Source organism: Mytilus galloprovincialis, chromosome 6, assembly GCF_965363235.1.
Source record: "Mytilus galloprovincialis chromosome 6, xbMytGall1.hap1.1, whole genome shotgun sequence".
Lineage (NCBI taxonomy): Eukaryota > Metazoa > Mollusca > Bivalvia > Mytilida > Mytilidae > Mytilus > Mytilus galloprovincialis.
The window spans coordinates 40571216-40626031 of NC_134843.1; the positions used below are offsets into that span (position 1 = coordinate 40571216).

Consider the following 54816-nt stretch of genomic DNA (forward strand, 5'->3'; position numbering starts at 1 on the left):
ATGATGTATACCTTGGAATAGTTGCCAAAAAACTTAATATTCCATTAACTAATGATGGTCGATTTCATCCATATTACAACTTGGGAAGGATTCACCAAATGTATTCTATTCATAATTTTCAATCGCCAAATAAACTTGTGGAAGATTGGAAAAAATTAAGAAGTATTTTAAAAGCTTAGTTTCTTTAAAGTCGATTCTTTAATGGAACTACTGATTTGAAGAAAACAAATCACGATTATTATTATGTATCAGACGTGAAAAATGTTAAAAACATAATGAATCTATAGCCTAAAATGTTCATTTTAAACTATGGACAAAAAACGGAATGCGTGTAACACGCTGAAGAATCACAATAAAACTTACATATAAAACGTATATTGCTAAACTAATGGACCATTATGAACACATAATATTGATAAACAGAATATAAAATGACGGATTGAAACAGAGTGTATCAAAGAGGATTCCTGGATTGCTTGGGAATTATTTTATTGTTGGAGTGCTAGCTTTTTTATTTTGTATGATTGTAATTACGATAAGATGCGTTTAACAAAAACGCCAAAAAATGTATGAAAAATGAAAATGATGAATACAACAAATCAGTATTTATGAAATCCATAACTGTGGTTGATTTTTTTTTAGGTATTTATCCATATACCATTATACAATTGCAAATTTATTGTATCTAAATTTTGAATGACTATGATTATCATTGTCGTTGTCGTTGTCGTCGTTATCATCATCGTCAATAATGAAGATAACGATGATTGTAAGGACTAGTGAAAAGTTATTTCTACTATACCGAAACGCTGAGCCAGATTTTTGACGTGCTATTTCACAAGGTAACAGTTTGCAAGAAGACATGTTACCTTGTAGACATATCATTCTGCCTCCAATTAGACCAATGTTTGCTCTTATACCTAGATGTCGTTTGTACAGCGGAGAAGACTTAGTAGCAAATGCGAAAGTTAGAGTCTTTGTTTTGATAAAAGCAGATATATCTAAGGAAAAAAGTAGGTAACCGATGTTTTAATTTAGTAAATCCATTAGACACAATCAATGTACTAAGCAAAAGACATTGGGTGTGTATTAACACTTACACATCGTATCAGTCAACCAATTATTGATGATGACCTTTAATCTTTTATAATGTCGATTTCAGACGTTATTTCTCTGTTCCTCTGTTGGGACATGTTTGTGAAATGAGTGCAAAATTGCAATGGCGTATACAAAGTTTGAAAACCAATGTGCGTACCGTATTAACTGATATATGCAAATGTCAAACTAAAACGCCAAAAGATATGGAGCGGAGGGTATGTCACTACTGCGAAATGTAAAGTTGACAACTTACAAAATAAAACTCATCACATTTGTCATAAATGATAGTTTACATTCTTCTATTTTTGTCAATATCGAGAAAAAGATCAATATTTGAAGCAGAATGTCGGTATACTTTGATATATGAAGGCAACAATAGTATACCACTGTTCCTGGTATATGAATTTTTCAGCACTGATTGAAATGTTGGTTCCTCAGCGACAAGACATCATGAATATATCTCTAAATAAATTTAATATCTATGCAGGATGCTTTTTCGAGAAGGTTCAGTATGATTTTTGCGGCATATCAATTTTAGAAAAACAAAACAAATCGGGCAGTAGTGATGCACAATAAGTACCCATTAAAATATCGTCAGCTGAAATAATCGTCCAAACTTAACAAATATGGTAGGTTTATATAGTGTTCATGTTGATCCCTAGTGCGACAAGGGTAGATTTTTTAATGTTTTTCAATCAACTGCTTCGTGAATAATGTAAAAATATATGTGGGATTTCTAGTTCCTGTACGATCAGTATTCTTTATGTATACACATCAAATGTGTAATGAGTTTTGCATAGACAACATTATTGTTTGATGATAGGCTTTGTATTTATATTTTGCTTGGAGAGGGGGGTAGGCATTCACATCGGCATTTTATTGAAAGAGTCAGTAACTCGTGTGATCATTGTACATTTTGTAGATTTAGAATGCGTTACTGAATGCTGGACCATATAGCTTTGATACATTCAGACAATGCGTCCAGTTTCTGTTTTATCTGGCTCGTGCGCTTTATCCATTTGTTGGCAAAGTCCTCAACTGAACTCATCAGTTACAGCAATAACAGCATTTTTAATTCATAAATCAAGACGTACTGAGGAGCAGAAGAAAATTTAAATTAAAGAGTACAAATAAATGCAATGTTTTTTTTTGTTTGGAAAATCACAATAAAACTAAAACTAAATAGGAAAAAAGGGATATACCAAACTTATTATATTCACAAAGATAATGAGTGCTTGAATACAATCAGTACCTTTGTATTTTGAAGGACGAGTTGAAGTTCATCTTCTGGACTGTGGAATTTTGAAATATTGATTCCTTGCCTAAGAGCTCTCCAAGTTAATTATTGTTTATAATGCCAAGGTCTCCAGTTATGAAATGACCAGCATAGCATTATGTGTATGGTGAAGTAGTATTAGAGATATCGGGATGCTTTGATTTTACATTTTTGAGGGTAAAGATCTAAGGAATTCACTGGTGGTTGAAAAAGTGTGGATCATGAATGCAATAGATTTGGTGTATGTATATGAAATGGCTGTTGTAGTTTTGTAATGAAGTAATAAGATATGCTTTGGTATTGTTTCTGCATAGATTGTAAATAGAAATATTTAAATGACATCCAAACCCTTATAAGCAAATTCAACTTGAAAGAACTACGTTTTTAAATATACTAGTGTCTGGAAGTTATGCTTGGGTTTGAATAGCTTTGTGCTTACAATGTCCATACTTATTACAATTATTCCGTACTTTGCAGAATTTTTATCAATAACGAAAGCGTTTTTGTCCTCTTGAAATATGATATCAGCTTTGACAATGGTATATAAAACACAATCATTTCAACATTCGAAACAAGCATTGGTACAACAAAACAACTGAATAAAATTACTCATATATCTTAAAGTTTGAAGACTTAATTGCATTATTTTACATATGAACAATGACAATAATTTAATAACTAGAACAATATCCGCTCTTTTACACAGATCTACCCAATTTACCGCATAATTATTATGTTGACATTAAGAAAAAACGGTCTATTCATAATCCCAATCAAAACAATTAAAGGTTATGAAACTCGTTTGGAAAAGGAATAACCAGATATTTGAAAATATTATTGAACATTTATTGGGACCGTACTTGAATTATTTTGGGACAATCGAATTCTGTAAGGTGATTTCAAAATATATACAGCTTCAAGAAACACATCTGTCACTGATCTTACAAATTACACAAACAAGTCTCAATCACTAAATTTATAACTTTTAGGAATTTTTGGTCCTCGATGCTCTTCAACTTCGTACTTTATTTTTATTTATTTATATTTTTTTTATTCGAGCGTCACTGGTGAGTGTTTTGTAGACAAAACGCGCGTCTGGAGTAAATACAAAAATTCAATCCTGGTATCTATGATGAGTTTATTTAGAGAAACGGAATGTGAAAGTTTTGAAAAACATTATGAACCAGAGATATCTTTTAAGTTTTTAAACACCTTAACTGTCTAAAGCAAACAATTTAGATCTACGAAATTTTCAAAATAAGCACCAAAACCCCATTTGTCCCTTTAACAAGATTTTTTTTCAACAAGCATAAGTTATTGAGAACATGAGTATTAGACATAAACTATGTTTGAATACATATGCATTTCAAATTGAACAGGAATATTTTAAGAACTAAACTCCCCGTTCATATTATACCATCGATGATAGATATATAAACGTTTTGCACCAAATGAGTGCACTTAACACGGATTTATATCAATCAAATATTAAACACAACGCAATTGCTAAATATCAACGTTTACGCTTAATTTACTGTTTACCGACTTCGAATTTGATTATTCGATTTATTAAAAAACATGGATATCCGCAGGCTAAATGATTTACTATTTTACAAATAATGCCTTGGAAAGAAAGTTGTCTTATTAGCACTCCGACCACATCTTCTTATATATAATGAAAATGCATCGTATCAACTTTATCAACCAGCAAGTTCCTCTTCTAGTAATCTTATTTTATCAATTTGATTTTTCCCCATAGATTTTCAAACATAAATCATTCTTTATTGTTTCTAAGCGATGCAGAAATGTTTTGTCGGTTTTTTTTTGTGACTTTTGAACAGCGGTACACCACTGTTGCCTTTGTTTTTTACGGTTATTTCAGATTTTCTTGTTTTCAAAAATAAAACTATTCTGCAGTTTTTCATAAACGATACACAATTGTGACCACAATATTCGTTACCCGTCATTATTAATATATCGATCGAAAATCAGTAAACGTGTCCCCCTTAAGCTTCATATAGCATTGTGTCATTGTGTTACCATAACTATGATCATCGTTATTCAGCTGTATATCAATTGTCTTATATGAATTTATATAGTTCGGACAGAAAAGCTTTGTAGTCATTTAAAACAAAGTGTGGTACGCATTTTGTTGAAGTTTTTTGTCTTGCTTTCGAATGTTCGGTAAAAACAGATTCAATAAATGAAAGACAAGGTTATTCAAAAGTTAATGTTGATTTGAAAAAATGAGAAGGAAAGCAGAGCCTGAAAATGATTGATTGCCATGTTTAATCTGCAATTATATAGTAGATCTCTATGAACATTGCAGTTTGTAAAAAAATAATTTATATTCGAGTATTTTGCTTAACATTATAATATCTATGCTTTTAAAGATGTTTAAATATGATTTTATAGAATTGATTAATTAACTTTAAATGTATTCATTGTCCAGTTATTTGGAATAATCGTTGACACTTTTTTCAAGTGATTATGCATAATTCCTGATAATTTTAGTGTTTATGTATAATCTCTTAAGTTACCAGTGATTATATATAATCCCAGAAACTCTACATAACCCTAAATTATACACATTTATTATGACATATTGACCAAACCATTGAAAACAACAATTTGATTTTTGCCAAATGAATATGACATAGCATTAAGTAGATGACAGGTATTTTTGCAGGTTACGATTTGAGTTTTTCTCCATGCTAACAAAAATTATCGATATCACTTGCGAAACAAACTAACAACGTCATAATAAGTTATATAGTTGAGAACTTCTCAACTATATAACTTATTATTGGCAATGAGACGGGTATGTTAATAAGACAGAGGATCTTGGTGGCCAAATGATACAGCAGTCAAACACGTAACAAAGAAAGGTAGTCCAACTACTTTATTACGAGCCTGTCAACACTGAGATTGTGAGTTCGTTTCCCAAACGTGTCAGGTGAGTTCGACTCCAGTAAATCAACCAATAAATAACAGCTATGTTTGATAAAAGAATATCATTTCATAAATAAATATCATTTTATAAATAAATATCATTTTCTAAATCATAAAAATATATCATTTTATAAATAAATATCATTTTCTAAATCATAAAAATATATCATTTTCTAAGTCAAAATATTTTTTTTTCTAAATCAATCACATTTTTATGGATAGATAAATTTTGTCTATAAAAATCACCACTGTTAATTCTCAAACCTGAGAATTAAAAGTATATATAGTTCAATTAATCTCCTCATACGTTCCGTCATTATATTGCATCACTTGAACTGTTCCATCATCAAATCCTATCCAGATGTTGTCGTGTATGTCAACAGCAAAAGATGATGGTTGGTTTTGGTACTGGTCTATTTTGATTAGATTTCCATTTTTGATTTAAAAGGTGCTGACGAAAACGAACACGGTCCAAAATTGTAATACGACCATCTCTCAGAAATCCCGCGCCAATAAATGAATACACACTCTTCTCTTTAACTGCTTTTTCATCTTTGGGGGGGGGTACCTCATCTTGGGATTCCCGTGTTTGTCAAGAAGCTGTATCCACGACGATTTATCGTTTGGGTCACACGTGATACAAATGTTTCCGTTTACACACTCGTCTATGAATACTTGATTTTCAATTTTAATATTGTTGGAAATGTTAAGCTCATTCGTTTTGAATTTTTTGTCAGATAACCATCGTATTACTGCTCCCCTTTCTTTGCTTTCGGTCAAAATAGCGATATCTCTGTCTTTTTCTGGCGATGATACGGTACAAATAGCTGCCAAATGTTCAGAACGTAAATTTATATGGGAAACCAATGTGCACGCTCCCGTTTTTCTGAGAGTTCCAGCTACCGTTTTGAGTAGATTGATGGTTTTCCTGTTTTTTTAAGACCTATAAGCAAACCATGCTTTTGACTATGTCCAGCTGTAAATGGTTCTCCATCTATACGCGAAAGGAGAGTGGTCACGATTGGGTTTGAGTCGTTTAAATTAACCTCATTGACATCAACTCCAATAACCCAAGCCTCGTCAATATTTGTCTTGGGTACAATAAAAATGCCAGTATTTTCACATTTCCCCATTTTAATCATTTTGTAGTTTAAGTCTTTGTTATGACCTACAGTGACCCCTAATTTTCTATCACCTTCGTCTACCAATTTTGACACATAAATGTCACTTGAATTTTCGTCGTAATTTATATCTGTTTTTTGTTCATACTTGTTACGATCTGGATTTGTTTCTTTTGCAAACGCTACTAATTCTTTATCATTTGATGAAGGGGTTCGTTCCTTTTTTCCTCTTTTTTTGTACGAGATGATGTTTCGTCTACGGCCTTTGTATTCTTACATTGAAAAATATTTTGATAAAATTCTTTTGTTAAATATTTCTCCTCTATTTCAAAACTAGGAGGTTCGATATTGGGGATGTTTTCCGAGTTATTTTCGTTATTTGCCATTTTTTGTAGCTCGGAATTTAATTTTACAACATCTGGTGGTTGAATGTTAGAATTTTGTTGTTGTACTTTTCTTGATATTTGTTGAAAATGATGAAAATCATAGCATTCATCAAATTTCACGTTCGCTTGGTGCCTCGATTGTTCAATCTGTCGTATAGCTTCTTCTTGTAATTCATGAAAAATTGTCTTTAATTTTCGCGTTTTTGTACGAATTTTAGTAATGGTTTCATCAACTGATTCGTTAAATGACCCTTTAACTGTTGTGACAACCTCCATTGTTTCGGTCAAACGTGGAATATCCTTTTTAGTTATTTTTGCAACACTTTCAATCAAAACTTGTTTGTTCTTGTGATCATCGAGTTTACTTTTTTTGCATGTAGTATGTTTTCCTTCTCCTGAAACACAATCATCACACACAAAAACATTGCATGCATCTCAATGGAATCTAATTTCTTGTAAAGTGTGTTCAGCGCAAGTTCTAGACGATGACATCTTTCTGGTCCAGTTGAGTCTAAAATAAAATTAAAGTACAAATGATATTGTGTGTGTCAGTGTCTTGTACGTACACAACATTGTGCTAAACAAAAAATCAAAAAAATAACAGGAAACAAAAAAAATACTGGACAGTATAACATACCACATCAATCACTAACAAACAGACGAACAAAAGAAAAACAAATGTATGTATATCAACCAGGAGATGTCTTCAAAATCTATAAATCAGTTATTGAATTATTACTTAAACGGAGTTCAATTTTAATGAGGGGTTAATTTGAGTATAGAAATATGGTCATCACTGATTTTCCTCGACCTGGCAATAAAAGGCTGCAAACATACACAGCCTAGTTTAACAAGACTTTTAACTTCCAAAACCTTGTATACGACGACAGTCAAGCTTGCTTTCTGCATGTTAAGAAACCATTGCAAAATCTCTCTGAGGTTTCCTTAATTAACCGTATGCCAGGCAGCATCTAAGTCTATATTCCAATATACCCTAATTTTTAAATGCAATCTGCACATGTTCTCCCTTCTAAACACACTCTGGTCAGCCTAAGCAGTGTAATAATTCAAGATTTCCTCTCCCAATTATGCAATATGACACATTTGCCACTGGACGTTAACATGCAACAATGAAAAGCGAATTAACATTTTTGAAAAAGAAAACAAATGCAGCCAATAATTTTCGGCCTAATTTAGGGGGTTTTACGTAATGCACAAAGTTTTTACGGGCAATCGTTAGGCCAGGATTTTTTATTTTGTTGGTTTACGGATCCGCCGACCCGATTTTTCCGATTTTGGTAAAAAAAAAATCGCGGTTTCGTGTTTTTTATTTCCGCCGACCCTATAAAATGCGGTAGCCATGAAATAAAAATAAAAAAAATATCGGCTTTATTAAATTTTACCTTCGAACTGTGCTATTTTCAACACCGATCGTTTGCTATATTTGATCTGTTTTAGCTTCGATATTTTCAATGTGTTATAAATTTTAACCATTGTTGAAGAATGTACTGTGACATATATTCCTTTGTTCTTTGAGCAATAGTACCATTGCTACACCCACATTTTGTAATTTTTATATTGCCATTGTCCACTTGTATTTAAGTGATTTATTAAGCTATTAATTTATAGAGGTCATCTGTTTGTTTCATTTTTGGATATTAACACCCCATTCTGCATGTCTTCCTGTATATAAAATTTATTTCAGTGACAACTTCCAGACTCTGTGGAGCATCAAGGATTTATATATTATTTTAAATAAACACACAAAGTACACGTAGGTCGACATTTTCTTCTTACAGGAAGCCAGTCAATGCAAAGGACAGACTTTACAATGATGTTCTAAAGTTGATGTTTGAGAAGAAGTATGGATTTACACCTGTACAAGTAGAAACAGTTGGAAAAAGAGTTGTTTCTACACTCACTGATACCCTATGGTATATTGATCCCTTCCATGACAAACTGTTAGGGGTGTGGATCATTAGTTGCACTCGATCATGATTTTCATGTGTGTGGAATTGTTCAATCTGTGCTTTTTTCTGTTGATATTCCTGATAACAGACGGGACAGTTTCTACGAGGGGCAAGTATTTGTAACTTTAAAAGATAAAATCTTTCAGCCTTCAACAGCTATACGTCATGCTGTTGAATCAGTTGACATACTTCGTACTCTGACAGGGGACCTTAATCTTGATGTACCATTACTCTTTATGTACACAGATGGCGGTCCAGATCACAGGTCTACATTTTGGTCAGTGCAATTAGCCTGTATATTGATATTTATTTCTTTAGACTTGGACATGCTGGTCACAGCACGAACAGCACCAATGGCTAGCTATGCCAATCCAGCAGAGAGAATAATGAGTTTGCTGAATCTCGCTTTGCAAAATGTAGCCCTGGAGAGACCAGACATGATAGAAGACTATGAAAGAAAGATGAAGAGAAACGGCTCAATGACCAAAGTTAGGAACATAGGCGAGAAAGAACCAGATTTCAAAACTGCACTATTTCAGTCAACAAAACATGTTATATCAAAACTTGATGACAGATTCAGTAGACTGAAGTGGAAGGACAGGAATGTAAACATGCACGAAAGTGCAAATATTGATGATTAGGTGACATTGGTCATTTGCTGAGTATTCTTGACCACCTGGATGAAGGCCTCTCAATTGAAAAACTGAAGACGAAAAAGGATATAGAAAAGTTTAGATGTCTGAAGAATTTTATAGATTTGCACACCAGAGAAAGACAATACACATACCAAATAAAGAAGTGTGGAAACTGTGCCTATTGCACAATAAATCCCCCTCGTCTATCCCAAGAGTTGTTTGATAATCTACACTGGCTGCCAGATCCTGTCCCAGTTCAGAAAGATAGTGATGAATACAAGTCTTTTGATGATGTCTATGGAGAAGAAACAGATGATTCTGGAAGACCCAGCTTAGTCAGCAAAAACGTCCCTACATCAGCAGATCTTGGTCACAAAGGAGGTTTTGTAGCAGCAAGAGCAAGATCATTTATTATTTGCAGAGAATGTGGGAAGAGGAGAGTAGTGTACTCTGGCAAGCGTCTAACTATAGACCAGATGAGATTAATAGAGCGGGTACAAGAAGAGTTCATATTTACTTGTGGGGCCCCATTATTTCCAGATGGAGTCATGAAAGAGACTGTTTATGTCAGAGAAGGTCAATCGTGTAACAGTGAAATGGAAACTACCTATTATTCAGATGTAAGTGGATTGAATACACCAGTTTGTTTCTTCTGTGGTGATACTGAGGTGATCACAAACCAAGAAAAACAGAACCTTAAACAAGAATATGGAATCGTTCGACCTATAGGTTGCACTTTGTAAATACAGCTGTTTCTCAAAACACGCCTCTTTTGGGGAGTAATTGAATATTCATAGAAAATTGATTTTGTTTACATACTGGTTCCCAGTTATGCTCTCTGTGTTCCATATCGCAGAGACAGAACTTGGGAATGTTACCAGTAAATAAACACGTGCATATTGTTTACATTGAAATCTGTGGTAACCTTTCATTCGAGGTAGGGGTAGTTAAGAAAATTAGTGTAAGTTTAAACTCTGAGAAGTTCAGGGCATATAAACGTTGAAAATATGCCGCACAGCCCTATATTTTGACCTTTGAAAAAAAATGTGGTGCATATGAACTTTCAATTCTAGGATAAGATTTTTTTCAAAACTTCATAGTAAAAGTGGTACAGTTTTAGCCGTAAAAGGAGTTCCTATGGGAAATTGCATTGTCAATATTTACAGAAATGCAACCTATATAGGGTGAAAAAGGGGAACATTCAGAATTTAACCAAATTTGCTTTATTTCACAGATTTTAAAGAAATTAACTCAAATAAGAAGTTTTATAAATATTTAATGAAGATTGATAGAATCCTGGGCCTTAAATATGATGACTCAGCATAAATTCACAGTTTACAGTATGCAAAGTTTACTCAAAGTCCTGGATACAAAATTAAATCATAATATTTGCATATTTGTAAGTTAAATTGTTAAGAAGTGCTTATATTTACTCTTCGCAGTCATTGAAACTCATAGATCCTTCCTGAATATTATTTATGGGGTATTTGTGTCCTTTCGATAACCCAAAAGTAAGCCGCAACACCTAAATCTGCTTTTTTGTCACCACGGCATAATAAATACAAGCTAGAAAAACCAAAATATCTCAAGAAAACTTACAACAGTGTGTTCTATCCTGAATATGTACTAAATATTCCAAATTGCTAGAAACAGCAGAATGATTTAGGAAATTTGAGGCCCCAGGGGCAAAAAATATAGAAAATTGCCTACCCCCTGTGTCATAAAACAAATAATTTAACTTGTAAATGCTATGATTTTATGATTTTAAAGTTCTTGATATAGAAAACAATAACTATGCTTGGAAGTTATGCAAAAATCAGATGTTAGCAGTCATCTCTACAACATTTTAAGTGAATTTATATCTCAAGACTGGTATCTGCATACATACAACTATTGCAAATATGGCTTTGTTTGAACACTTCTAGTATATATAGTAGCTCAATTGTGTCAGATATATGGTAACAGATGATACTGTTGTGACAAGAATTCTAAATTGACCATTTGAGGCAGAAAATGTGTCCTTCAATTGACAAATAGGCATACAGTAAGATGTGGACTGGAGATAGAGGCTGGATTGGATACTTTATATAATCTTGAATGTTGTAATGATTGACTGCTAAACATTACATTTATGATATTCTGATATGCTTTCAATATGTTATCAAACAGTTTTTAACAGGTTCTAGGCATTTTTTATCAGAAAATATGCAAATAGGGTAAGCTGGCAATAATTAAAGTTTTGATTTCAAATTCTTTAAAAAATTGAAACAGGGGAGGGGGTATAAAATGTATAGTAAAGAAAAATTTAGAGTATACACAGTGATTTCTTAAAGACTTTAATTCTGATAAATGAGTATTAATGTGAGAAAAACTGATTTTAGAGAGTTTTCTATTTGAATAAATGTCTGTATAGGTTGCACTTTGTAAATACAGCTGTTTCTCAAAACACGCCTCTTTTGGGGAGTAATTGAATATTCATAGAAAATTGATTTTGTTTACATACTGGTTCCCAGTTATGCTCTCTGTGTTCCATATCGCAGAGACAGAACTTGGGAATGTTACCAGTAAATAAACACGTGCATATTGTTTACATTGAAATCTGTGGTAACCTTTCATTCGAGGTAGGGGTAGTTAAGAAAATTAGTGTAAGTTTAAACTCTGAGAAGTTCAGGGCATATAAACGTTGAAAATATGCCGCACAGCCCTATATTTTGACCTTTGAAACAAAATGTGGTGCATATGAACTTTCAATTCTAGGATAAGATTTTTTTCAAAACTTCATAGTAAAAGTGGTACAGTTTTAGCCGTAAAAGGAGTTCCTATGGGAAATTGCATTGTCAATATTTACAGAAATGCAACCTATATGCGACACATGCTTCCAGGGTGGAAAGAGACCAACAGTGAGGAATGCACTAAAAACAAACAAGAAAAAGAGATAAACAAACAATTTTATTTCAAAAACAGTCTTTTAAAATACACAAGAAGTGTAAAAACATTGACATTGCATTAATAAAGATGTTGACATTGCATTAAAAAGACATTTACATTTGACAATATTAAAATATTGTTTTGAAACATTGTTTGATTTTTTTTTTGGGGTATCCCATGATAGTGGTATACAGAAATCATTTAATAATTATATCAAAAGGGTACTATAAACAATTTAGTCATTTACCTTAAAAATCAGTAATTTTTGGGACTTTTTTTTTCTTTTTTTCCGACCGACCGACCCGACCTTTTCAGATGAAAAATCCGTAAACCAACAAATTAAAAAACCATGGCCTTACTGACCGTTTTTTTTTTTTTTTTTTTTTTTTTTTTTTTTTTTTAAAAGCATATATATATGTTCTTGTTTTAAACCTCTAAGTGAAAATATATGATTAGAGCATTGCATTAAATGTGTCATCCAGATGGCTACTTCGTCTATGGTATCCAAAGCCATTCAGTCATTTAAAAAATCTTGTCAGTTTTTTTGTCACAATTTACCGTTATTCCACTAGAATTTGTATAACATGGATATTTCCAATCTTTGAGTTTTTATGTGTTTGATGTCACAACTTTTATTGAATATCTGGCCATAAAAGAGGGGCGAAAGATACCAGAGGGATATTCAAACTCATAAAGAAAAATAAAGACTAAGCAGCACTAACCCCATGTGCTCCGGAAAGGTATGCATATCCCGATCCAGATGTGGCACCCGTCGTGTTATAACGAACCAAGGAAATAGTCAAATTCAGTAGGTCACTTTCGTGAAAAAGTACGGGATTACATCTACACTATTAGGACCTTACGACACGATTTATCATGTATTGATCGTTACATTTGCTTAACCTGCAAAGTTAACATGGTAGCGATTAATACGCCTTCATGTTGACATGTTCATAGAAACTTTTAAACTCTTGAAACCACTTTGATTTCGCTTAATCTTTTTTATTATATTCCTTTTGTAAATTGTGTTTCTTTTATTTATATTTAAACTTGACAATTTATAGCAATTATAAATAGACATATTACCTTCTAACGAAAATTTAAAACCCGATGCAATTTGGTCCACTTATTACTAAAGTAGTTGCGTGTAAAGTTCAACTATTTTTAACTATGGAAAGTCTAGTCGACTCTACTTCCTGAAACATTTACTGCGAAAAATATTAAATCTACCAGAAGTTAAACACCATAAGTAACTTTTGTGATTTTCTAAAAATTATGAATTCGAACTCTTTCCTGTCAGTGATTTTCTGTAGTAACCCTGATACATAATATTGATAAATTGAATGTAAATGATCTAACCATTTATTATTTATAATCATTTATTGAACAATCTCCCTGTTTGTTCAATAAAACTAACAACATGAACAATACAGGGGTGCCCTGTCAAATGCTGTAGACATGGTATTCATTATAACAGCAATAGTGCAATAAATCAGATTTTATATATAAAAAAAAAGATTTTCAGTATGATGCTTTAAAAGCTTATCATTTGTAATTACCAATTCATCAAACAATTTACATGGTAATTGACTTTTAAGATAGGTTACTGAAATGAAACGGAATCCAGGCATCAATTGAAAGCCCGTTACCCCTTCAATCAGTTTTGATTGTTGAAAACGCCCATCATTAAATGTTGCAAGTGATTTGTTTTGAATTTTTTTTCAAAACCTATAAGCCAAACCCTGAGTTTAAATCAAAATCCGAAACCGTAAATTAAAACCAGTTTTACTGCAACAAATACGCTATGATACGAGAAATGAAACAATCTTTTTCAAATGTTGGGGTGCGACCTGATCTTGGGATATTGGCACTAGCTATATAAACATGTTAGAAGATTTTATTGATTTATCTAGCACCGGAAACCTAGTCCACCTTTTCAAAGCGGTTTTAATATTGTCAAAATCATTTGATAACATTTATCTATATTCTACGTATACAAAAGTCGAGATTTTTTGTCTGATAGCGATATATAAAATAAAATAGAAAATTGATGAAGCATGTAAAATGTTTGCGGTTCTAATCAGTAGAGAAATAGAATATGAATATAAAATGTTAAATAAAGGCAGTAGTATACCGCTGTTCAAAACTCGTTAATCTATGGAAAAAACTAAATCGGGGTAACAAACTAAAACTGAGGGAAACACATTAAATATAAGAGGAGAACAACGACACCACATTAAAATGTACCACACACAGAAACGGACTAAGCATTAGACAAAATCCGATGAGAATAACAAATATAACATCAAAACCAAATACATGAATTTGGGATAGAAAAGTACCGTAGATGTGATTCAAAGGAAATTAAAGAATTAGGTTGAAAAAGTAAGTTACTTGTATACAAAATTATTAAACTTAGTCAAGATGAAGAATTTTCCTTAATAGGCCATCAGATATTCTTGACTTACAAGAGAATATAGGCTAGCTTTTGAAAACGAATAACATTTCCTGTTACAGGAGTGTAATATAAATACAAATAAATTAGATACCAATTAAAAGTTAAACAGATGAGAGGATTTTTTTCAAGCCATAAAAACACACAGAAATTTTTAATTATGAAAGCCTGCATTTTTTTCATGCAGTTTTTAATTACATTGTAGGTAAGGACACAGAAGATGTCCCAAGTCAGGTGATTCTGGATTTTGTTAGGCTTGTATATTTTTTTTTATTTTAGTACATTTATATGTTTTGGAGTTTAGTGTGACGTCAAATGTCATTGAACTAGTACACATTTTGTTAAGGGGCAAGCTGAAGCCGCCTCTAGGTTTGGAATTTTCTTGCTGTGTTGGAGGCTCATTAGGATCCCTCAGATGTTTTCTGCTCTTTGGTCGGGTTGTTGTCTCTTTGACACGTTCTACTTTCCATATGCATTTTCTGCTGCGCATAGATAATCTGTCAGGGTATTCCAAAGTCATGTGAAAGAGCGTTGTAAGGAAAGGTCAGTATTTTAAAAAGACTATAGATATATGTAAGAGCAAATGTCGAAATGAACACGTGTTTTCAATATCTTATCAACTGAAATATCTAAACGCTACATGACGAGACTACATAAACATAGAACGTTGAAAACAGGACAAATTGACAATACATTTGTCGAAGATCATAGTGACGAGTTTTCCAGCAGTGACAATTTACCATACATCTGACCGTCTTGTTAGACAATATACTTAATTCAGTTCACTGGGACACATGAGATCCGTGTAATTTATGAAGTACTTGTAAATACCTGAATAGAAGGACGTCAGTCACATATCTTTAATTGAAACTACATTGTAATGATTCATTCTGGATGTGTTTCATTTTGTCATTTGTATTGATTTTGTATTCTTTACACGCGACATCGGATTCAAATTAAAATGTAAATCATAGTTAAGCTAAGTCATTAAACTTGACTTACATTCCTATACGTAGTTTTTCCTTCTAATAAAGATTCAGGGAATCTAATTCATGATGTGTATCCTCATTGCAACAGACCCTTACCTGTACTTAGGATTGTCAATAAATCAAATTCTTTCTATGACAACAGTATACGTAAACTTTCACTTACCTATACTTAGAACTGTCATTCAATCAAGTTCGTTCTACATTACGACATAAAGATCACTGCGGCCTGTGATTTCAATTGAATCTTGTCAATCTTGCGACATTTGGTAAACACATCTAATTTGTCTTTGAAACTCTTACTTTTTCTTTCTTTTTCCTGTCTGTTGCTTTTACGATTTTTATTTTAGTTTTGACAGGATATCTGTCCACAAAGAACATTAAAGCAGGTTAAAAATTACCTATGCTACCTGTTTGATATGGTGAGTATTTTAATTTGTATTATATATATATTGAAATATGATAACGGTTTAAACACTTTGTATGAACTTAGAGTATCCCTTTGTATTGAAAAGGTAAAGTGATAAATCAAACAGGAATATCATAAAAAAAAACGTTTATATCATACACTCGGTGATACATATCATGCAAATATCAAACGGAATTACTAAATAGTAATAAAATTGAGAATGGAAATGGGGAATGTGCCAAAGAGACAACAACCAGACCATAGAAAAAAACAACAGCAGAAGGTCACCAACAGGTCTTCAATGTAGCGAGAAATTCCCGCACCCGGAGGCGTCCTTCAGCTGGCCCCTAAACAAATATATAATAGTTCAGTGATAATGAACGCCATACTAATTTCCAAACTGTACACAAGAAACTAAAATTAAATAATACAAGACTAACAAAGGCCAGAGGCTCCTGACTTGGGACAAGCGCACAAATGCGGCGGAGTTAAACATGTTTGTGAGATCTCAACCCTCCCCGTATACCTCTAGCCAATGTAGAAAACGCATAACAATACGCACATTAAAATTTAGTTCAAGAGAAGTCCGAGTCTGATGTCAGAAGATGTAACCAAAGAAAATAAACAAAATGACAATAATACATAAATAACAACAGACTACTAGCAGTTAACTGACATGCCAGCGCCAGACTTCAATTAAACTGACTGAAAGATTATGATTTCATCATATGAACATCAGGCACAATCCTTCCCGTTAGGGGTTTAGTATCATACCATCATAACATATATGAGAAGGACATAACCCGTGTCATGCCAACAACTGGTTTTTAAATAAATGTGTTTAGTTCCGATGCAAAGACCCTTCAAGTGAATCAATATTAACGCCAAAATATGCAATCTTTAATGACCTGACAACAGTATCGTAACTATATCCCTTCTTAATAAGTCTATTCAAAAGTTTTGTTAGTTTTTGAGGTGAATACTGACACCTTTGTGCTTTATAAAGAATATTTCCATAAAAAATTGGATGTGACATACCTGAACGTATAAGAAGTCTGCACGTTGAGCTATATTTACGAATGATGTCCTTATACCGAAGATAAAATTTAGAAAATGTTTTGACTAGTTTGTGATATCGAAAAATCCTGGTGTTATAATTTTTCAGTAATACATACATTTCTCTCGTTAAAATCTAAAACATTGTTACATACACGAGCGAATCGTACAAGTTGAGATATATAAACACCGTAAGATGGTGACAAGGGAACGTCACCATGTTTTCCAAGTTCGAATGAGATTTATTCAATTTATTCAAAATCATGTATACCCACATAGTTTCTAGAACGTTTTTATATATTTAACAGCAATGATTAGATTGTTTTCAATAAAAATGTTAACATCGGAGAATATATCTACTCAAGATTTAATCTCCTAGATGGTGTTTAAGCAAATAGAAAGACGAGCTATCAGTACAAAACCATCAGCATTGCTGTCATTAGGGAATTGTGAATAAGTACCTGCAGAACAAACACTATTTCTAATTTATCCTGCATAATAATCACGAAGACGCTTGACGACTTTAATAGTACAGGGATATAGGCGATTCTCTCTATCTGATAAATGTATCAAAAACGTGCGGATAATTGATGAACATTTCCGGTTACAGACATAACTCGAACGTAGTCTATATATTCAGCTTAAATGAGACAATCTCCTTTTCTTTCATGAATGTGACCTACCGAATTAGACTATTTACCGGATTTGTTATCACATAAGCAACACGACGGGTGCCACACGTGGAGCAGGATCTGCCTACCCTTCCGGAGCATCTGAGATCACCCCTAGTTTTTGGTGGGGTTCGTGCTGTTTATTCCTTAGTTTTCTATGTTGTGTCATGTGTACTGTTGTTTGTCTGTTTGTCTTTTTCATTTTTAGTCATGGCGTTGTCGGTTTATTTTAGATTTATGAACTGGTGATCAACTTCGTTTCAATCATTGTTCATTTATTGTCTTCATATTGATATTGTGTATGATGTCATTCACTTATATTTGATTTTGTTCAATTATTTATTAATTGTATAAAATAAAGAAGACTGAAAAGCTTAAGTTTGATATTTTTAGTCATTGTTTTGGACAATAGAATATACAATAAACTAAACTAAACTGATATCATTATGTTTCAGTGTTTAAATTTAAAAAATGAGTAGATGAAATAAATTCTTAAACAACAAATCATAAACCAAATGACAAGTAACGTAATAAGTTTAGATCATCGTTTCAACATAAACAACCTATAAATAGCTCAATCCCTTTCACTCATTTGGCCACCTCGATTATTGCTTCCATTACTACAGATCTCGAACATAAAATCATTGTGTAGTAGTTCCAAAACTATGCATATATGTCTTCTCTACAAACCAAAATGATAAAATTACTATAGAAAGAGTCTATTCAAGGGAACAAATAATGTATATGGATCATATACAAATTTGCGGGCTCTAGAAACAACATCACCGTAATAAAATAAGATGCGATAGTTCTGTATATATATGTTAACCATTTGTTATACGATTTATACAGGTACAGAATAATTTCTTTAAAAAAAATGATTTTTTTAATCTCATAATGAAAATGAATGAATTTTGCACATGGTTTATGCAATATGTGGTAGCAAATTCTCCGACTTGATATCGCCGTAATGCTGAATTTAATTTCATCTTTATGTACAAACTGTATTGGATTTCCGGGTAAAGAAAGAATAGCTTTGTTCCGTATATATATACGGAATCCGATGTTCTTTACTGAATGGAAAATAAAAAGACTTTTTCTTATAGCGATGGAAATGTTTTATAGTGATACAAATAACACAATGATGACTGCTGTATCCTTATTTTTTATATTGTTACCTTTTATGTCTGTTTGCTTTCTTCACACATTGTTGTCAATATAATGAAAACTTATTTGACAGTCCTACAAGTGAATTTTAGTTCGCTAAAAAAAAACAAGTTTAATCTTCCATTTTTTACATAAGGACAGACTTGTACTTAGTCAGGAATATGAAAGTTGTTTTCCTTCCGTTTGATGTGTTTGAGATTTTGATTTTTCCATTTAATAACGGACTTTTCGTTTAGAATTTTCCTTGGAGTTGATTTTTTTAACACTTCAAATATGTAAGTGTCCTTTTCTCAGGTGAAGAACTTCGTCAGTATTTGTCTTTTAGTACATCTTCATTTTTTTATTTTTTTTTCTATATTTTTTCTAAAATAATAGATTTTTCGCAATTTTTTGGGCAATTTATTTCTAAACATATGGTCTGTTGTGGAAGACCAGGTTTTGCTCACTTGTTATCCTTTGTTGTGTTGTTGAGATGAAAAATAGATGCCTTATTAGAGTATACTCAACACTTCATTTCATTCATAATACAAACTGTAACATATACAGAAGAAATATGTAGTGCAATATTTTTAAGGTGGTACCCAACACTTTAACTAAAATTAATTTGGCTCATTTAATTTTCAAAAAAATTTGATAAAATATTTGCTTTGACCCTTTGATAAATTTTCAAAAACTTCAACCAATCACTTCCTCGGAAAAAAAGGTAGGATATATAGCATTTTGACAAACATTGATTTTAATCATCGGGAAGCTTAATGTTTCCTTAACAATACAACGTGATTGAAACGTTAAGCTAATTTTACAGATGTATCTCCTTGTAGTGTAAGGTACCACCTTAAAGCTTGAAAAAAAAAAAAAATGAATATACCACATTTTCTCCAGAACATATCTAATGCCATTACTCTCATCTTAACTAAAATTCAAAATACAACAACTTCATACATATTTTGGAGGTTCGAGCAAAATTTATGAGTATTTCTATTGTAAGTACCCAGAACTAAGTAAGTTATTCAAAAAGATATATAACTAAATTGAAGATATTAATCATTAATTTCAATGTCCTCATACCATCCGTCCTTATATTCCATCACTTGAATTGTCCCGTCGTCAAATCCGATCCAGATGTTGTCGTATAAGTCAACAGCAAAAGATGATGGTTGGTTTTGGTATTGGTCTATTTTGATAAGCTTTCCATTTGCATCTAAAAGGTGCTGACGGAAGCTCACGCGATCCAACATTGTAATACGGCCATCTCTTAGAAATCCAGCGCCAATGAATGAATATACAATGTTCTCTTTAACTGCTTTTTCATCTTTTGTTGGGTACCTGATCTTGTGATTCCCATGTTTATCAAGAAGCTGTATCCACGACGATTTATCGTCCGGCGCACACGTAATGCAAATGTTACCGTTTGTAAACTCTTCTATGTATACTGGATTTTCAATTTCAACATCGTTGCTAATGTTAAGGTCATTCGTTTTTAATTTCTTACCAGAATACCATCGAATGACTGCTCCCTTTTCTTTACTTCCTGTCACTTGGTAGTCACGTAGGAGTACCGCGATATCTTTCTCTTTCTCTGCAGGCGTTGATACGGTACAAATAGCTGACAAATGCTGAGCATGTGCATTTATATGGGGAACCAATTTGCACACGTCCGCAGTTCTTCTAAGCGTTCCAGTCGAAGCTTGAAGTAGCTTAATGGTCTTCTTGTTTTTAAGACCTATTAGCAAACCATGCTTTTGACTTTTTCCAGCTGTAAAAGGTTCTCCATCTATACGCGCAAGGAGTGTTGTTGATTGTGGTGTTTGCTTCAAATTAACCTCGCTGATACCAACTCCGATAATCCAAGCCTCATAAACATTTGTTTTCGGTACAATTAAAGTAACAGCATTTTCACATTTGAAAGATTTAATTACCTTGTAGTTTAAGTCTTTGTTATGAACTACTGAACACCTTAATTTCGTCTCTCCTTTGTTTGACGAGTTTGACACGTGTATGTCACTTGAATTTTCGTCGTAGTTCGTATCTGCTCCTTGTTCATTCATGTTTATAACTGAATTGGTTACTTCCGTAGACGAGACCGGTTCTATATAATCTAAGGAGGAGTTTGGTTCTTCTAAACCCTTTTTATATGTACACGATTCTGTTTTATCTTCATCTTTTATATTGTTACATAGAAAAAAATCCTGATAAAATGCTTTTGTTAAATATTGTTCATTTATTTCAAAACAGGGTGGTTCGAGTTTCGGGATGCTTTCCGAGCCGTGTTCGACATGCAACATTTTTTTCATTTCGGAATCAAATTTTACAACATCTGAAGATTGAATGTCGGATTTTTGTTGCTGTACTTTCTCTGTTATTTGTACTAATTTGTTATATCGAGTTTGATGACGATCAAGAAAATCATCAAATTTCATGTTCGCTTGTCGTCTCGATTCATCAATTTGTCGTATAGTTTCTTCTTGCAATTCATGAAAAATTGTCTCTATTACTTGTGTTTTTGATCGAATTTCAGTAATGTTTTCATCCGCTGATTTGTTAAAAGATTCTTTAACTTTTGCTGCAAGTTCCAATGTTTCCTTCAGACGTGGGAGATTTTTATTAGTTATTTCTTCCACATTTTCAATCAAAATTTGTTTGTTCTTGGTACCATATTCACTAAGTTTAATTTTGTTACATTTAATATGTTTTCCTTGTCCTGAAACACAATCGTCACACACAAAAACATTGCATTCTTTGCAATAGAACCTAATTTCTTCTGAAGTGTGTTCAATGCAAGTGGAAGACATGGACATCTTTCAGGTACATTTGAGTCTGAAATAAAATAAGCTATCAATGCTATAGTTTTAATGTTAGTTTTGCGTAGGAAAACAACGTATTTCACATTGAAAGATAGATATTTTACCTATAAAACCAGGTTTAATCCACTATTTTCTACATTTGAAAATGCCTGTACCAAGTCAGGAATATGACAGTTCTTGTCCATTCGTTTTTTATGCGTTCGTTTTTGATGCGTTTTGTAATTTAATTTTGCCACGTCATTATGGACTTTCCGAATTAATTTTCCTGTAAGTTCAGTATTTTTGTGATTTTACTTTTTAGTATATATATGACAAGCGTTTTTGACGTTGCTCTGTACATTTACATCCAGTCATTGTGGTATTTATGGTATTGTGCTATGGTAAATGTTTGTATTTTTTTTTTCTAATGTTCTTTGTGTATATACCTTTTTGTGTTTCTTTCTTGCATATGACGTGGCTCTGTAATTATACATCCTGCCATTATGTTATTGTGCTGTGGAAAATTCTTGTATTTTTATTTTAATGTGTATTGTCAATATATTTCTTTGTTTCTTTCATAGCATATTATGCATTCATTAGACATTTTTAAAAGTGAGGAACGAATTTGATGTTTTATTTGTATGCATATTTTCTTGTATTTGACACACACATTTCGTTTGACGTATAAAAATACAATGCAGATTATCAATATGATTATAGATATATTATAATACATATAAAATTAAACAATCATACATGAAAAATACACAGATCATGTACAAATACAAATATGTCTCATTCATACCAATAACAGTTATCTTCACTTAGATCCCGTGCATGTGGTAATTATTTGAAATAAAACATAAACATATTGAATTTAATGTCCGCGGAAAGTACACTTTAATTGCAAAACTTTATCTATGAATTATGTATAAACGTAAGGTTTTTAACATTAAAGCTCTAAATTGCAAACCCGTGATAAATAGAATACATTTCACTATTTAAAGTAATAGATATAAAAAGATATAGACAACAATAAAAACATTGAGTTATGCTTCTTTGTCTAAATATTTAAGATTGATCAATTTAATCAATACTGACGTTACTTTTAAAGGAAACATGTTTTATCTTATTCAACAATGGTCAAGTATTGAAGCTTCAATTGGTGAAGTTGAAAAAAAAATCCCTTCGTGAATTTTACGGAGATAAAGCGAGTTGGTTGACAGTTTTGGAATATCTGTTTCACAGATACCAACGGATATCTTTCAATTGTCGTGAATACAATCCCGTACCCTTTTCACCAAAGGTAGCCTTAAAAATAAGTCTTATCACCTGATATGATCTTGTATGATCAAAACGATAGGTGCAACATGTAAAGCAGGATATGTGTACTCTTCCAGAGAACCTGATATTACATCCAGATTTTGGTGGTGATCGTATTGCTCCGGTCTGTTTGTCTATTTCTTTTTCAGTCATGGTGTTGTCATTTCATTATGTTCAACTTATGAGTTTGAATGTCTCTCTGGTATCGTTCGCCTCTCTTTGACACGTGTTTAGTTTTTCCTAAAATCTTATGTAATATAAAAAAGAAGATGTGGTATGATTGCCAATGAGAAAACTGTCCACAAGAGACCAAAATGACACAGACATTAACAACTATAGGTCACCGTACGGCCTTCAACAATGAGCAAAGCCCATATCGCATAGTCAGCTATAAAAGGCCCCGATAAGACAATGTAAAACAATTCAAACGAGAAAACTAAGTCTTGGTTCAAGTATATTCAGAAACAAATGAATGCTTTATTGTTATCCCTATGCATTTTAATAACGGTTTCGTATGAAGTAATATATTAATGCCTATGAAAACATCTTAAATCTGTATATAAACATTAAAAAATGGATGTGAAAATAGTCAGATTAATAACAGATCTATATGTGAATAATATTCAATATCATATTAGCTGAAGGATATAAAAGCTACAGGACGTCGAAAATGTGTGTGACTGACAAAATAAAACTCTGACAAATAAATGAAAATATTTCATTTGTCAAATCGAAAATGTTGAGTCGTCCAAAACCGACCATTTCAACAAAAGTTACCAAAATGAAGATGATTGGTTTGCTTCAGTACACTGGAACACATGAGATTTGAGGAAGTTCTGAAATGCTAGTAAGATGTCAGTATAATGAGTCATCAACATATCTGAAAGTGACAGTGAAGGATTTTACTGAGTGTGTTTGTCCATTGTATATTTTTTACGTGTTTGCTTAAAGGGGAAATATGTCACGCATATTTCTGGACAAGAGTAATGTAATAACAAATAGAAAATAAATATTCTGCTAAGTTGGATGCCCAAGATAAAGGACTGAATTTTGACAGTAATAACATTAACGGTACCAATTTTTCTGCACCAGATATCACGGGTACTTGCAGAGATTTAAGAACATGCAGAAAGCCTGGTACTATTTACATGCGGCACCAGATTCAAATTTAAATCTAACTTCTTTTTTAAGTAAACGGCGTCATCAAATGTAAAACAAAAATCATTTCTTTACTTAGTTTTTACTTTCTTAATTTGAACCAGAGCTGCAGACGGACGAGAAATATCATTAAGGCTACAAAACAGCCACTTATCTGTACTAAGAACTAATCAATTAATTAAGTATATTCTATGAAAACATTAACTTAAGTATACTTGAACTTATCGTTTTGGGTTTTCCTTTGAGTTACTTTCGTTATTCTACTATGTGGACCTATCGATCAATAGAACTTGTTCTATATTACAACTTAAAGTTCACATAGAATTTAATTGAAACCTCTTAATCTCGTGAATTTTGGTAAACACATATATTAATTTCTTTTCAAAAGTTGCCTTATTTTACATTTCTTACCTTTTTGTGACTTTTCCGAATTACTTTCAGTTTTGATACGACGAATATCCACTTAGAATATCATAACCAGGTTAAATCAAGGCCACAATAGTGTACCGATGATCAATGATCAAATATCGTAAACCGGTTGAATGAAAATTAAAACTATTTAAACCTTTTAAAAAATATAGTACCTGTTTTGTGTGGTGAATATGACAAAATTGGGTATTTAATACACATTGGAAAATGGGTTTATTATACACATTGTGCATAGCACTGATGTAGTACCTTTTGTAATGAATAAGTGGAATCGTAACAATTGGAATCACTGGGCTTTTTTTTTTTATTTGAGTTCACCTTCATATCCTTATACAGTTAGTATATCTTCAAGTGTGAAAAGTGATTGTATTGTAACATACCCTGTTTTCCAACTCCAAAACTATTAAATTACATAAATTTTGCGAATATTGCTAATTAAGCAGTATAGTACATTCACGCATGGGATATCTAGTTAAAAATATGAATATATCGGATGACTTCGCCTACCAACAAGACCGACATTTATGAAAACAAATAAGGACTTTTTTCCCAAAAACTAGTTATTTAGCCCATTATCTACTTAAATATGCTCTGTAAATACTAAACTATGTCGGCCTTCACAATATAAAGGATACAATAAACTAATGATATATATCAGGATAAAATTTTGTATTTACGCCAGATGCGCGTTTTGTCTACAAAAGACTCAACAGTGATGCTCGAATCTAAAAATAAAGTTAAATAGGCCAAATGAAGTACGAAGTTGAAGAGCATTGAGGACCAAAATTCCTAAAAGTTACAACAGGTTCAGTTAAGTCTGCATCGTATCTCAACTTACATCTAGAAATTGGCAATGAAGGTGGGTGGAAAACAAAATTTCACTATCAAAGAGATAATTTCAGCTTCAATTTGAAAACTGTGTCAAAACGTGTGAACTTTCCACTTATATATATGTAGCAAATATGTAGCAAATTTCCAGTAGCGCATGCATAAGAAGTATACATTTCCCAGTTGGCACGATAATCCAGAGCTAGCATTGCATATCATGCTTTCCTTGATAGAAGGTTGTAATTGACAAGGAAGCTATTAAACCAACAGTAACAAGTGGCAATATTGAAATAATACCTTTTGAAATTTTAAGGACGCCATCACTAGTTGGTTGACCCTGATGGAATATCTGTGTCACAGACGACGACATATATGTTCCAATTATCGTAACAACAATCCAGCCCTTGAATCGATTGTGACCTATCGAATTAAACTGATCATCGGATGTGTACTATCTCTCTACATACATGGGCAACATAATGAATGTCACATGTGGAGCAGGATCTTTTAACCCTTCCGCAGCACATGCGATAACCGCCCCCTTCCCTGTTTTTTGCAGATGTTCGATTTGCTTAGTCTTTTATTATGTTATGTTCTGTATAATATCATTTGTTTGTTTTTTTATCGTATTTGTTCTTTTTTTGTCATGGCATCGTCCGTTTTTTGTTCTTTCTTACTGATGAGTTTGAATACCCTTTGGTATATTTCGCCTCTCTTGACGAAACATGAGACCAATTTTACTGAATTGCAAGAACTATAGCACAAAAAACATCTGCTGTACTAGACAGCTTGAAAAATACAAATACAAATGTACACAACTCTAGCTAAAACACAGACTAACAAGATATATTTCTTCACAAACCTAAACATACGTAAAAGATACGAATATCTATAATGACTTTGAAAAAAATGTATTACAATTTGATAAGCAAATGAACTATATTAGTTTTCTCGTTTGAATGTTTTTACGTTGTCTTATCGGGGCCTTTTATAGCTGACTATGCGGTAATGTTTTTTCTCATTGTTGAAGGCCGTACGGTGACCTATAGTTGTTAATTTCTGTGTCATTTTGACCTTTTGTGGATAGTTGTCTCATTTGCAATCATACCACATCTTTTTTTTATATATTACATGCTTTTTTTTCTCATGTCAAATCTATGAGACAAACCTATATTTGTCAGAACCAAATGTTTGCCTATTATTAATTTAGATTTCAGTACAACTAAAATACAATGACGCAGTTAAAGTTTGACATAACATACATCACCGGCGATATTAATACAATATTGAAAGTTTACATGAATTAGGTTTGTTAAGCTCGATCAAAATGTATGATAGTGGACCACAAAGTACGTCAAAACATAAAGTATCAATGTATTTAGCTGAAGAGTATTCTGTCGTTAATTATCTATTTTTAGATGGTGACGTTCCCTTGTCACCATCTTACGGTGTTTATAAATCTCAACTTGTACGATGTCGCTCGTTTATGTAACAATGTTTTAGATTTTAACGAGAGAAATTTATATATTACTGAAAAATATTACACCAGGGTTTTCGATATCACAAACTAGTGAAAACATTTATTAATTTTTATCATCGGTATAAGGACATCATTCGTAAAGATAGCTCAACATGTGACCTCTTATACGTTCAGGTATTTCACATCCATTTTTTATGGAAATATTCTTTATAAAGCACAGAAATGTCAGTATTCACCTCAAAAGCTAACAGAACCTTTAAATAGACTTATTAAGATGGGATATAGTTACGATACTGTTGTCAGGTCATTAAAGATTGCATATGTTGGCGTTAATATTGATTCACTTATAGGGTCTTTGCGTCGGAACTAAATACATTTATTTAAAAAAAAAAACAGTTGTTGGCATGACACGGGTTATGTTCTTCTCGTATATGTTATGATGATATCATACTAAACCCCTAACGGGAATGATTGTGCCTGATATTCATATGATGAAGACATAATATTGCAATCAGTTTAATTGACTTCTGGAGTTGGCATGTCAGTTAACTTGTCATTTTGTTTATTTTCTTTGGTTATATCTTCTGACATCAGACTCGGACTTCTCTTGAACTGATTTTTAATGTGCGTACTGTTATGCGTTTACTTTTCCACATTCGCTATAGGTATAGGGGAAGGGGAAGGATAGAGATCTCATGAACATGTTTAACCCCGCCGCATTTTTGCGCCTGTCCCAAGTCAGGAGCCTCTGGCCTTTGTTAGTCTTGTATCATTTGTAGTTTATTGTGTACAATTCGAAGTTTAGTATGGCGTTCATTATCATTGAACTAGTATATATATATTTGTTTAGGGGCCAGCTGAAGAACGCCTCCGGGTGTGGGAATTTCTCGCTTCATTGAAGACTTGTTGGTGACCTTCTGCTGTTGTCTGTTCTATGGTCGGGTTTTTGTCTCTTTGACACATTTCCCATTTTCATTCTCAATTTTATTTTTTAATGTTAATTCAACAACCAAACTATCAACAAAAGATTTATATTTCATATCAAAAGACGAATTATATATCTACCAAATAAAAGCTGTATTCTTTAACTCTTTGATTATAATCTAGCGTTTCCAATTTATTTCCAATTGCAAATATAAATTATTTCATTTCTCATTAAGGAGGCTCGCGTGTTTAAATCATTTTTTTTTTAATTAATATAGCATTTCGCTATGTTTTTCTATAAATGAACTTTATCTTATACTTAATAGAAAAATGAAACGACAAAATGGAGTCACCGTTCATTTACACTCACAATCTGCCTTCGACAGAAGCATACATTTTTGTTAATGTCCTTTTGTTCTGTTGAACTAATAGGAGAAATAGCGGTGATATCGAAATACAGAAATTGCTTAACTTTTAATATTATTTAGTTTACAAGTATGTACAGCTTATTCAAAAACAACAATAAAAAAATATAGGTCACAGATGAGTTAAAAGAGATATTTCAATTTAAATGCACAAAAATGGCATTTTTGCACCAAAGGGAGATAATTTGGAGCTTTTTCAATAATATCTACATTTAAAAACCACCTAGGGCCAACACGAATTGATTTTTGGAATGATTTTTGTACCATATGATAAAGTAACAACTACTTAAGGTAATGAATAAAATTTGTAATGAAAAATAAATGTTTAATTTTTTTCTGAAAATCTTATACCTTGACCTATAATGGTTTACTTTTATAAATTGTTACTTGGATGGAGAGTTGTCTCATGGACACTCATGCCACATCTTCCTATATTTATATTATATAATAGCTTTTACAGTTCATTTCCGTTGAATCGAATACATCAATAAAACAAAAATTATCTATTATTTTTAAGAGAAATATTAACCAAATTACATTAGGCCTTGTTTTCGATATATGTTTCATATCTGTCATTGTAATTTATCAGCTGCATAATTTCGTTGTCAAACCCGACCCACAAATTATCGTACATATCAACAGCCATACAGATTGGCTGTTCATGATACATGTCTATTTGTAAAACTTTCCCTCCTCTATCTATAAGGTGCTGACAGCGTTTTGCTCGATCTAATATTGTTATTGTCCCATCATTTAGAAATCCAGACGCAATAAAAGAGTTCGTTTCAGTCTCCTTGGGTGTAATTTGATTTTTTGAAGGATATCTCATCTTATACTTTCCGTTCTTGTCTAAAAGTAAAATCCATGATGACAAGTTTTTCGGTGAACATGTGATGCATATGTCACCATCATTCCGATTTTCGCAAATGTGAACAGGATTACTTATTTCGATATCATCGGAAGAAATCACAATATCTTTTGTCTTTTGCTTGTCTATGGAAAACCACTCAATAACAAATATCTCACTTGTAGGACTGAAAAATTTGCTCTCTGACATTGGGTCATCTCTAAGGCATATAATAATGTCAGAACCCTTAATTGAAGATGTGCATATTGCAACTACATTGTTTGGAATGCTCACACTTGAAGATGTGCTTGCGCATGCGCTAGCTATATTTTTTGAATCGACGTTAATGTAGGAATTTAATTTGTAATTTTTAGCTTTGCCAAATATGGAAGAAGACACTTGTAAATTTCTAAGTGTCTTTCTATTTTCCATCCCTAACAATAATCCATGCGCATTGCTTCTACATGCCGTTAATACATTCCCATCTGTGGATGATATCCGTACTGCGCATGTTGGTGATTCGATATTTAAATTAAGATCACTTATACCCGAGCCTATTAACCATGCATTTCGACATTCCTTTTTCGGAACAATGTGGAATACCTTTTGTTTGTGTTTGAATGATACAATTACTTCGAACTTTTTACCTTTCGGGACTGAGCTGTAGAAGTCGCTTCCTCTCTCATCGCTATATATCACTTTTCTATTATCAACATTGGACGAAACTTTCTGTAAAGAATCTGATCGTTGTAGTTCTATATATTTTCTTGTTGGGTTTTCGATAGCTAAATCCTCTTTGTCGTTTTCTCTTTTTGATGGTAGTTTGTATACATCCGTATTAGAAAGTGTTTCGATAGGAGAAGGCAAATCATATTCCCCATAATCTAAGATGCCTAATATATGTCGAAGGTTTTCTTTTATTTCATACTCTTTGTGAAAACGGTGCTTTGGAATTTCAATTTTTAGACAAGTTTCTTCAAACTGGTTTTCGTTCAGAAGTTCATTCAGTTTTGAATCGTAAATGGCAATATCGCTTGTAGATATATTACACCCCTTTATCTCGATTTCGTCGACAATTTCTTGTATGTTATCTTTCCTTTGAGTATGTTCTTGTGTAAATGTATCATATCTAGCATTGGCAACTTGACGTGCGTCTTCGAAGGTTTTAACCAATTCTTCTTTCAATTCATTGAAGATCTTTATAATGATTTCTGTTTTCGAGGAAATAGATTCTACTTCTTTATCTACTGAACAGTTGAAAGATTGTTTTGCAATTGTTATGCGTTCCAATATTCTGTTTATATTTGGTACTCCGGTTTCTGAAGCTGATTTGGTGGTTTCCTGTAAGGATCGTTTCTGTCTTTGTTCATATTCACCTATTTTAGTTTTTAGGCAAACGGAATGGTCTCCTACGACACAATCATCACATATAAGTTCTTTACATTCCTCACAGTAGAATCGAACCTCTTCTGTCTCGTGCTTTTTACAAATTGTCATTCCTTTAATTTTTCTTCCGTTTTTCAAACTTTAACTAGAAAGAAAAACATATATGTATATATGAATTAGGGTCTATATTTGAAGACAATTCCACCGGAATGTTAGGCTTGTCCTTCTCATGACAACCTTCATCCCGTTAATACTAATGGTACCAATTTTTATTTATTACACCAGAAGCACATGTCGACAATTATTGTATTTTCAGTGATGCTAGAGGCCAAAATGTTTGAAAATCCAAAACCTTACCTGTTTTTTGTTGTTATTATTAATTTTGTTTTTGGCAAACAGTTGATTTTAATGAGTTTGTTTGAAACATGGTTGGAAAGCATTGAGCTATTGCTTCACTTCAATGTTGGTAACACTTTTGTATATGATTAATTGCGACGATTTTGACAAGTAGTAATGTAACTATACATACAGGCAGCAGCAGTATACCGCTATTCGAAATTCATAAATCGATAGAGAAAAAACAAAGCAGAGTTACAAACTAAAACTGTGGGAAACGCATCAAATATAAGAGAACTACGACACAACAGAAACACAACATTAAAATGTAACACATTTGTACAGGGAATTTTAAGATAAATAAAAAGACTATACCATTATAATATCACAATAAAACAATTATGCAAATTATTATTATCTAAAGTTCTTGTCAATTCCAACAATGAAGATAATTTGTTTTAGATAATTGGTGTTATAAATCAGGTTGAAACATTTAAAATACTCATTAAAGATAAGACAATAACAATCAAAATCAAGGAGTATACAAAGACTCAAAAAACCAAAGGACATTTACATCAACATGTTATAAATAATAAATAAAAAAGTTTTAACATAGTTTATGCAGAGTGCAACCTAAATGATAACATAAATCATACTGTTTAGTTATTTTCATTGTAAAAATTTTATCAATATCGGGACTATTTAGTTTTTGTCTATATAAATATATGTCTTTTGTTCCCGTGTGCTGACCTCGAAATGTCTTTATGTATCAATTATTTCCTGTGTCAATGACACATACCCGATATATTTCTTCTTTATTCAAATATATACAAAAATAATAAAGTAATATTTCAGTTTTCGTGTACTCGTGCATTTTGCAACTAAATTCATTATGAATTTGTGTATTGTTATTTGATTAAATAACTATTTAAAATATTTTTGAAAATTAATTGAGCTTATTTCTGTCATTTAACTTATAATTAAATTGAAGCTACGTTATAGTCTTTGATAAATGAACAATTATTAACTTTGTCATCTATAAGATGTTATTTTTGTGTATATCTACTTTATGTTTTGTCTATGTTGTTAAAACTAGCATTATTTTAAAGACGGTTAGAAAATCAGGGTCTTACCAGAACGTTAGCTAAAATTTGGTAATATCCAGTACCATAAACTTCTTAAACATCTTAATATTAGGGGGGAAATCAAAACAAATTATGAAAGAGACATTTTCAAACAAATTATTAAATATTCACCTTCAAATTCAAATACAATTACGATTACCTTTATCAGACAACCGGATGTTTATAAAAGGAATGTCCTTAAGATATTTAAATTGAAGTGTTGGCCGTCTTATGTTTTGTACAGGTGATTTTTAAAACACTTTAAACATGACTTAACACATGTAACCTTATTAATAGTAACTAGTTTATCGTATTCATAACCTTCTTACATGTTTATTTGTTTAGAGAAATATGTAAAAGACGATGTACGGAAGCTGTTCTATGATCATAGTTAAGATTAATCAGTGTTAGATGTTCAATTAACAAGAAACAAGATTTTCTATTGCGTATGAAATGTATTTTGTTCTAAACAAACATTGTCTGACATCTAACCTTTGCATCATATATATTGATTGTATTAAATTCAAAGATCTTATTATCATTATCACTACAGTTATTTCTAAAAGGAAGAAAGTTGTCAGTTTCCGCCAGTTGCTTTTTTTTTAATAACTGTTTCGAGATGTAAAATGTTTTTATACATTCGTATATTGAATAATTCATAAGGTCATGAAGTCGATTCTTTTTTATTCATGCGCTAGATGAATAGTCAACAGTTGTCCATATGTATTCGGTTTTTTCTTCTTTTGATCATTTAAGATTTTTGTCTTGTCCCCTTCAAATTTCAGAATTTATCTAAATTCGGACTTGAACTAATGTTGTTTTAAAGATTTAATGTTCACCTTTTCGTGTTTTCGTGTTTTCTTGTTTTGGGTGTATATGTTGCTGTCTCCCGGATGTTTTTCACAAATCTATTCACTCTTTTCATACATTTTCCGCTTTTTTACCAATCAAATATGACTGGTTGAATGCGTAATCCTTATTTTAATCAAAACCTGAACCGTTTTAACCATCTTTTCATTTTTTTGGAAACGTCATCTTTTATGAACGTATAATAAACTCATCATAGATACCAGGGCTAAATTTTATATATACGCCAGACAATATAAGAATATGAGGCAAAGTGGTATATAGGGTTGAAAAATCAAAACTTTGAACAGATTCAAAATCACGAATATATGCATGCAATTTATCAAGTACTTCCAACGAGTTTTTGACACTCCAAAAGTAATTAATTCCACTATTTTCAAAGGCCTAATTTGAACAATTTATTATCAGGTTTTTTATTGTACCAAGTGTACTAGTAAGTAGAATAGACAATTTAGTAGTTGAACAATGGCTTGAAGATGTAATAAATTTATATTTGTAAGGTTTTTTGTGTAGCTTCGGAAGCCAGTACATAGTTGGGACTTTCATTGTATTTGGTTCTGCTTGTAAAGAGGTAGCCAAAAGTTTAGGTTTGTTACAGATGTAGTTTTCTGAAAATGAAGTCAGTTGGAATGTTGGTGAATTCGTGATTTCCTTTTGTAGAACCTCAATATAAAATTTATGACAAACAATAATGATATAATTAGCAGCTTTATCAGCCGGGACAAAAACAAATTCACATATGTATATTTCGTGCTTGATCATGTTTCGTTCAAATGTTAACTATATATTTTGATTATTTTCACATGTTTTACTGTCATTACAACCGTAAGAAAAAAAATAAACATAGTACACAACATTATAATTGGAAATCAAAATTATACTAGTTACACCCTAATAATTAAAGAATTCGTATAATGTACATTTTAACATGTTGTCATTCTAATTGAACAGCTTTTCTAAAAAGTTTCGCCTTTTATTTTTTTTCTCCAGTGTGTTATTTATATAAGTGTTTATAAAAAAAAACAAGAACACTTTACTTTGGCGGAAAAGAATGTACTTCTCGCATATCGCTAGCGATAGTATTTTAGTGATTTTATATATGCATATTCAATTGATTTCATAATCTATGTTCATACTTCTAATAATTTAAAAAAAAAAAATTGTTAATGCATACTCTGGTTGAACTCACCTGTTTGTCTTTAAATATATAAACGATGTTTATATATGTTTTAAATGAAATCTGAAACCCTTTGAAGATATTCTACTGAATGATTCTTTTGTATTGGTTGAAATTGATTTCTATCAATCGCAAGAATGAACCAATTGTACAACACGACCGGAAGTTTTTTAATTAACAAAAATTCTTACTACTTCGAGTTTCTATATTTTACCTTAAATGTAAGTACAGTTTCTAAATATGTTTTCATCTTCTATAACTATAATACTAGAAAGTAAGATCACAAAAATACTGAACTTAGAGGAAAATCAATTCGGAAAGTCCATAATCACATGGCAAAATCAAATAACAAAACGCATCAAAAACGAATGGACAAGAACTGTCATATTCCTGACTAATTTGTTAGGTTACATGCAAGCTCGAACTTAAAAAAGATAGACATTATTCAAATTTACATTTATGACTGATTACGTCTTAGTTCCTTTTAGAATACATAACAAATATATCAATGCTATGTTTCACATGGTAACTAATAACAAAAATGGGACACAACCCTTAAATTTGATGTTGTTAACATATCTTTCAAGTTGAACCTAATATCCTCTTATTGTATACTTTCGTGTTGATTATTCTTTAGTTTTTTATGTTATGTCTTGTGTACTATTATTTGTCTGTTTGTCTTTTTCATTTTTTTCCATGGCGTTGTCAGTTTATTTTTGATCCAAGATTTGACTGTTCCTCTAGTATCTTTCGCCCCTCTTTTTTTAACTAGAGTATTAAGTGTGATGGGTATAAACTCGTTAAAAATAAAACACATTACTTCATATCAGAAAACTAGTTTTGGATTTTAATGATACTCTTAAAAATTGCTATTGATAACAATATTCATTTCTTTCAGATTAATTGAGAATGTGAAGAGTATAAAAAATCATGGAAATAATACAAGTAGACGGAGTAAACGATAGTTTGATTACCCGGGTAATGGAATTTTATAGACGAAGGGCCAATAATTACAAAGACATGATTTCTATGCAGAGAATGCTCTCCGGTATAGTGGATTACATAATTGCTAAAAACGACCCATACGTTTTAGCGAATTCAGAAATTCTAGTCAGGGACACGGATCATAGTTACTTGTGCATTTATTGTGGTCGTGGGGATAGACAATTTATAGTATACGAAACTTATCCACACCATGGAAAAGTCGAAATAGTAGAAACAATTTATAAGAAATTCATCGACGATATTATTAATACTCCTGAAATAACTAAAGATATAATAGAAAAAGCAGTCATGCGTTACTGCGGTGTTGCGGGAACCAATGGAGGAAAGAAAAAGGAATCTCTTCGTAAACATCTTATTGCTGCCAAAGAAACATTAGAAATTGCCCCAGATAAAAATTGTTGGAAAAATGCAACGTTGAAAGTGACTGATGCTTTTGTCAATACAGTTACATTTTTGAGCGGGACAGGAAAATATAAATTTTCAGTAAATGATGTGCATGGAGAAACTAATATAGTCTATGATGTTTCTAACGAAACGTTGGTACATACCCAGGACAAAGATAAAGCTTGTCCATGGGTTTGTCATATAATGTAATTAAAACAGCATTTAGTTCTTTACGAAGTGTTCTTTTTATAGACAAGTAGATATTTAAACCGGGGTCATTAAATCTAATGTAGCGTTTTGGGAGAGTGCCAATGCCTCTCTCTGCATGTTAAAGAAACCTTACAACAACACTCTGAGGAGTTCGTAGACGGAATGTTACAAATCAAACTGTCAACCCCTTAACCTCTTTTTAAACATACTCATTTCCCAGTGATAGTCCAAACTTCAAGACATTCGTCACAAACTATGCAGTACATAAATTATTTTTTTTATATAAATAAAACAAACGATTCCATGTCGAAAGGTCTAAACAATTGATAATACAAACAAAGTGCTTCTTGGGAAACTTAGGATTTAGACAAATAAGCATCAACAAATCAGATGAGAAATACATGCGGCTTTTGTTGGACATTTCCTGTTGCATCATCTGTCTTCCCCATGACAAGTACAATTACGGTGAGAAACAAAAACCAAAAATGAAATACGCACGGAATTCTGCCAAAAATACCAGTAATAGATCTTTTCAACATCTCTCGAAACCGACTAATGAAACCTACAGTTTACAGGTAAAATGGATGGGTCGTCTCAAAGACAAAAACCATCATGATTATCATTGCGTAACATATTGGATTGGCGGTTATATACTGTCTTGATTATATAGCTTCAGAATATATATCAACCAAATAAATGAATAAATTTACGTCTCTGTCGTATAATCTTCTTATTTTGTATGTATTTACACGACATTTCATGTTAAATTGATTAGAAAATACTACAATCATTCTACATTCCTTCAATTTTATGATTATGTGAGTCTTTCACCAAATGTTTGCCGCATGCCAATAACGATTAATTTGTTGGTGTAAAAGGTTTTATTAAATTTTCATAATTTACGAAAATAATAATTACTGGACTTCCGTCCGTCCGTATCACACTTGTGAACACGACCAACTTGATGTTTTAAGCGATCTTCACCTTAGTCGATGTACATATTCAATTTTGGAGGGATAATCACATAATGATTTTTAAGGTCGAAGGAACATAATTATCACATCTAAGTTTGTTTTTTTTTATCAGCGACGGACTTCTGCGCTTCAAGATATCTTGTTAGATTTGATGTTTTTCCTTGATGAAATTTGAAAAAAAATATAATTGACTTCTCCTCTCAATGTTACAACATTTAAGCAACTAAACTTGCATTTTTAGGTACATACCTGCGTATGGAATTAAATTTATATTTCAAACCCCTCAAATTAATCGTAAGCCAGAACAAGAGAAAAAGCAGAAAACTTTAACGCGTGATTGATGAATACAGAATTAAAGTGGAACACCAAATTGGTGTATTGAAAAGATCCAAAGTATTCAGTACATTATGGAGTCACCCAAGGCAAAAAACTAACAGACATTGTGGAAACATGTGCCGCCCTTGTCAATAGACATAAAACATTGTTTAATTAATTCTCTTATAGTTTGGGCCTGTTATCTATCTCCCACGTGAATAGATATTTTTCCTATCACACCGTACGGAGTGTGATATCAAAAAGTGATATCAAAATTACGTTAATTTGCTTGGCTTATCTCGTAAATTTCCAATATTTTCATTGGCCGTTGATCAGGTCATTATTCACTGGAAAGGTCATGCCGGGACTACTTTTTTTCTTGACAACTGATCGTTTACTTCCGGTTTCGCGATTTTCGTCTGCTTTATCGTCTGCATTATCTAATATAAATCTTATCATGGATGAAGAAATAAAGAAAGGAACCCGTGCACTCGTTATGAAACCTATAAAAATATAAAAAAAGATATATCTGGGAGTCAATGGAACAGTATTCTGTTCACACAAGAACATACAACACAATAAAATAAAACCATATTAGTTCAAAAAGTATACAGATCAGTACGCGTTGCAAAGAAAAACGGCCATAGCAACACAACTCGAAACAAATAGGCCACGCACATACAACTTTTTGCCATAAGAGAAATAGGTTTAACAACTTGTGAGATTTAGATATCTAATTCTCACTCGTTATGAAACCTATAAATATCCACTACAATAAAACAAGCTTAACGTCTAAAAAGATGAAATTTGACTTAAAGTCCATCATTTACTTCTTGATAAATTAAAAAAAACAACATGTCACTTGGACACTGTAGGAAAGTTGTATCATTGTCAATGAAAGCAATAAAATCAATAATGATCAATTTTTGAGACTACCCCTCACATTGTAAAGTAATTGGTACTCATTAAGCAAATCAACTAGTAAAAAACTGTTTAATGATTTTAAAAAAATGCTCCTGCAAAAAACAGTAAAACACACTATCCCTTCAATTTAGGCTGCTTAAATCATGAACAGTCGTTTTACGCGGGGTAGTTGCCTAAATGGCAGTCAAATTATATCTTCCTCTTTGTTATATTGTTGTTAGTATTAAGATGTTTTTGACCTTTTTTTAAAAGAAACAATGTGTATTAATATAAGGTGTGCTCTCAGAATATTTATTGATCCCGCTATTATGGTGTTTTGGTTTTTTTTGTACGTTCCTGGTGCTGATAGATCTTGATGCGCTATAAACTGTAGTCCAGACAATAATAGGCAACTTACTATTAGACCCGGCAAAAAATCAGACAAATGAGAGTCACAACGATGCGAAGATTTGCCAACATGATTGAGTCCAACAAATGAAAATCACGAGCATCATTTTTTCATGAAGCTTTAGTTAAAAAAGTATTATTTTTTAGTCTTACAATATAGTTAAAATCATTATTAAGTATCGCTACTGGAATTCATATGCCTCTACAGAAAACTTCAAATTCATCATTACAATGAATACAAAACTATAAATATTATAACGAGCATTAAGTATGTAAGCTTTACCAAAAAACTACTTTTTGGTTGCCTAGAAAATTTACAATTTAAAAACAATATGAATTTCACTTTCCTCCATAATATGTAAAAATGCATATATATTTTTAGCAGAAATTATTCTTCATTAGCAAAAAAAAAAAAAAAGGGAACAACGCTTTTTTTGTTGTTTTTCGTCTCAAAGTCTCGATCCTGACTTCAAATTTTAGACTTCCCGTAGCACCTATTTGGGCGATTTTTTTGAAAACTGACAATCACGTCATAGCAGTACGTTAACTTTAAAAGTTTAATGTTGAACGAGTACATGAACAATCAGTGATACAAAAAGAAATAACTCACATATATAGCATGTTTTTTCATGAAAAAGAATAGACATAAAGAATATGTTTTAACCGACAATGCACAATTCCTGTATGAAAAGATAACACAAATATTCCTTTTGACAACTATACACATTTAACTTGTGTTATGAGAAGTGTCCCGTAGAAATAGAAAGTAAGATGGTTATTTATACGCATCAGTATTTCCAATATATTGCAACATACATATTGTAGTTTACCAATAAAATTATTCTTTTTCGATTTCATTGGGGAAAAATATATTTAGTCAACTGCAGACTAGCCATTTTCTTTAAATATAACTGATAAAAGGTAAAACGCCTATTTCTATTGCAGTAACATATACATCATTATAACGAACAACAAGAAATTGTACTCTTTCGTCAAATTATGTAGACAAAAACAAGTAATAGTCAACGTCATTATCAACAAATGTGTTACAAAACATGAAACAAACCGACTATGTTTATGTAAAACATCCAAGCTGTATATATTTATTTTATGTTACTTACGTAACAATATTCAATTTAGTTCATTGACATTTTATACAGGAACTTCTTAGAAAGAAAGATAAGAAGTTGGCAATATCCTTTAACTCTACTTTCCGCTATATAGATGATGTGCTTTCATTAAATAATTCAAAATTTGGTGACTATATGGAAAGCATCTATCCCATCGAACTATAGATAACGGATACTACAGATACAGTTAAGTCGGCCTCATATCTTGACTTACATCTAGAAATTGACAATGAGGGTCGGTTGAAAACAAAACTTTACGACAAAAGAGATGATTTCAGCTTTCCAATTGTGCCTTTCCATTTCTAAGTAACAACATTCCAGCAGCACCTGCATACGGGGTATATATCTCCCAATTGATACGACATTCCCCTGCTTGCATTTCCTATCATGATTTTCTTGATAGAGGGTTGTTGCTCACAAGGAAGCTAGACGCTAGGAACCAAGAGTTCCAAATGGTGGTTGAAATCATCCCTTCGTAAATTTTACGGACGCCATCATGAGTTGGTTGACCGTTATGGAATAACCGTTTCACAAATGATATCGGATATGTTCCTTACGTCGTAATTACAACACTGTACAATCCCCTTCCCTTTCATGAATGTGACTACCGAATTAGACTATTTACCGGATATGTTATTACATAAGCAACACGACGGGTGCCAAATGTGGAGCAGGATCTGCTTACCTTTCCGGAGCACCTGAGATCATCCCTAGTTTTTGGTGGGGTTCGTGTTGTTTATTCTTTAGTTTTCTATGTTGAGTCATGTGTAATATTGTTTGTTTGTTTGTCTTTTACATTTTTAGCCATGGCGTTGTCAGTTTATTTTCGATTTATGAATTTGACTGTTCCTTTGGTATCTTTCGTCCCTCTTTTACGCGTTTTTTGCTTGTAGATTAGTATACGTACGAATTTGTGTTTATCTTTTAACATGTAAAGCGTTTAGAGTAATTGTATAATTATATAATGCACTTTAAAAATGATGTAATAATAACTGCGTTTTAATAATAATGGCACCAGATTGTATGACAATTTTGAGGAAGTGTACAGTACTATTAGTACTCAATACATTAACTAAACATTATTTGTTTTAATACCATTAGAATAGCTGATTGCAAAAAGAAAAGCAGGTCTAATTTGTAGTCTTAAGGTAAGATAAAATTTAATGGGTTTGAAAGTAAACATAAATACATGCAGGTACCTTGAATAGGACTGTGCTCATGTTCTTATTTTTCACTCATATTTTGTTATCCATCGGATGTGTTTCTTTGTAATGCATTTTATAAATAATGAATTGAAGCTAACCATGTTTTGGTAAATTTATATAATAAATTTCACAACCACTAGCTCTTTCGTCCGTTGTGAATTGTTTAAGTGTTTACTATATATTATTATTATTTTTAATTAAGATAATTCATTGATAATCTAAATAGCAGTAGGATTATTCAAAAGAGAGGCGAAAGATACCAAAGTGACATTCAAACTCATAAGTCGAAAAATAAACTGACAAAAGAGAAAAGAAAAGGGTCAACAGACAAACAACAGTGCACACATCACAACATATATAGAAAACTAAAGACTGAGCGGTAATATTAACAGGTCAAAGTAAATATGTTGTCAAAACTTTATGAAAATTAAACGAGTCAAATATATTTTAGTCAAAATGTTGGGTACCCCCTTAAGTGCTTGTTGTTTGTACATCCTAAAAAAAACTTCGGATAGACCAGAAACTACAGCACGATATAAGCGTCTCGGCCAATTTCAAATGGGTTCACAATATTTGCCTACTACACAATAACATATTACTGTGCTTATTTCAGTCAAATAGTTGCAATGTGTTTGCAAATCATATTGTTTGTGCTGTTAACAGTCTGTGTTGTTAATTCATATTACAAAGGTAGGTTCTGTATGCAAATCTCTAATAGTAATGTATGAAAGAAATATGAAAGTAAAAATGATGTAGCCCGATTGAAAGTGTCTACCAAAGACCAACGGGACAAAGATATAAGCAACTGTAGATCATTAAACGATCTTGAACACTGAGCAAAACCGATTCATTTTACAAAGTATTGCCTTGTTGTATATTTAAACAGAATCTTCCCGTAATGTTTATTGACCAAATATTGCATACCTTCAATAACATATGTGAAATTTCTATTTAGTGTAATCTGGTGTTTAAACCCCGCATCTGTGAAACTGGTCACCAAAAAGGTGTCCCCTTTATTTAATTCATACCACAATTATTTATCGTTTGAAATCCTCAAATTGACATTAACGAAATTAGTTTGATAACCAGTATTTATTGAAGCAAGTTTTTGATGTACAATTGTGCTAATAATTTATTATGAGACTGAGTTCTGGTTATCTACTTTTGTATAACAGTAAAATGATGTATAGTTTATCACATCGTTCGAAATTTTAAAAGTTTATTTACAAAGTATTGTACTCGTTAACGTTCCAATTCTTTTTTTTTTGTACATGTAATCAATTAACCAATTCAGTTGAAACGAGTAGACAAACACATACGCACAAAACATTAGTTAATAATAAACATAAAAAGGATTAAAACTGTTATAAGTCTGTTCGTTTGTTCCTGTTTTATAAGTTGTATTGCAATTGATACGCTGTTGTGTTATGAAAACCTCCTGATATCCCTTCCAACTCATATTATGTTTCTTTGTTTTCATAGCCAAGCCTACAAGATGCTTATTTCCGTGTGAATTTAGGGAAAACATGCCAATCCTGCAAGAGCGTAGTAATATATGGATTATCTTTTCCTCGACCCTTGCTACATATACCAACATATCACGGCCAATTGGTGAACAGACATCACCGTCTGAATGTATCATGAGACATGGGCCTTTCTTTATTCTCAGGTATGATTGCACGAAAAATAAAAACATAGAGGCAAAAGGTCCCATCCGGATCATCTGATTTAAATCTTGGAATTTTAGTAAATTTTGTGCCGTACAGTATAGATTTCTCTAACCTTAATTTATTTTATACACTTTGTACTATTTATTTATAGACTAATACGAATGAAATAACGAGTCAGACATCATATACTGCAAATATTTTTGACACAATTTGAAACCTTTTATAGATCTTGCAATTAATTATTTTATATCGGAACCGTTCACAAACGTTTAAACGAAACACAGCTTGGACGGTCCTATAGACAATAGAATAGTGTATCATTTCTGGTGTTCACTATTATTAGAGTTGTATAGTGTTTTTTTTTTTATCAAATTGAAGTAAACTAAGACTGTCTATAGACACATCTTGGGCCATACATAGAGACGATTCAGTCCATTAAGCCATCAATATTGGTAAAATCCATAGCCTCGATATGATATAATATGAACCTACCAGAAAACTGAATCATACTAAAACAAGTGGAACACAAATCAAATATTAAAACTTGACAATAACCACTAAATAACAGGCACATAAATAATGTGGTGGTATTAATCCTTTTTGTGAGCACAAAATATCTATCCCTTACAAGTGAAAGTTGGACAACAGTTATACAAACTGTAAAATTTAGGGAAAAGGGTTTTTGTCAAATGATTAACATGGAGCATAAAAGCAACTAACAAGAATACGAATGACACAAAGAACTACTCTAAAAGACATGCAGTAACGCGCGTCTGGCGTAAATATAAAATTTCAATCCTGGTATCTATGATGAGTTTATTTACAACCCCTGGGTCGATGCCACTGCTGGTGGAGATTTATTTCCCCGAGGGTATCACCAGCCCAGTAGTCAGCACTTCTGGGTTGGCTTGAGTTATAATTGGTATGTTTATAATTATAAATTAATTGTTAACAAAACTTTCAAAAGTTTTTAAATACTAAGGTTTTTCTACCTCAGGAATAGATTACCGTAGCTGTATTTGGCAAAACTTTTAGGAATTTTCGGTCCTCAATGCTCTTCAACTTCGAACTTTATTTGGCCTTTTAACATTTTTTTATTCGAGCGTCACTGATGAGTCTTTTGTAGACGAAACGCACGTCTGGCGTAAATATAAAATTTCAATCCTGCCTGGTATCTATGATGAGTTTATTTACTAAGCACTGTAGTTCAAAGCCGAAGATACCGCAGGGATATTCAAACACATAAAAGTTAAAAAACAAACTGATGATGCAATAGTAAAAATTCGAAACACGACCGAAAGACAACCAACAGTACACGAAACGCAATACAGAAAACTGCAGGCTGACCGACAGGAATCATACAAATATCCCTTGTAATTTCATTTGATATATGCGACTAAGCTGATTCTGTACAACATGTCCTTATGCTAATGTCAGTACGAATCCAGTGACCAGTCATATTTGACAAAAAGAGGAAGGGAGTGTGGTTATAACAAAAAAATAAAAAAAGCGAGACCAAATTTATCAACCAATAGATCTCCATTTGCACTGATGAGAGGAAATTGAACGAACCATGTATATTTCATAAAAACATCATCCTTTGTTCTTTATAAAAAAAAACATGAAAAATACTTCTATTATAGTGCTCCAATGCCTTAAGGTGGTACACAACACTTTAACTAAAATTAATTTGGCTCGTTTAATTTTCTTTAAATTTTGTCAAAGTATTTACTTTGACCCTTTTACAAAAATATAAAAATTTCAAAAAATTTGAACCAACCGTTTTATCAGAAAAATTACATTGGTTATATAGCAGTTTGACAAACACTTATTTTGATCATTGAGAAGCTTGATATTCCCTTAACAACACAACGTTATTAAAACGTTTATCAGATTTTACAGAGTTATCTCCCTGTAGTGTTAGGTACCACCTTTTACATCCAATAATGCGATCAATTAATCAAATGTATGATGCAAATATACAAACACGCAAACAAATGTTAAATATTGAAGTAGCTGTAGAACACGTTTTTACTAATTTATTTTTTTCTTTTTAATAGAGAATTTGGACTATATTGGTGTTTCAAGTTTGTGGCCCTAACTGATACCGACTGGGTCGAATACGACAACGGAGGTACATTTTAATTATTTTATGAAACATTACATTGATTTTAAACTAGTTTCTTTCTAACATTATATAAATAACACCTAGCTGAAAAGATGATAGAGCAGATGTACCCCGAGAAAACATTGTCAACTGCGGCGAAGCCAAGGTTGACAATGCTTTTTCGAGGGGTACTAATCTTCTCTATCACCCTCTCAGCTATGTGTTATTTAATTTATTATACTGAATGTCCTATCATTTTTATCTTTTACAGATTCATTTTATTTTAAAAGTAGTTCTATGACGTCAAGTATATAACGACGTAACGGGTATAAGAGAGAAAAAAATTAAGCAAATTTTTTTATTTTTTATTTTGACAGTTAATTAATTAAATCTGAGCCAAAACGTAAAACTTGAGCACCGTATACAATAATATGATGTAAATTCAATTCATTGTCCTTTAAATCGTCGATTTTTCATTGGTCTAGACAACAGGGTAACATTAAAAAAAATTGTCACCCGCTCAGCCATGTGATATAGTAAATTAACACCCTCGTATTAGCCAATCAAAATATGGCATTTTAATGTGAAGGGTAATAATATCCATTGTGAATTTATAGAAAAAGTTTCTAGTATATCTTGGTTCAAAAATATTTTTAAATGTGGTTGCAATGTGGAACAACAACAAAATTATCCAATGTTTCCAGATACGTTATATAAAAGAGGGCTGCACAGACTATAAATAAGCAGACTCTTTCACATGAAGCCATCAGTTAATTGATCAAATAGAAACTTTGATTTTACAGGAGTCAAGACTCTGTTACCATTTTGTGAGATGTGTGATGGTTCAAAGTTTGCAGGACCAGGTTATTTTTCAGGTAAGTATTCGTGATATTGTTCTACTAATTGCAAAAAAACTTATTTACTATGATTATAGATTAGTGTAAGAAGTTAACCTTTATTGAGAATTATCATTTTCTTTCTTTTTTTACTAATGGAAAACACTTCACTTATATATATATATATATATATTCACATGTCATGTTTCTTATATGAGTTATCTTTTCTATCTAAATAAATACTAATTCCATATATTACTTCAATGTTCTTAGCTATCATTGTCTGCGCCGAATCTCCGTCATTCGCCCCCCCCCCTTTTTTTTATCCCCCAGAAATCATAGACTGACAATGGGTAGGGAAACATGATGTTACTTATCATAAGACAGGCACTCGTTTTATATGAAAAACTGAAATGTCTCACAAAAGAACTAAACATTCACAGCGCAATTTTAAGTGTTTAATGCGCATCAGTATCTTACATTTTACCTTAGGTATGAATGCATTTGATATTTTGATTGAATGTTTCAATTTATCATTACAGCTCGAGGTGAGTATACTATTTTCATATAAGTTCAATAAATAATTAATGTACATGCTATTCAAAATACAATACTGTATTTTATTTGTATTTGCTTCAGTGTTTATATCTTCGGATTTTTATATGAAAATAAATACTAGCGTACACTTCCGACACAGTGAAAGTTTCCAGTTGACGAATGCAAAACTTTCCTTTCCTATCTAAATATCAGCAGGCTTTCGATTGAATGTCAATAATTCGTTGTTGTGTACCAAGCGATAAAGAACTGGTTTAAATTTGAACAGATGTATAAACACGTAGCCACTTCATGGTCGGAATTTGGAAGTCAAATCTTATAGAAAGCGATAGAATGCTGCCTGCACGTTAAAAAAATAATTAAACGCTCCGAGGGATCCATTTGTAACATGTTGCCAGTTGAGAAAGGACACACATTGAATACTAGTAAATAAGAAAATATGATTTGAGTATTATATTATTAAGAGAAAAGCTCTCGTCAAAAATATAAAATCACAAAGCAATACATACATATATAAGTCAACATGCCATCATCATTGAAAGACAAGTGTCCTTTCTAAAAAAAAATGTTTTCCATCGATGGTGTTCTTGACGTCATCTTTTATGCTGAATAAGTTGCTGCTTTATATGCATGCAACACAAGAGCAGCTTACCATGTGTATCCTAATCCCTCCACAATCCACACAATTTGAGTTTATAGCTATTCATGCACTCACACTTTTGTCATTGCCTTTTAACAACCATCTTAAAATCGGTATACTCTGTATTCTACTTATTATTTTTTTAATTTTCTCACTCAAATTAAAGCATCAACCATATTATAATGAAAATTAACATTTCTGTACATATTGCAGTACGGTTTTAACCCGCTTCGTGTGTTTTTTTGAATATTTTTAGATCAACCGTTGATGAGAGATAGATCTCGACCAATAGGTTGCAATTTACCGTCCATATGTCCAATAACCAACAACAAACAAGTACATTGTTCAGATTCTGAGCCATTTGATAATGGAAGAAACTGCAAAGTACAAACGTCAATCAGGCGTTACAGGTATAACAGACAGCGATATGGTAGACCTCAGCGGTATGGTAGACGTCAGCGATATGGTAAACCTAGTCGACATAGTTACTCTGGATACAGGGGCTAATGAACTAGAGGTTAATGCATAAATTATGAAATAAAGAAACAATTTCATATCAAACACACGTGTTTTTTCGTCATTTTGTTTGCTCACCAGGTCTAAATGACTTTGTGATATTTTACATCACTTTGAGGCCGTAAAAAATTACAAAAACTACTCTTTTAAAACTGCTATAAAACTATAAGATGTGGTATGAAAACCAATGTGATAACTTTCCACAAGAGACCAATATGTCACCGTACGGCCTCCTAGTATGGGAAAAAGTCATTTACTGCATAGTCAGCTATACAAGGCCCCGAAATGACAAATGTAAAACAGTTTAAACGAGTAAACAAGTGACCTGATTTTTGTACAGAATATTGATTTAAACAAGAGTGCACATGCTGAAATGTCTCGCCTTCTATACTAATCATTGATATTATGTTGATAGTCCTAAGTATAAAGCTCAGCTTTATTACAACTGTCACATAAACTTAACATTTACCAAGATAACTAAACAAAAACCAATGAACCTTGAAAAAGAGGTCCAGGTCAGATGAACCATGCCAGGCAGACAGGTACAGCTAACAATGCTTCTATACAACATATATAGTTGACACATCACTTATAGTTTAAGAAAAATAGACCAAAACACAAAAACTTAACACTGTGCAATGAACCGTGAAAATGAGGTCACGGTTAAATAAAACCTGCTCGACTGACATAAAGATCATAAAATATTTCCATACACCAAATATAGTTGACCTATGGCATATAGCATTAGATAAAAAGACCAAAACTCAAAAACTTAACTTTGACCACTGAACCATGAAAATGAGGTCAAGGTCACATGACATCTGCCCGCTAGACATGTACACTTAACAATCATTCCATACAACAAATATAGTAGACCTATTACTATGGTATGAGAAAAACAGACCAAAACTCAAAAATTTAACTATAACCACTGAACCATGAAAATGAGGTCAAGGTCAGATGACACCTGCCAGTTGGACATGTACACCTTACAGTCCTTCCATACACCGAATATACTAGCCCTTTTGCTTATAGTATCTGAGATATGGACTTGACCACCAAAACTTAACCTTGTTCACCGATCCATGAAATGAGGTCGAGGTCAAGTGAAAACTGTCTGACAGACACAAGGACCTTGCAATGTACGCACATATCAAATATAGTTATCCTATTACTTATAATAAGAGAGATTTCAACATTACAAAAAATTTGAACTTTTCAAGTGGTCACTGAACCATGAAAATGAGGTCAAGGACATTGGACATGTGACTGACGGAAACTTCGTAACATGAAGCATCTATATACAAAGTATGAAGCACCCAGGTCTTCCACCTTCTAAAATATAAAGCTTTAAAGAAGTGAGCTAACGCCGCCGCCGGATCACTATCCCTATGTCGAGCTTTCTGCAACAAAAGTTGCAGGCTCGACAAAAAAAAAACGTGGTACACAGCAATAAACGACAAACAGTGAATTACAGACTCCTAACTTGATACAGGAACATACAGAGTGGGGCGGGGTACAAAAAGTTAGTAGGTGCTAATCCTACTATTAATCTGGGACAATAGTTTAACAATCAAACATAAAAACAAACTTCAAAAATCTGTTTAAACACATCAACTTGATACAAAGCAGAAATACGTCTAACAAAACACTGATCGGACGTGGCATGGTACTTATACATCCCCATAACAAAGGAACAAGAAATATTAAACAGAAATTTTACCCGAATCCGTTTGAGATTTCTTGTTTATTATTTTTTCCCGATGATTCATATTGGTTACAAACATATTCATCAAGGCTAACATTATTGTAGCTGTAAAATGCAGGTACGGTCTATAATGTTGAAACTGATATAAATAAATAAATATCATGGGCATATATGTTCAAAGTACTTTACTCTTCCAACTTTACTAAAATGATGAGATTTGTTAAGATTGCCAATAAGACAAGTTTCCAAATCACCAGAGTTTAAAAGTGGATATATATGCAATTATACGTCACTGCACGGCCTTCGTCTATGTGAAAAAAGACAAACTGTCGTTTCGTATTAAAAACGCCTCGACATGAATAAGTATAACCCTATTCAAATAAGAAAACTAAGGTCCTAAACAATAAAAAAGTAATTTACAAAAAACAAAACCGTGAAGAATGAACCGACGACAACTACTGAACTACAGTGTCCCAATGGGGACAGGCAATTAAAGAATGTGGCTAGGATAAACATTTGTGTAAGCGCTCAATTCTCGCCTAACCTGAAACAATGACGTGACATCACAATAAAATTGAGAATGGAAATGGGGAATGTGTCAAAGAGACAACAACCTGACCAAACAGCCGAATGCCACCAATGGGTCTTCAATGCAGCAAGAAATTCCCGCACCCGGAGGCGTGCTTCAGCTCGACCCGAAACCAAAATGGATACTAGTTCAGTGATGATGAACGTCATACTAAACTCCGAAATATATAGAGGAAACTAAAAATTAAAAATCATACAAGACTAAAAAGCCAGTCACCTGACTTGGGACAGGCGCAAAATTGCGGCGGGGTTTAACATGTCTTTTTGAGATCTCAACCCTCCCCCTTTACCTCTAGCCAATGTAAAAAAAACCAACACACAGTAAAACAATACGCGTCAATTCAAAAGAAGTCCGAGTCCGATGTCAGGATAGGTAACAAAAAGCAACTAAACAAAATAACAATGATACATAGATCAACAAAGGACTACTAGCAGTTACTGACGTGTCAGCTCCAGACCTCAATTAAACTGATTGAAAGATTATGGCTTCATCATGTTAATATCAAGCACTATCCCTCCCATTAGGTGTTTAGTATTATACCATCATAAAATATATGAGAAGAACATAACCCATATGCCAACAACTTGTTTAAGGATAAATGTGTTTATTTCCAATGCAAATACCCTATAACTTATAAGTGAATCAATATTAAAGCCAAAATATGATACCTTTAATGACCTGACAACAACTATTATCGTAACTATACCCCTTCTTAACTAGTCTGTTTAAAAGTTTTGTTAGCTTTTGAGGTGAATGACATGTTTGTGCTTTGTAAAGAATATTACTATAAAACAATTGGACGTAAAATACCTGAATGCATAAGATGTCTGCATGTTGAATTATATTTACGAATGATGTCCTTGTAGCGATGATAAAGTTAAGTAAATGTTTTGACTTCTTTGTGATATCCAAAATCCTGGTGTAATATTTTTTCAGTGATACATAAATTTCTCTCGCTAAATTCTAAGACGGTGTTACATACACGAGTGAATCCCACAAATTGAGATACATAAACACCATAAGATGGTGACAATGGAACGTCACCACCTAAAAATGGATAATTAACGATAGGAAATGACAAATCATCTCTTTTATCATAAATTTTGGTATAAGGTTTCCCGTTAATGATAAAGATATCAAGATCAAGGAAAGGGCAGTGTTCCTTGGTAGTATCAGTTAAGAACAAACTGAAAATCTATTGCAATTGGGTAAGCTTAAAAGATCGAAACGATGCACAGGGAAAAATTAACAAAGCATAGATATAAGAGTACTCACAGTTACTGAAAGCAAGTTCAGAAATATTTACAACTTATAAATGAATAGTGTTCTCCCAAAATAAATAAAGTAATAATTAGTAGACGTTCCAACAGATTTTATGTAAACACGTCATAAACAACCTGACGAACGCATGACATTGTGCAATGTTAAAACTATAAGTAAACAGTATCGACAGGACAGAGAATTTTGTGTTCTCATAACTGAATATATAATGCAAATTATTTTGATATGTTTTAGTTTTTTCAAAAATTAAATCAATGTAAAAGACACTTATCCTCTTATTGATAAGTACCAATAAAAGCAACCTGTAAAAATTGTACTACCGTGTTATAAAAATTTGATCATTTTTAAGAATGTATTTATTCAAAGGATTTATAAGGTTATATTGATGAATTTGACTTCCGAATTAAGACTATTTAACAGGTTAGTAATAGCATGAGCAACATGACAGGTGCCACATGTGAAGCAGTATCTGCTTTCCCTTGCAGAGCACCAGAGATCAACCCCAGTTTTGGTGAGTTTCGTGTTGCATAGTCTTTAGTTTTTTATGTTGTGTTTTGTGTACTATTATATGTCCGTTAGCCTTTTCATTTTTTAGCCATGGCGTTGTCGGTTCATTTTCTTTTGATGAGTTAGACTGTCCTTCTGGTATCTTTCGCTCCTCTATTGCAACCATTATTGACTTTTCGTTAGTGTTTTCCATAAAACTGACTTAATCACAAATATTAACAGGCAAACTATACTTCAGTTAAAAAGTCAAGAGTGGATAGGCCTAATTATATTAATAATCTCCATAGAAATGAGATGTGCCAATGATACTAGTATAACTAATATCATTTTCTTACCATTTGTAGTACCACTTAAACTGACCTGTTAACTATCCTAAAGTTTCAAATTCAATTCACCATGACTGAAGGAACAGGCAAAATAATAACCATGAAATTTAGATGTGCTAATGCTGTATGTATACATCAGCATAACAAATATCATTTAATTACTGTAGGAGTTCTATATATTTCCAGATTTAGATCTTTGACTTGTGACAACCGGGTCTCCAAAACAGGGCAATGTTGCAGTTAGTAGAACATGTAAACAGGGCTATGTATTGACAATATGTGTAGCCCAAAAGGGGTCCAGCCCCTTAATCTCTAAAGCTGTCAATGATTAAAATCACAATGTATGTACAAGATTTTTTAATTTATAAAGGTTTTCACTATATACAAGTCAACAAGTGTATAAACAATGCATAATCAATGTGGTCTTTGACATTATCTACAATAAGGTAATAAATGCACATTATAACTCAAAACAAAATGTAACAAATTAATAAAAAGTCTTCTTTACATAATAAATAACAAGACTAGGTCACATCTACATATTTTTCAGTTCATTTAAAATCACAAATATACTCAGTAAAAGAAATTTTCCTTTATTATAGTGCTATATATATATTCACAGCTAATAAATTTTTTTTAATGGTAACAGATTAATGGCATTTGATTTTTGACTTAAAAAAGAGACATATGTTTACATATTTAAGATTTAGAATGATTTAAATATCTTTACAAATTAAATGTGTCTGACACACCTTTTCTGGATTTACCTCAACAGGGGTGCTAAGAAAAAAAATAAAAAAATAAAGATATAGTAGCTTATTCTGTTTCAAACAACACAATAACATGGAAAATAGTAAAAAAAAAAAAAAAGGTGGTATGAATGTCTGTGTGAGAAATATTATAATTTTGGATTTCTAGCAACGAGTCTCAATGCTAACACAGGACTGAGACCACAAAGTATAGATCTTGGTGACATTACAACATAACTGTTTTGCACTATAGAGAGAGAATGCTTAAGGTAAAATATGATATCAATGTTGCAGTCAATATAAAACATATGTACCTAGGATGAAAATACAAGCATATGGAATAAAAAAATGTTGAAAGCATACAAAAGAAAATAACATGCAATTTTTTATGAAATGGCTTAGACTAATATCATCGGTTCTAATAATACTCTTAAAAGGTCCTTGAACTAAACCTTTCTTCACTTTTTCCCTAGCCACTTTCACCGTGATTTGCATTTCACTGAAGTCTACTCATATTTAGACTGTACCATTGCAAACAACAACCTCAGCACTAACTATCAAAGACATTGACTGATCCATCAACTTCCAAAGTGAAGTTTTGCATGGACCCACTTTTCAGGATTTTTTTCTGATTAGTCTATGGAATGGCACCTTGTAGCCTCTCAATTTATTTTTTTTGCCTACGTCTGCCATGCATATTGTTGAATACACAGTGAAGGATGTTGAGGAAAACGGTTTTGTAAGAGTCTGTCCACTTTTATGTAATACAGTGGGTCAAGATAGGAGTTTAATATTCAGTTGTAATATCAACAAAATAACAATTTTTACAACCATCTATACATAAAAATACATCAAATAGTTGTTTCTGAATCATGTATTCTTTTGTTTTCTTATTTTCTTTCGTTATGTTACAGTAATCATTGAGAACATAATAGGATGAGTTCAGAAATAAAATTACAACATTTCAACTTGAAAAACATTTTTTTTTTAAATTCGGCTGAAATGCATTCACACAAACGTATTTACTTAACCATATTTAAAAAACAGAATGTTTTGATGCGAGATACAGACTTTTACAGCTAGATGGCGTTATTAAATGACATATTTACAAAATGCATGAAACGTATTGAAATTTGTTTTTTAAAACAAGAGATCTCGAACATTTCTGAGATTTCAAAACAGATAATAATACCCTGCAGATAGGTATACTGAGTTCTCTACTATTCCAACAGTCTCCCACAAAAAGTATTTTTTCAATTACATGGAACAAATGATCTATTGGTTTATATACATATACAATCTTGTATACATTTTCTACAGATGTACATATATGAACATATTAAGGCAATGGTTGTTTCAATTATAAATATAGATACTGTACAAGCATTATAAAAATACTCAAAGACAGGAATATCATTTCACAAATACTTACATCTTTGTACATTATAAAAAAATCTGAATCTTTTTCATTTTATTATGATCATAAGTTTTCCTATTAGTTCTTCTTATATATTACTACTATCAAAGTGGTGTAAAAAGACCTTGACTACCCCTAAGGGTATCACATGGTCACTCTTAAAGGACTTTAATCTATTTTTTAACCTTAACACTTAAAGATCAAGATGCAAAATTGTTCACCAAAATCTTATTATTTCAATAAATTGTAATTAATAAAACATTGTAATTAATAAAATTATTTAAAATATCAATACATTCAATCTATTTTACCATTTTCTCCAAATGCAAACAATCCAAAATATATATGGAACTAGAAGAATTCAAACTTTGATACTGTTTTGCTTTAAATCCAGTTCCAATCAACAGAATTACTAAACATAGTTATGTTTATACTTGAAAGCATAAACAACTATATACAAAATGCATTTATCAGTCAGGGGCATTACTTAAAACAAGTAGTAAGTACATCTGGGAGGCAACAAAAAGTGTTTCAAAAAGGATAATCTTTTATATTTCATGGGGAAAATAACAAGATATATGAGACAATTATTTTTTCAGCTAATAAAATCTGTATGAATGAACACCTAAGTAAATAAAATTTAAAAAATTCACTCATATAAATAATATATTTAAAAGAGGAGCCTTGCTTACAACATTAATAGTAAATTTTGACGAAACGCGCGTCTGGCGTACTAAATTATAATCCTGGTACCTTTGATAACTATTTGAAAGTTATTTGTTAAAGTAATGCCCTAGACTGACTATTTCTAGTTTATTTTACAAACAAAATTGTTTTGCCAAAGACAAAATTCTCATCATATCATATCAATGTTCAATATTTATAATACATATATTAGTTGAGACCCTGAGCACTAACATTTTATTCCTGATTCAGGATATATGTACATATGACCAGCACAATGCATATAAAATCAAATATTTAAGCTGCATTTTAGATCACAAGACTGCATTTTACCTACACACATTTTCTTCTAATAAGATTGTTTTCATATGACAAGTGAGAATTATATGTTCAAAAGTGAAAAAAAATCGATTCATTTTTTTTTCTGTTCAATATCTTAAAGTGGATTTAACTGGCAGATATTACCAATACCTCATTTTAGGGATAAGCCTGTGGTAAAA

General features: G+C 32.0%; 1 protein-coding gene and 3 long non-coding RNA genes across 4 annotated transcripts in view; 2 read left to right on the top strand and 2 right to left on the bottom strand.

The window, feature by feature from the left end:
* LOC143078141 (beta-1,3-galactosyltransferase 1-like) overlaps positions 1-517 on the top strand; it is a 2637-nt gene extending 2120 nt beyond the window's left edge. The window contains exon 2 of the mRNA XM_076253103.1: positions 1-517. This exon is cut by the window's left edge and continues 893 nt beyond it. Within this exon, the coding sequence (XP_076109218.1) occupies positions 1-179 (179 nt within the window). The 3' untranslated portion in view covers positions 180-517.
* A 19012-nt stretch (positions 518-19529) lies between these two features.
* On the bottom strand, positions 19530-24924 carry LOC143079567 (uncharacterized). The gene is made up of 2 exons (XR_012979434.1): positions 24786-24924; positions 19530-21927 (listed from the first exon to the last, which is right to left on the bottom strand). It is a non-coding gene; the product is annotated as an uncharacterized LOC143079567 (long non-coding RNA).
* Positions 24925-28948: 4024 nt separating this feature from the next.
* Positions 28949-32348, bottom strand: LOC143079568 (uncharacterized). Its single transcript, XR_012979435.1, has 2 exons — positions 32286-32348; positions 28949-30838 (listed from the first exon to the last, which is right to left on the bottom strand). It is a non-coding gene; the product is annotated as an uncharacterized LOC143079568 (long non-coding RNA).
* Positions 32349-42217: 9869 nt separating this feature from the next.
* LOC143078142 (uncharacterized) lies at positions 42218-45388 on the top strand. The gene is made up of 3 exons (XR_012979071.1): positions 42218-42400; positions 44462-44535; positions 45312-45388. It is a non-coding gene; the product is annotated as an uncharacterized LOC143078142 (long non-coding RNA).
* Positions 45389-54816: the final 9428 nt, after the last annotated feature.